The following is a 72,089-nucleotide window of genomic DNA, read 5'->3' as shown; positions in this document are numbered from 1 at the left end:
GCAGCGTGCGATGCCGTTTTCCTGCGCGCGATGAACCCATTATATCGCGCCTGCGATTATTGCATGGCTGCTGGAACGCCCATCTCTTTTTTTTCCAGATGCTCAAGCGTCCGTTTTGCCGCTGCGCGCAAAAAGTAAAACAGTTTTTTCCAGCGGGCGGCTAAGATAGCGCAAATGTTGAAGATGTTCTAAGCAGAAACACTTTAATGGAGACGTGACTATTACACGGAGAGTATAAACGAGGTGGCTGGGCGGAGGATAACAACCGGTTGTTAGTAGGGTCACTATCACTTTACAATGGAGCTCTTTTCAAGTTTTATAACATATCATCACCTCGATCAAACACTCATGCTTCCTCTGTTTCAGTTAACAAGTCCCGTGCGTATATCTTGGTTGACAATTTTATCACCTTAATATAATCTATATAAAACAAAAATTATATCATTTGACAATAGAATATCGAAAGTTTATATTAGTATATTTTTTGTAATATATAACTTATATTAGGTTGGTCAAATTGACAACCTAAAGATACATGCACGCCGCCCTGTAAACTGAAAGAGAAGAAGTACTAGCTTTGAATCATCATTAGCATAAAAAGATACTACTCCCTTCGTCCTATAATGTAAGACGTTTTATTACCACTACATTTTATGGGACGAAGGGAGAATCATCATTAGCATAAGAAGATACTAGTCCCTTCGTCCCGTAATGTAAGACGTTTTATTGACGCTACATTTTATGGGAAGAAGAAATAGTGCTAGTCCGACTAACTCCTTTGGTTAGCACGTCGGATAAGCAGTACAGCACCGTGCAGCGGCCCTGAAAGCCGGCTCGCAACGGTCAGAGAAACCGGGCGTGACGTATGTAGTTCGGCTTCGCATTTGTGCTTATCTGCTTCGTAATTCTTTTTTATTTCAAGTAGTACTACGCATTATCCGGCGGCTTCCCTCCTCCTTTTCATTCTTATAAATCCATCTTTCTTCTTCCGGTTCCTTTTCATCGCATCGTGTCAGTTCAGACACAATGGGATAAACCCCGAACTACAGCTCCCTAATCTTGATGCATTGTCCAATGGCCATGGGTGACCAACTGGTCGGTCACTGGCTCTAGCACGAGGGGATCGAGAACCTGACATGACGTGGTGACGTGCCAGCAGTGGACCTTGTCATCAGGTCCACCTCTGAGGCTCAGATGCTTACATGTGGGCCACCACAGCATGGGCACTCCACACCAGGCCCCGGGCCTGCGTGCCAGGCGTGTGGACGCGGTGAATCCGGCCGGAAGATCCTCTCACCCCTCCACCTACGTGTACGAGCAGTACCACGGCCTTGCCACATCCTACATGTCACAAGACCCTTCCTTTTGCAGTGTTATGCGGACGTATGGCGTTTTGAGACAATTTTACCAACTGCAAGCTTGTTAGTATAATGTCAAGGCAATTATTAGCCATTTTTAGCAACATAATAGCATGTCTCTTCTGAGTTGGCCTTTCTTGTTTATTTTCCGACAAAAATACGAACGTCCAAATTATACTTACATAGGAGTACTATACATACATACATACCGGTGGTGGTGGGTACATGTGTAGAGCAACAAGGACAAGCTGTCAGTGCCACTGGGCATACAAAAAGAGGATATGGTTTGTATTGCTTTCGCTCCTAGTCGTAGGCAGGCAGCCACATCATGAGTACCCCCACTTGTGAATAGTCTACTCAGGTGTAGTAGTTTCATTCATGCCTGCGTTCTTTTGCTGAAGCGTATACGGAACGCCCTCCTCCACCCGTTTATAGTACTCCATTCATTTTTTTTAATCTGCATATAAGATTTGATCAAAGTCAAAATTTGTAAAGTTTGATCAATTTTGTAGAAAAAAATATCAACATCTAAAACACTAAATCTATAAGATATGAAAATTAATTTCAAGATGCATCTAACAATATCGATTTCATATTGTAAATTTGATATATTTTCTATAAATTTAGTCAAAATTAATAAAGTTTGACTTTGATAAAATCTTATATGCAGACTAAAAAGAAACAAAGAAAGTACAAACCTGCCTCTCCTGCTCCTGTTCATCTCTACACGTCTTGCTCAATCAAGGCGGTGGATGTAGTACTACACACAGTAACAAACAAGTCAAGACAAATGAAATGATCTCCAGAAGCTCTACGTGTACGGTCCATGCAGCATCATTCATGGGCAATGAGATTCGTTTTTCATAAGATTTTCATGGTTAAATAAGCAAAGACAAACGATCCACGAAAAATATGCAAGATTCGAATCCCCACTTTCTTTCTTTTTTCTGATACAAAAGCTACTAGTACCTGCATTTCCCTAATGAAGCTAGGCTTTGCTTTACTGTGCTCTGATTTTAATTGCAAAACTTGGGGGCTTTTTTAGGTCTATAATTAGCACTCAATGCCTCATGCGCTGCATGGTCCATTATGCATGCCACTACTAACATGGAGCATCAAAAAGTAATGAAAAGCCCTGAAGCATGTATGTATGCAGTACACATGACCCGATTAAAGGTGCATTTGTTGCTTAGTGCACCACTTGATGATTCATCCAGGGGTGCCTTGCATCGGTATGATTAAACTATGATGAGGAATCTGCAAATACTATTAAGACCAGCGCAAAGCCCTGATTAACCATAATCAAATCTGGCAAAGAGGGATTCATATAGTACATGCAGCAAGTACTCTACCTCCTAGTGCTTCTCTTGCTTTTCCAACCTGTGCACAGTATTATTATTATAGGCCACCACAAGGATCATGCCATGGTCCAAAAATTTTAGGGTTCCAAGCAAAGGTTTGGTTGGGAGGAGGTCAACAACTTTGTTTGTTTTTGTTTTAGCCTTTTCCCCCTAACACCTGCCCATTTGGCATTGTTTTAGTAGGCACTAGTCCTAAAGCGTACTGGCACTGCGCCATTTGGAGTATAGCAAATGAGAATGACTTGCCACCGATACTATTTGATACTACGTATGGGTGTATGTATACATGCCTAGAAAATTAGTTAGTGACAACAACTAGACTGCTTTGTCTTGCTGGAGATTAGCGAGTTGCATTGACGTGAAACAGTCCATTTATAATACTATCGCGCATTAGTTGCTAATCTGCAAACCAGGAGGTTGACACGTACGTGCAGTACAAGGACTTGCTACCAAACGGCGTACTCATGATGTAGATGGACAAGGATTTTGATCATTTGCGCTTTTAAGTACTTGTGTGTCCATTAAACACACATTTGATGAATTTTTCCAGTTGCTTAAATTGTTTAAAGTCTAAAATTATACATTTATTTATTTAGGAAGCAGTGCACATTGGTGTGAACAGTTAAATCAGTTAAAGTCGTAAGAAAATATATCAGAAAATTGATTATTTTTTCATCCAAGGTGCTTGAATGCGTGACGTGCATGCAAAAAATTGTGATGTTTCAACATTCGAGAAGGTTGTAGTAAAAAAAATTGGCTGTGAAAGAAACTTTAAAAAGTGCATTGTTTGGGCTTGAATTTGTCATTTTTTCCTAGAGCTCCTCGGATGTCCAAATATCACCAAAATTTGCATGCTTCTTGTACTTGATCATCTTCGATGCCCAAAAAATAAGAATCAGATTTTTCGAATTATTTTACCATCTACTCAGAAGTGAATTACCGATCTATTCTCTGCTACTTAGAAAGGGCTAATCTGATTTACAAAACAACTTACTTTTGCTGTGAAAAAGAATCGGGCGGAATAAGTTGCTTCATTTTGGATTGAAGCTAGTGACTTTTAGTTTCATTTGTTTTATCCAACGTGGATTATGCTTGAAACTCTAAGAAAATAAGCGTGGAAAGAAAAAATATATCCAAAAGGAACAAAATGTAGATGAAAATGACTCGTGCCACATGATTTTGGCATTTTGCAAGTGTGTACGCTACACGCGCTGGGTCAAGATTAGCAAGCGGTGTGAGTGCAGGCAGAATAATGGAGCTAGAGTACCGTCGTTAAGTGTACGCTACACGCGCTGGGTCAAGTGTGTACCATTCGACGCACGGCATTAGATTGGATAAAAATAGCATCAGCCGTGCGTCGAATCGATAAGGTTTGGCAAGTGCACCCGGACCGAGCAGCTTGTTTTAACGCGCGCTAGCTTTCATAATATGCATGGCACTGCCTTTTCTTTCTTTTTTTTCTTTTTTGAATTGTTTTTAGATTGTCTTTTGTTTTGTTATAATGTACGTGTATGGTGCACCCGCAAAAAAATGTATATGCTGTACTGTCACCGTAAGTAAACTTGGATCACACAAAACCACTGCGCGCACATATTCGATGCCCCCTCGGTGTGGTGCGCGGCGTTGTACGCAACAATAGAAGAATGCTGCCAACGAGGGAAGGGAGGCCGCCATACTGCGGGCAGCGGAGTGCATGCCCGTGCTCTGTGTGTGTGTGGACGCGCTGCCTTTCCGCCCAGATCCTGCAGTCTTTTACTCACACTGAGACGGTGGCGTGTCGTCCGCACGACTCTTGAGATGTTCCGTCGCGGGGTGGACCCGTGCGTGGCAAAGGTCAGCGCCCCCGCTTTATACTGTACTAGTACAAAATCTAATCTATACGCGTGCGTGCGTACAGCCTGCGGGCGGTAAAAATGATGATGGCTACGTACTCCACCACCTTTCCGCTTTGTACAGCAGCACATGCATGCAAATAATTTCATAATTTCAGAAGGAGCCCGTGGACGTGGAGGCCCTTTCCTGATTCCAAAGACAAAACTTGCACCAGTTCTTTCTGAACACGCGGAGAATTCATGAGAACAGCACATGATTCAGTTCAATTTTCGTAGATGAGGGAGGAGAGGAAACCTACCTGCTGTTTGCATTAAACCAAGACTGCTGCAATAAAGCACCAACAGTACCCGAATAAGACTGCGCGAATTAAGCATGAACAGCCACTCGTGCTACTGCTCCAGCCACAGAGCAACCTAGGAATCAAATGCATCTCTCTACCTCCCCGCGGCCAGCGAGCTCGCCATGGACCCATATTCTTACTTATTCCCACAAGTTTATATACATACATATATTCCCGCGCTCCTGAAATGTACAATAATTTTCAACATGGTTGCTGGTGACAAAACGGACACCTAACCCTGCCAGTTGTCCCTTGCACATACCACACATGACCACATCACAATAGCTTAGCTAGCATTGATAGTTGTTTGGGTGACACCAGCAGGGGCTAGCTAGCTTCTCGTGTCGAGCTCATCTTTTGGCCCCAACCCAAGTGGCCGGCGCCATCACCTTTCTTTTTCTTTTTCTGCCGTCCCCTGTTGCTATCCCAACTTTCACAATTGAAACATTGAACAATGGGTGCCCCGTATTGATGTACTACTCCTGTACACATTGGCCTTAGTTTCTGGGCCTAGTTAATTCAAAGTTTATATACTTATCAAAGAGTCCAACAAATCTTGTTTTACAAAAAAGTGCATAACATGATTGATGACATGAAGCGACATCTAAGATAACATTCCCGCTCTATGGTTAACTCGATCGTCACATTGAGATGATATATCCACAAAGACTTCACGCCCGCCATCTCCATAATAAGACTCACACATACTCCCTCCGTAAAGATATATAATGGCGCTTAGATCACTAGGGAGTAACTAACAAGCACGCATGGTCACGAAAAAAAAGAGCTGACATCGCGTAGTAAAAGTGTGTGGCTAGGTCTCAGTCGACTGAGATTTAACCAAGTCTCAGTCGAATAACATAACACAGACATAACATGCAAGAGAGAAAAAGAAAAAACTAAAAAGAAATTTTACACGGATCTTAATGTAAGATCTCCCCAATATAGCATCGACGGAAATTTAATGAAGTCTCAGTCAACTGAGACCTAAAAAACTGTTAGCAAAAAGAAGTTCGCGTGCTGCACGACCGATCTGAACACTAAACCATGGTCCATCCATGCAAGGTAAAAAAAGAACACCTCGGCAGCTCGCTCCATGCAAATAGCTAGCTAATCAAGACAAGCAAGTAGATTAATTAACCACTGATCCCATAAACATCTCTATCTAGCTAGCTAGCCTCCTAAAGCAGACGTGCTACACACTAGAAGGCAAAACCACTTTTCAAATACACACGAAGAAGTCTCCATTTTCAACACGTATTGCTGGCCAAGACCCACGGGGTGAGCTTCATGTGACCTCTTCCAACTAGGCCAAGTTAAGATGGGGTTAGTTAATTGGATTGTTAACAAGCTAGCTAGGAGTAGATGTTATTACACTTGGTCTTCTTGTACACCATAGAGAGAGAGACACACACACACAAACATCTAATCAGCCTAACCACTAGACTCTCTCTCTCTCTGTCTGCCTAGCTTTTGTTCCCATGCACTTGTTTGTGAGTCGTGACAACAAAACATAGCTTGCATGCAGCTCGCAGGGGGCGCAGGAAAGCAGCTAGGCTGCCCGGCCGATGGGCACGCCAAGCTCGCGGTTTGTGGTTGGCCTCCTGCCTAATTGTCTCATTAGACGACATAGATCCTCCCGCCTAAGTGCAATTGTCCCATGGATCCCCAATCATGGGGGGCAACGCAAGGGCGCCGAGCAGAGGAGTGTTTGGAAAGCAAGCAACAATGGCGCGTCATCATTGACATGGATAGCCACAGAGAATATGCATAAAGGCCAATACTGAGCTGAAAAGGCATGCGTAGTTGTTGCTCCAGCTCACACACATGCCTTGCGTCGAATGAAAGTGGAAATTTCCGGAGCAAATCCGAACCCAAAGTTGCCTCAAGGTGCCATGTTAAGACCATAATTGGTTTGATGCCAAAAATTGGCATGTCAAATTTTGGCAATTGCCAAATGTCGGCTAGTGATTGGTTGCTTACCAATTTTCCTTGTCAATCTCACAAAAGATGGCCGTTGGCAACTTTTAATTTTGCCAAATGTTGGCTTGCCAAATATTGGCAATACCAAATGTTGGTAGCAAACCAATTAGGCTCTTAATCTCTCCTTTGGACGGATGGACAGTGTCACCATGGGCCGACGTCGACGGTAACTTTCTAGAGTAGTTTCTAGGCCTACGTGCAACACGTCGCAATTCGCAGCAGCTTTGCAACTTTTCTCCAAGCTGTGTCTCTATCCAGCTATCCACGGGTAGTAGAATGGAATGATGGGCACGGAGGAATCGTCTCAGGGGGGCATGACAAATGGTGGATCCTGTCATCCCACACTAGTGACTGTTTCTCTGCCTTTTTGGTCCTGCAGGGTGTTCTTTAGCGGTGACAGGTGGGCCCGGGCAGGTTATCACGTCTGGTCTTGGGGTGGTCATTAGGGTTTGACCGGCCTGTCACTTTTCGAAAGTAACTAGCGTACATGTTAAGTGTCCGTGTCTATCCGGAGCTTTCTATCTACTAGTACGAGCATAGCAAAATTCAGTCCAGTGATCAGGTAAGAAAATTGCTTCCTTTTGAGTTTCCCTTCCTTTTGGGCTGCCGAGACTAGTTGCATGGGCATTAAATACATACTTACATTACCACCATGGCAGATGAGGGAAGTAGGTGACCAAGTGTGAGCGTGTGACCTCATCGTAAATTTGCAGTGTCACTCCTATTGTAGTACCTGTCATGTGTCATCCTTCTTTCATGGAAGAAACGGCTCATTGCATCACGGTGGTTGAGCGTTTCCGCATAGAGGACATGTATAGACAAGGACGCCATCAGCCCTTTAGGTTGGGCCTCGACCCCATGGAGGTTTTTGGGGGTCCGATTCCGTCTTCTCACGTATAGACATGGACATGTATGCTACGTAGTCTCTGGACGTTGGGACGTCAAGAAAGCTAACTGCAAGAATCAAGATGGTTCGTTGCGTCGAGCCGTTCGTGTTAACAGCATTCAAATCGATCACAAGATCTCCGTGTCTGCCCGCCTCATATCTCATAGCTAGGGGCGCCTAGTGTTGGTGATGTCTATGTCTTGAGTGTCTCCCGTGGACAGAGGCAAACGTACTGACGCTACTGGTCCGTAGGGGCTTGGCCATCGGTGCTCTGCATTCATGCATGGCACGGTTAACTGCATATTCTCGTTTCAAAAAAAAAAAAAACAGTTAACTGCATATTGGAAACAAAAACTAGTTACCTGAGTCCAAAAGGAAAGTTGAAGCTGGAGATATCACTTCAGATTAAGGAAGATCATGCGACTTCTCGTCCGACGATGAACAACATACGCTAGCGCCTGTTGTCTGGATTTCCTTTTATCAGTAGGACATGTTTCAAAGGCACTGTCAACTGTCAAGCGTGACATTTTCTTCTTCTTCTTCTTCTTCCTCTTTGAGTTGCGGGGAACAGCCATCTTCAGCCATGGACGCTGATATAGCTTTTTAGAATCACTTCAGTTATCATTTTCCTTTACTAGAATTCGCTTGATTTTTTTATGGAATAACTATAACTGTGCAAAGGAAAAGAGTAGTAATGCAGAATTCTAGAACCCGAGTCCTATTTAGCGCTTCAAGCGCCAGTTACTTCGCTACCGATAACTCGCGCACATCCTCGTCTCCTTCTGGCTAGCGAAATGAGCTGGCCCAAATCACGTACTCCTAACACCGGTTTTGGGAACCTTGTGGAAGGTTCCCTCCAGTTTTTTTGGGCTGGCTTTTTGGTTTTTGTGCATCACAGGTTTTTGTTTAGTTTATGTTTTTTTTCCTTTTTATTCTTTTTCATTCTATCTCTTCTTGATTCACAATTTAAAAAAAATTGTTGTACTTTTTCCTGGGTGTATGGCGCGGAGTGTTGGCCGACTAAAAGGCGACATGTTCAACAGTTAGGTGTGGCGGAGATGCGTATGTTGAGATGGATGTGTGGCCACACGAGGAAGGATCGAGTCCGGAATGATGATATACGAGATAGAGTTGGGGTAACACCAATTGAGGAGAAGCTTGTCCAACATCGTTTGAGATGATTTGGGCATATTCAGCGCAGGCCTCCAGAAGCTCCAGTGCATAGCGAACGGCTACAGCGTGCGGAGAATGTCAAGAGAGGGCGGGGTCGACCGATTTTGACATGGGAGGAGTCCGTTAAGAGAGACCTGAAGGATTGGAGTATCGACAAAGAGCTAGCTATGGACAGGGATGCGTGGAAGCTTGCTATCCATGTGCCAGAGCCATGAGTTGGTTGCGAGATCTTATGGGTTTCACCTCTAGCCTACCCCAACTTGTTTGGGACTAAAGGCTTTGTTGTTGTTGTTGTTGTACTTTTCTTGGGTAGCAAATTTTGTTTAAATTCAAGAACATATTTCAAATTCAGTTTTCTTAACTTGTGATTCAAATCCGTGAACTTTTTCTCAATTTTGAGATTTTTTTAAAGTTTATTAAGCTTTTCCAATTTTGCAAACTTTTCAGAAATTTGTGTGATCTTTTTATTTCAAATTCGTGATTTTTTTACAAAATTTCAAAGTTTTTTTTTCAATTTTATGAACTTTCTAAAATTTTGTAAACTTTTATGAAATTGGCTCAAACAATTTATTCCATATTCATGAACTTTTTAAAATTTCTGAACATGTTTTCAAAATTTGGATTTTTTTAAAGAAAACTCAACGGCAGACTGGCTATTCTTTTGAAATTTATGAAATTTATGTAAATTTTTCCCAAATTTGCGAGAACATTTCATTTTGAATTCGTGAACTTTTTAAAATTTCTGATTTTTAAAGAAATTCTTGAACATGTTTTAAAAATTGACATTTTTTTCTAGAAAACTCAATGGCGGACTCACAAACCTTGAACCAGTCAACACTACGAACCGAGCAACCAGGGGAATCGAGGTGTTGTGAGCGACGTGCTCGCCTCATTGTTGGGCCAGCCCATGATGTCGGGCGCGTGAGGGCTGGATCCCTATACGACGCAACTGGCGCTGGTTAGGACGGCATTTCCTATTTGGCGCTGCAGGCGCCGGTTTTAGCTGTTTCCGCAAACCGGCGCCTGCAGCGGTGCTAGCTGGGCCGGCCCATTAAAACAGTTAGCGTTGCTTCTGCTTTTTAGAAAGTGCAAAAAAGGGACACTGCGCGAATCGAACCTGAGACCTACACCTTCACAGCGCATGGCGCTTAACCACTACGGCCAGCCCTAGCTCACGCACAACATCTTGCGTTCTTCTTATTCTTTCTCCAGTTCGAGTTTTTTTTTCTGTTTCTTTTTTTCTTTTTATTTTTCTTATATGCGTGATTGTAAATTAATGAACATTTCCTTCCAAATCAACGAACGTTTCTCAAAAACCCATGAACTGTTTTCAAATTTTTAAAACTTTGATGAACTTTTTTCAAAAATCCATGAACTGTTTTCAAATTTTGTGAACTTTTTAAAACTTTGGTGAACATTTTTAAAAAATCCATGAACCTATTTTTAAAATTGGATGAACTTTTTCAAATTCAATGAACTTTTTCATAATTGATAATTTCTTTTCTGAAAATCCATGAACTTTTTTCAATTTTGATGAACTTTTTTCAATATTGATGAACTTTTTGTTTGAAAATTGATGAACTTTTTTTCAAGTTTGTGAACTTCTCTTGAAAATTTATGAACTCTTTTCGGAATCTATGAACCTTTTCAAAACTTATGAACTTTTTATAAAATTGAATATATGTTTTTAAAAAGATGAACTTTTCTCAAAAGTCGATGAACTTTTTTCAAAAGTCGATGAACTTGGTTTCAAAATTGATGAACCTTTTTCCAAGTTTGTGAACTGTTTTGAAATCGTCGATTTTTTTTCTAATTCATGCAAATTCTTTGAATTCGCAGTTTGTTTCGAAATCTTGAACTTTCAAATTTTCTTCAAATTTATTTTCACAAACATGTTTTTCCTAATTTCTATATGCAGTAAATAGCGTTGCTATAGTTCTTCTTAAACTGTTTGCGCCCTAAGAATTCATTAAAGCATGTTTGGTCCAGTGGTTGGGCAACACGTGTAGGCGCCAGGTTACCTAATCGGCGCTGAAGGCGCCGACTAGGGGCTCCCGGTTAGGACGTCTCGTTCTAGAATCCAACTCTTAGACTGCATCAACAAACAACTAAAAGATTGCAAGGCCGAGATCTAATGGGGCTTTTATGTTGTCATAAAGGCGTACAACCCGCTAATGTAACTTACATGATACATCTATGGGAAGCAACTTATGGAAATAACTTCATGTTAATCTTCCCCAACCTATTCAAGGTGGGCCCTTCCTTCCCATCGTTTTCTAACCATACCTTCCCAACTCATCCCGTAACTTAAATCCCGTCAAAGTTGCCCGTAGATGTTGCTCCCCTCATTGCGAACTAAGCCTTTGACGAGTAATGCTACAACTATGGAGGTTTTACACTCTGAGTTGAGGGGAATTGTTTTGATTGGTAGTTATGATTAAGGGGGGCTCACCTTTAAATTTAGGAGGGGGAGGGGGATTAGTGAGGAGGGCTTTAATTCTGTAAAACCTCTCACGCAATTCTAGCATTTTGGCCTTACTATGGGTTTGTGTGCCGATTAGCAAGTTGTTGCACTGCCTCGCTCACATAGTGGCAGGTTTAGGGAAATCTTATTTTACACAAACATATAAATATATCTATAAATGTATAATTTTGATAAACACAACTATTTTTTATAATGCATGAACATTATAATTTCAAACGCATAAATATTCTTGCATATACATATATTTTACCCATGAACAAAATTAAATGCATTATGCTTATAATACATAATGAATATTTTTAAATCTTTGATAATTTTATTAGAAAGTTGAACATTTTCAAATATATTAATATATTGACAGCAATTATGCATTAATTGATTTTAATAATACATTTATCACAAAAAATAAATACATATTACCCATTTTTTAAAATATTGATATTGGATCGTCCCTGGTATAGGCACACTTCAGCTGACTTGCCTCATGTCCTACACTTAAACCCCAGAATAGGGGCACTTCCTATTTCTCGCATAGGTCGTTGGATAGAGACCTACCCCATAGCCCCCACACGCCCCGTCCATATAGTATTTTTTATATTTTTTTAAATCCTTGAACTTTTTTTGAACTTGTGAACTTTTTAGAAATCTCACACAAAATTTTAAATTCATGTTATTTAAGTCCAAGAACATTTTTTCAATATTGGAGCATTTATTAAAATCCGGATTTTTTTCTTTGGCACTTATTTTCTTAAAATCTGAGAACATATTTAAAATTCTTGAAACAAGCAATTTTTAGTTTTCAAAAACATTATTTGAATTTGTGACCATTTTATGAATCTGTGAACATTTTCTGAGTTGACAAAGATTTTTGAATTTTGGGAATAATTTTGGAATTCAAGAACACTATTTTGGAATTGGCCAATATATTTTATATTTTGTGAACACTGTTTTAAATTTGCGTTGGTATTATTGTGAACAATTTTTTGTTTTATACTTTGGAATTCACGAACGCTTTTTTGTGGACATTTTTGAACAATATTTGTATGACTCTTATTGGTTCTAATGATTAAAGATGTACTTTGAGCTGTAAAAAAATCCGTATTGGAAAAATATTCATGCATATAATAAGTGTTGTTGTATTGATAAGTATATGTTCATTATTAAAATATTCTTGCACATGGAAATAATATATTTCCTATCTTGCAAAAAATAAAGTGTTCTCATATACCAAGGTAAAATTATTTTTGGTCAGAAAATTGTGCATATATTTTTCCAAATTATTTTTATGTGAACCAGAAATGTGTGTATGTTAAATCGTGTTCACTTCCACGGAAGAGTGCTCCTCCCTCTCGCTACCCCCGCGTCGCCTCCCCCGGCGGCGGCGGGGGTACCCTAGCCACGTCGCCTCGGCCCCCTCCCCACCTCGTCCCACCTCCTCGCCGCCCCCTGAGGCAGCCGCCGGGCAAGCCCGGGGCGCCAATGATGGTGGCGGCGGTGTTGGGGAACATAGCATGCAATTCCAAAAAAAAAATCCCTACGCTCACGCAAGATCTATCTAGGAGATGCATAGCAATAAGAGGGGGGAGTGTGTCTACATACCCTCGTAGACCGTAAGCGGAAGCGTTTGACAACGCGGTTGATGTAGTCAAACTTCATCTAGTTTCGACCGATCAAGTACCGAACGTACGACACCTCCGAGTTCTGCACACATTCAGCTCGATGACGTCCCTCGTCCTCTTTATCCAGCAATATGTCGAGGAAGTAGTTGAGTTATGTGAGCACGACGGCGTGGTGACGGTGATGGTGAAGTGATCCGCGCAGGGCTTCGCCTAAGCACCGCGAGACTATGACCAGGGCTGTAAACTGTGGAGGGGAGCACCGCACACGGCTAACAACTGATGTTGTGTATGCTAGGTGCCCCCTCCTCATATATATAGGTGGGAGGGAGAGGGGAGAGACCAAGGGGCGCCCCAAGTGGGCCCGAATCCCACTTGGGCTCCTGCCCTCGTCCCCCCTTCCTTGTATAGGTGCCAGGGGAAGGAAGGGGGAGGTGGCGCCAACTTTCCCTCCCCCGTTTCCTTTCCCGAGGGCTGGTCGGCCTGGAGGAGGGGCACACCAACCCCTTGTGGGCTCGTTTGTCCCTCTATTGGCCCATTAAGCCCATATCTTTGTCGGGGGTGCCCAGAACCCCTTCCGATGACCCTATATGTACCCGGTACCCTCCGGAACACTTGCGGTGTCCGAATTGTTGGGTAACGTAGTAATTTCAAAAAATTTCCTACGCACACACAAGATCATGGTGATGCATAGCAACGAGAGGGGAGAGTGTTGTCTACGTACCCTACCGTAAGCGGAAGCGTTAGTACACGCGGTTGATGTAGTCGTACATCTTCACGATCCAACCGATCAAGTACCGAACGTACAACACCTCCGAGTTCAGCACATGTTCAGCCCGATGACGTCCCCCGAACTCCGATCCAGCCGAGTGTTGATGGAGAGTTTCGTCAGCATGACGGCGTGGTGACGATGATGATGTTCTATCGACACAGGGCTTCGCCTAAGCACCGCTACAGTATTATTGAGGAGGACTATGGTGGAGGGGGGCACCGCACACGGCTAAGAGATCAATGATCAATTGTTGTGTCCTTGGGGTGCCCCTTATTGGGCTCTACGGTAGGGTGCGTCGACTGCAAATTAAAATTCCTACGCGCAGAATAACCAAGAACATGCTACCGGAGATGGATCACAAATCGTTACCACTAGACGCGCAGTGCCGTGCAGCGGAAGTAGAGTTGGGGCAGCGCGTCCGCGTGGATCGTCTCCTCCTCGTCCAATCTCCCTCGAACAGCCGGTCGTCCGATCCCATGTACAAGTTCGCCGGAGCGGCGCAAGTGCACCGTCTCTAACGGTATCCGCACGTGCAGGAGGAATACCGTGCGGCGGACTGTTAGGTCCGATCACACAGTCAGCGGCGAGTGGAGGTGGCTATTCGCAACACATGCAAACCCTAGTCGCAATGCCGAAGCAATCCATCGAATAAGTGCGCTGCACCTCCACATTATATAGGTGTCCATCGCGGGCTCAACACTTGGGCCTCGCACGAACCCTAAAGCCCAAAGTCTACTCGGTCACGTTCCTAGTCCAGTTCGGATCACATCCGACCAGTGTCCTACGAACTGACCTCGTAGGTTCCTTCCCTTAAGCGCGTGACCCCTTAGGTTCAAGTCGGCTTGGTCACAGTTCGGATCACCTCAGACTTGCACGGTTGGTAGCGGCCTCTAGCAAGGCGTGCCGACCATCAAGCAGACTATGAAGCTGGTTAGGCGAACTTGTACAACGTGTCACACTTCTGTTCCCTTTGCCGCACGATATATGTTGTCGGGCTCAAGGCGAGACTGTCATCCTTGTGCTAGCCCGACCTCTTTCTCGTTCCAATGATACCGACCAAAAACCGGATTATCTCATAATCCTTGTCGCATGGCCATGCTTATCCTTGTCGGATCACACGAGGGGCCCGGAGTATATCTCTCCTTATCGGAGGGGCAAATCCCATCTTGCTCGACCATGTCTCTGTAACGCCCCAAGACCGATGTGCCAGGTGTCGTTCAGTTATTCGTTGTTGTTGCTTTGTCATTGCTTGCGTGTCATGCATTGCATATCATGTCATCATGTGCATTTCATTTGCATACGTGTTCGTCTCATGCATCCGAGCATTTTCCCCGTTGTCCATTTTGCATTCCGGCGCTTTCGTTCTCCTCCGGTGATCATTTCTACCTTTCTTTCTTGTGTGGGGATTAAACATTTCCGGATTGGACCGAGACTTGTCATGCGGCCTTGGTTTACTACCGGTAGACCGCCTGTCAAGTTTCGTACCATTTGGACTTCGTTTGATACTCCAACGGTTAACCGAAGGACCGAGAAGGCCTCGTGTGTGTTGCAGCCCAACACCCCTCCAATTTGGCCCAAAAACCCACCTAACTCTGCTCCATCGTCTCGGTCGTTCGATCACGATCGCGTGGCTGAAAACCGCACCTCATTTGGAGCTTCCTAGCTCCCTCTACCTATAAAAGAGCACCCCTCCCCGAAATTTCGGATCATTTCGCAGTCTAAACCCTAGATCCACTCCTCCCCGCGCCACCGAACGCGTCCGCGCTGCACCAGACATGTCCGCCCCCGCGCGCCACCTCACTCCAGCCAATCGGAGCGCGCCACCTCAGCCCCTCCGCCGCTCTCCTCCAACCCGCGGCCGCCACCTGTCCCAACTGGCTTCCGCGTCGCCCCACTTCGCCGCCGGCCCGCGGAGCCCATCCGGGGCCCGCGCGAGCCCGGATCTCCGCCGCCGCCCGCAGGCACCCCGCGTCTCCTCGCTCCCGTAGCCGGTCGAGGAGAGGAGCCCCTCGATCCGCGCCTCCGCCGCCTAGCGTCTCTCCGCCGGCGACCTCGCCTGCAACCTTCGCCGGAGCGCGTCGCCCTGCGACTTGGAGCCCCGTCCAGCGCCGCTGTCGCCAGATCCGGTCATCACGCGCCGGGATCCGCCCCTTCCTGCTCACGGCCGGCCTCCCCTCGCCGGAGCACACCTCCGCCGGAACCGCGCCGCCGACCACGGCTTCACCGGAGTCATCGCTCCCTGTGCCAGATCGGGAGGAGCCCGATCCATCTGCGTTGACCGCGCCGCGCCTCCACGTGGGCCACGCCCGAGTCTGGCCCAGCTCGCCGGCCTCCTTCCTCTTCATTTCGGGCCGCGCTCCCGGGCCCATCTCCAGCGCCGGCCTCGCTCGGCCTCCTCCCCAGCTCCCTTCGCCAGCCGCGTGGGCCACAGCGCCAGGCCCAGCCGGGCCACCTTCTCCGCACTGCGCCAGCCCAGCAGGCCTGCCTCTCCCTCCGACCGGGCCAGGCCCAAGGGTGAGCCGACCCCAGCGCCCCTCCTCTTTTCTCTTCCTCGCTGTTGGGCTTCATCAGATTCGGCCCGATGCATGTTTTTTTCAGCGTCTGGACGATTTGTCTATTATTCCTGAGACTGCCAGTTTTACAGTTTAGTCCCCCTAGTTCATGCATTTAATAACTCACTAACCGTGCATCGGATTAAAATGTTTTATATATGAAACTTGCTCAGAATTTTGTGTAGTTTAATAATATCCAACTTTCATCTATGTTTGAAATGTTAAAAATGTTGTTTGCATTAATTTACTCCTATGCCATGCTAAAATGATTTAATTCATAACTAAATAACCGTAGCTCCGATTTTAATAAATTATATATGTAAATAGGGTAGAAAAATGTCTAGTTTAACGTGGTGCACTCATCTGTCATGTTTAACAACTCTAAAATATTGTTTAGGGCAGAACAGTACCAAATCTAAAATATGCTATGGGGATTTACCGGAATTGTTGTTCGTTACTTCCGGCCTCATTTAAACTTGCCTAGATAGGTAGTTTCGTTGTGCTTCACCCTCTTGCCATGTTAACCAACATTTAATATTGTTGAGTACATAAAAGAGATCAAACTAAATAACGTGTCGTGGTGTTTCATCAATATGCAACTCGTTGCGTATGGAGCTCCACTTAATTTGTAGTGTTGTTTGTTGCACTTTGCCATGCCTTGTTTCATTAAACCGGACATGCATCATACTCGATTGTGCATCGTGCCATGTCGATGTGTTGGTTGTTTACTATGTTGTGTGCTTCTTTCCGGTGTTTGCTTCTTCGGGTTGGTTCCGATAACGTCGAGGTTGTGAGTATCCATTCGTCTACGTCCGTTTGTCTTCTTCATGGACTCGTTCTTCTTCCTTGCGGGATTTCAGGCAAGATGACCATACCCTCGAAATCACTACTATCTTTGCTATGCTAGTTTGCTCGCTCTTTTGCTATGCCAATGCTACGATGCCTACCATTTGCTTGTCAGCCTCCCAAATTGCCATGCTAAACCTCTAATCCACCATGTCCTAGCAAACCGTTGTTTGGCTATGTTACCGCTTTGCTCAGCCCCTCTTATAGCGTTGCTAGTTGCAGGTGAAGATTGGATGCCGTTCCTTGTTGGGATATTTTTTTTACTTGTTGGGATATCACTATATATCTGATTTAATTAATGCATCTATATACTTGGTAAAGGGTGGAAGGCTCGGCCCTATGCCTGGTGTTTTGTTCCACTCTTGCCGCCCTAGTTTCCGTCATATCGGTGTTATGTTCCCGGATTTTGCGTCCCTTACGCGGTTGGGCTATAATGGGAACCCCTTGACAGTTCGCCTTAAGTAAAGCTTTTCCAGCAATGCCCAACATTGGTTTTACCATTTGCCACCTAGCCTTTTCTTTTCCCTTGGGGGTCGCGCGCCCAAGGGTCATCATTATTTTTAACCCCCCCGGGCCAGTGCTCCTCTGAGTGTTGGTCCGAACTGAGCTGCCTGCGGGGCCACCTCGGGGAAACTTGAGGGTTGGTTTTACTCGTAGCTAGTCTCATCTGAGTGTGCCCTGAGAAAGAGATATGTGCAGCTCCTATCGGGATTTGTCGGCACATTCGGGCGGTGTTGCTGGTTTAGTTTTACCCTGTCGAAATGTCTTGTTGTACCGGGATACCGAGTCTGATCGGAATGTCTCGGGTGGAGGTCTATTCCTTCGTTGACCGTGAGAGCTTGTGATGGGCTAAGTTGGGACACCCCTGCAGGGATTTGAACTTTCGAAAGTCGTGCCCGCGGTTATGGGCAGATGGGAATTTGTTAACGTCCGGTTGTAGAAAACCCGAAGTTGACCTTATTTAAAATACATCAACCGCGTGCGTAACCGTGATGGTCTCTTCTCGGTGGAGTCCGGGAAGTGAACACGGTGTTGGAGTTATGTTTGACGTAAGTAGTTTCAAGATCACTTCTTGATCGCTACTAGCTTCACGACCGTGCCTTGCTTCTCTTCTCGCTCTCTTTTGCGAATGTAGCCACCATATATGCTAGTCGCTTGCTGCAGCTCCACCTCATTACCCCCAGCCTTCCTATAAGCTTAAATAGTCTTGATCTCGCGGGTGCGAGATTGCTGAGTCCCTGTGGCTCACAGATACTTCCAAAACCAGCTTGCAGGTGCCGTTGAGTCCGTGCAGATGACTCAACCAAACTAAAGGAGGAGCTCGATGAAGATCTTGTCCTTTGTGGTGTTTCGTTCTAGTTGATCAGTAGTGGAGCCCAGTTGGGGTCGATCGGGGACCTTTGTCGCATTTGGGGTTCTTCTTTTATTTTGGTTCCGTAGTCGGACCTTGATTGTATCAGGATGATGTAATGCTTTGTTCATGTAATTGTGTGAAGTGGCGATTGTAAGCCAACTATGTATCTCTTTCCCTTATGTATTACATGGGTTGTGTGAAGATTACCTCACTTGCGACATTGCTTTCAATGCGGTTATGCCTCTAAGTCGTGCTTCGACACGTGGGAGATATAGCCGCATCGAGGGCGTTACAAGTTGGTAATCAGAGCCTTCCCCGACCTTAGGAGCCCCCACTGATTGGTCGTTTTTAGCGGCCGAGTTGTGTCTAGAAAAATGTTTTGAGTCCTTTAGGAATTATATATCGGAGAGTTTAGGAATTCTTTTTACTCCCCAGTCCCTTTGTCGCTCTGGTGAGGCATCCTGACGTAGAGTTTTGACTCTTCTCTTCTCAAATTTCACTAAAATTTTTTTTAGGATCACGCGGGTATCTTGGAATCGTTCCGATGGTTTTATGATGAGAACATTGTCTTGGTGCCTCCTGTCAGGGGTTTAGTGGAAGTGTCCCGGGGAGTTGAGCTCTGAGGTGTTGTCATCATAATTTTATCGTTGCAGTTCTGGAATACCTGAGTTTAGTACGCCGACATCGAAAATCTCTTTTATGCCGTTCGTTGGTGAGATAACCTCGACGCCACCCAGTACTGGGGCGGGAGTTCGGGAGTATCGCCATAACTTGTATAACGGATGATTTTCGAAGGTTGAGGTAGATGATTTCCGAAGGTTTCTTGGTTATGTGTTGAAGGATGGATACAACTGGATGTAGGATTTGCTAGTTTGGGTGAGATATTATGCTTCCCCTGTATCCCCAACACCTGATTGCATAACCGGAAAATTTCGGGAGTTTCATAGGTGGGAATTCAAGTAGCTCTTAGGATATCTTTCCGACAGATGTATGATATGAAATTGGGGTTCGACGTCTAGTGGTCCGCCTATTCACGGTCGATTTTACAGTGGTCTCATTGTGTCTTAAAGAGTCCTTGGCTATGCCGACTCGGGGACGCTTTGTATGTCGTGTGCACTGCCTTGTACATGATGGTGCTGTACGATCGAGCCCGTGTAGGCCCCACCACGAAAACTTTGGACGAAATCTCTATCATATGTTTGTTCTGGCTTATTCCGCAAGCCAATCCTTTTGTTTTTGTTTTGAGTTGTGGTATTCGAGTTGGTTCAATGTCAAGTGTTGATTCCATGCCCTTTCCTAAGTGGTGTTCTCATACTTCGGTGTGAATACTAATCCTTCTTGATCATCGAGATTGTGCTGTCAATCCTTTTTAACCGGTGTGCTCCTCCTCAAGTGGATCCAATCATTTCAACATCAGTAAGATCAATTATCTCTTCTTCTCAACGGTGTTATTTCTTCCGTCTCCAAGTTGCCTTTGTTTTTTTCCCACCCTTCCTCCCTTTGTTTTTCTCCAAGGATTCAGATTTCTTATCCAAGTATCCTTTATTGATGGAAAGCATCTCCATTCCTTTTCGTCAATTTTCTTATCCGGTGATGCTCATGAAGATGCTAACGAAGTTTCTAGTTCATCATTCTTCATTCTTTTTTCTTCTCCGGTGGAACCAATTCAAGCTTTCGGTGTTGATCATATTCCTTTCCGTATTTCAATGTATTTCTCATACCGTTGCACCTCATAATCATCCACCTCTTGCTATTCAATTGTTCCGGAGTGCTCAAGAAATCCCGAAGATTCGTGCTTACACTCTGCTTTCGTTCAAGCTCTTTCAAGGACGTTATCTCATTCAAGCCATTTAAATTCAACCGGTGCAATCTCTCTTTGAAATCGTTCTACGGTGTATCTTTTCAGTGGGCCCTAACCCACAGGTCTTTTCCCAGGATCTTACCTGACTCTTCTAATTCTCCCGGAGATGTCCTTAAAATTCTTTTCGAAGTTTGACGTAAGAATGAGTTATCATCAGTCAAATGCCATCTCCTAGATCTTTCACAATTATTTTCATCGTTGGCTCAACCTCTTCGTTTTGATTCTTCCGGAGTGTCTAAATAATTCATGGTGGTGTTCTCGTCGTCATTCTCGGATTTTGAAGACCGAAAAAGAGTTTCTCTTTAATCTTGCTCTTTTCTCTTCAAGATTCGTGATTCTAGCTTGTTGCCATCCTCTCATAACTGTGTTTGATTGTGAGATATTATTTTCACCCATCTGGAGTAATTCAAGAGTCTTCTCAGTTTGATTATCCAGAGCCCATCATCGAAGATTTATTCATTCTCAGTTTGCAGTTATCATTCTCCGATCTTACCGGTGCCTTGTTCAAGTGATCTTTAATCGGCTCGTGCTCTCTTCGTTCTCATGTATCTAGATTGTCTCAGGTATCTTCGTTCATTTCACTATTCTTCTCGGTGTTTCTTTGTCTTCCCTTAATTCATTTTCAATTTGTACGATGGTTCGTTCAAGATTTTTTCTTCTTTCTTATCATATCAATTCATTTGTTGTTCCAATCCTACCGGTGGTTCGTTGAAGACCTTCTCAAGTTTATGTTATATCTCTCTTAATCTTTTCTATGAGAATAAGTAATATGTCAAATCCGTTGATTGTCATCAATTTAATTGGTGAAGGATAGACATAACATAATTCTTATTCTTGTTTAATCAAGTTTATTCAATTCCGGAGTGGCTCATCGTATCACATTCTCAGTTCGAGTTGCTCATCTTTTCTTTCCCGGAGTTCCAAGCTCTAATTATCATTCCAAAGATCTATCTAACCATTGCAAGGGTTCAACTTGTGTTTTCAACTTCTCTTTCTTCTCGTTATCCTTTCATTACCGGAGTTCTTCTTGGAGATTCTACATGTTGGTTCATCAAGGATTTATATTCCTTCTCGAAATGTTCATCGAGATTCTTTTCTAAGGAGTTCAAGCATTCTTCATCTTGCTATCCGGAGTGCATTTCTGTCTGCCTTATCATTCGAGGTGGTATTATGTCATTCTTGATAATTAAGTTCGGGTTTTCATGATTCACATGTTGTCATGCATGAGATATTTTAAATCCATCAATCTCTTCATTGGAATTATCTTGAGTTATATTTCACCTATAGCCTTCCCTAAGGATTGTTGCTAATTTTGGTGCTTGTAAATGATCCAAGTACTTCATTTATCCTCCCGGTGATATAAGTTTCTCGTCTCCTCGTTCATATCAATCCAATTCTTCTTCCCGTGAGTGGCAGGTTGTCATCTCATAATTTGAGATGTATTTCATAAGACCATATCAAGATTATTCTTTTCGTTGTTGGTTTTCAACAACTCCATTCTAGCATTTGTTGTATCCGTGATCTCTCAAGATCTTGTTTCCCTTCGTTCCGGAGTCATTGTGATGTTGCTCTTTTCAACCCATCATCTCGTTTGTCAAAGATCATGTTCTTTTCGTGCTTATCCATTTAACCAAAGTGTCGTGTCCTCTGCTCAAGTTCTTTTCATCTTATCTAGTCTTGTATCACTTTTCAACCGGAGTGCTGTTCGAATTTGGTCTTCCTTGATCCCCTTCCTTAACCGGCGTGTTTTCAATATATATCTTCCCTTCAACCTCAAGGTTTTTCGCAAATGCTCTTTGTCCCTCGTTTCTAATGTAGTGTTTTCGACCTAGTTCACCTTCGTGGTATTCTTTTCTCGAATTTGTTCAACCTCGCAAGGTTCTTTGGTTTCACTCATTTGTAAAAGAAGCAACTTAGTTTTACCTCTTCTCTTTCTTTTCCGTTGCCCCTCCGGTGCCATTCTAGATCTCGGGACGAGATCCTCTCGTAGTGGTGGAGAGTTGTAACGCCCCGAGACCGATGTGCCAGGTGTCATTCAGTTATTCGTTGTTGTTGCTTTGTCATTGCTTGCGTGTCATGCATTGCATATCATGTCATCATGTGCATTTCATTTGCATACGTGTTCGTCTCATGCATCCGAGCATTTTCCCCGTTGTCCATTTTGCATTCCGGCGCTTTCGTTCTCCTCCGGTGATCATTTCTACCTTTCTTTCTTGTGTGGGGATTAAACATTTCCGGATTGGACCGAGACTTGTCATGCGGCCTTGGTTTACTACCGGTAGACCGCCTGTCAAGTTTCGTACCATTTGGACTTCGTTTGATACTCCAACGGTTAACCGAGGGACCGAGAAGGCCTCGTGTGTGTTGCAGCCCAACACCCCTCCAATTTGGCCCAAAAACCCACCTAACTCTGCTCCATCGTCTCGGTCGTTCGATCACGATCGCATGGCCGAAAACCGCACCTCATTTGGAGCTTCCTAGCTCCCTCTACCTATAAAAGAGCACCCCTCCCCGAAATTTCGGATCATTTCGCAGTCTAAACCCTAGATCCACTCCTCCCCGCGCCACCGGACGCGTCCGCGCTGCACCAGACATGTCCGCCCCCGCGCGCCACCTCACTCCAGCCAATCGGAGCGCGCCACCTCAGCCCCGCCGCCGCTCTCCTCCAACCCGTGGCCGCCACCTGTCCCAACCGGCTTCCGCGTCGCCCCACTTCGCCGCCGGCCCGCGGAGCCCATCCGGGGCCCGCGCGAGCCCGGATCTCCGCCGCCGCCCGCAGGCACCCCGCGTCTCCTCGCTCCCGTAGCCGGTCGAGGAGAGGAGCCCCTCAATCCGCGCCTCCGCCGCCTAGCGTCTCTCCGCCGGCGACCTCGCCTGCAGCCTTCGCCGGAGCGCGCCGTCTTGCGACTTGGAGCCCCTTCCAGCGCCGCTGTCGCCAGATCCGGTCATCACGCGCCGGGATCCGCCCCTTCCTGCTCACGGCCGGCCTCCCCTCGCCGGAGCACACCTCCGCCGGAACCGCGCCGCCGACCACGGCTTCACCGGAGTCATCGCTCCCTGTGCCAGATCGGGAGGAGCCCGATCCATCTGCGTTGACCGCGCCGCGCCTCCACGTGGGCCACGCCCGAGTCTGGCCCAGCTCGCCGGCCTCCTTCCTCTTCATTTCGGGCCGCGCTCCCGGGCCCATCTCCAGCGCCGGCCTCGCTCGGCCTCCTCCCCAGCTCCCTTCGCCAGCCGCGTGGGCCACAGCGCCAGGCCCAGCCGGGCCACCTTCTCCGCACCGCGCCAGCCCAGCTGGCCTGCCTCTCCCTCCGACCGGGCCAGGCCCAAGGGTGAGCCGACCCCAGCGCCCCTCCTCTTTTCTCTTCCTCGCTGTTGGGCTTCCTCAGATTCGGCCCGATGCATGTTTTTTTCAGCGTCTGGACGATTTGTCTATTATTCCTGAGACTGCCAGTTTTACAGTTTAGTCCCCCTAGTTCATGCATTTAATAACTCACTAACCGTGCATCGGATTAAAATGTTTTATATATGAAACTTGCTCAGAATTTTGTGTAGTTTAATAATATCCAACTTTCATCTATGTTTGAAATGTTAAAAATGTTGTTTGCATTAATTTACTCCTATGCCATGCTAAAATGATTTAATTCATAACTAAATAACCGTAGCTCCGATTTTAATAAATTATATATGTAAATGGGGTAGAAAAATGTCTAGTTTAATGTGGTGCACTCATCTTGCATGTTTAACAACTCTAAAATATTGTTTAGGGCAGAACAGTACCAAATCTAAAATATGCTATGGGGATTTACCGGAATTGTTGTTCGTTACTTCCGGCCTCATTTAAACTTGCCTAGATAGGTAGTTTCGTTGTGCTTCACCCTCTTGCCATGTTAACCAACATTTAATATTGTTGAGTACATAAAAGAGATCAAACTAAATAACGTGTCGTGGTGTTTCATCAATATGCAACTCGTTGCGTATGGAGCTCCACTTAATTTGTAGTGTTGTTTGTTGCACTTTGCCATGCCTTGTTTCATTAAACCGGACATGCATCATACTCGATTGTGCATCGTGCCATGTCGATGTGTTGGTTGTTTACTATGTTGTGTGCTTCTTTTCCGGTGTTTGCTTCTTCGGGTTGGTTCCGATAACGTCGAGGTTGTGAGGATCCATTCGTCTACGTCCGTTTGTCTTCTTCATGGACTCGTTCTTCTTCCTTGCGGGATTTCAGGCAAGATGACCATACCCTCGAACTCACTACTATCTTTGCTATGCTAGTTTGCTCGCTCTTTTTCTATGCCAATGCTACGATGCCTACCATTTGCTTGTCAGCCTCCCAAATTGCCATGCTAAACCTCTAATCCACCATGTCCTAGCAAACCGTTGTTTGGCTATGTTACCGCTTTGCTCAGCCCCTCTTATAGCGTTGCTAGTTGCAGATGAAGATTGGATGCCGTTCCTTGTTGGGATATTTTTTTACTTGTTGGGATATCACTATATATCTGATTTAATTAATGCATCTATATACTTGGTAAAGGGTGGAAGGCTCGGCCCTATGCCTGGTGTTTTGTTCCACTCTTGCCGCCCTAGTTTCCGTCATATCGGTGTTATGTTCCCAGATTTTGCGTCCCTTACACGGTTGGGCTATAATGGGAACCCCTTGACAGTTCGCCTTAAGTAAAGCTTTTCCAGCAATGCCCAACATTGGTTTTACAATTTGCCACCTAGCCTTTTCTTTTCCCTTGGGGGTCGCGCGCCCAAGGGTCATCATTATTTTTAACCCCCCGGGCCAGTGCTCCTCTGAGTGTTGGTCCGAACTGAGCTGCCTGCGGGGCCACCTCAGGGAAACTTGAGGGTTGGTTTTACTCGTAGCTAGTCTCATCTGAGTGTGCCCTGAGAAAGAGATATGTGCAACTCCTATCGGGATTTGTCGGCACATTCAGGCGGTGTTGCTGGTTTAGTTTTACCCTGTCGAAATGTCTTGTTGTACCGGGATACCGAGTCTGATCGGAATGTCTCGGGTGGAGGTCTATTCCTTCGTTGACCGTGAGAGCTTGTGATGGGCTAAGTTGGGACACCCCTGCAGGGATTTGAACTTTCGAAAGCCGTGCCCGCGGTTATGGGCAGATGGGAATTTGTTAACGTCCGGTTGTAGAAAACCCGAAGTTGACCTTATTTAAAATACATCAACCGTGTGCGTAACCGTGATGGTCTCTTCTCGGTGGAGTCCGGGAAGTGAACACGGTGTTGGAGTATGTTTGACGTAAGTAGTTTCAGGATCACTTCTTGATCGCTACTAGCTTCACGACCGTGCCTTGCTTATCTTCTCGCTCTCTTTTGCGAATGTAGCCACCATATATGCTAGTCGCTTGCTGCAGCTCCACCTCATTACCCCCAGCCTTCCTATAAGCTTAAATAGTCTTGATCTCGCGGGTGCGAGATTGCTGAGTCCCTGTGGCTCACAGATACTTCCAAAACCAGCTTGCAGGTGCCGTTGAGTCCGTGCAGATGACTCAACCAAACTCAAGGAGGAGCTCGATGAAGATCTTGTCCTTTGTGGTGTTTCGTTCTAGTTGATCAGTAGTGGAGCCCAGTTGGGGTCGATCGGGGACCTTTGTCGCATTTGGGGTTCTTCTTTTATTTTGGTTCCGTAGTCGGACCTTGATTGTATCAGGATGATGTAATGCTTTGTTCATGTAATTGTGTGAAGTGGCGATTGTAAGCCAACTATGTATCTCTTTCCCTTATGTATTACATGGGTTGTGTGAAGATTACCTCACTTGCGACATTGCTTTCAATGCGGTTATGCCTCTAAGTCGTGCTTCGACACGTGGGAGATATAGCCGCATCGAGGGCGTTACAGTCTCGCAGCATGGGACTAGACAAACCCGAAACCTACCTTTGTAACTACCCAGTCACGGAGTAGCGTTTGGTCGGCCCAAAGCAAGTCTGTCACAATCCCGAGAACATGCGTCAACTCAGGTCTTAGGACATAGAACGTATGTTGTACTAGAGACTCACAAATGACATATCGCTGAGTCTCATAGTTGGGTCTGTCCGACTTGGACCTTATCTCGACTCGGATCCGACTACGTTGAATCCGACCAGACCCTTCCAAGTCCATATTATCCGGTTAGCATCCAATGCTCCATGGCTTGTGAGACCAAGCCATCGACCGTGTCATATGCTAGTCTAGTCGGCTGCGTGTCCACACAGCCCTTTCGACTAGGGACCTTCTAGGACAGTCATCATGCAATGCATAGTCCCACAAACAAGTCACGTACTTGCTGATACACATCATTGATAATGTCCAAGGACTAGCTTTATTCATAAACACATAGGAAATATCATCATACATGATGCCTCTAGGGCATATCTCCAACAGTCTCCCACTTGCACTAGAGTCAATCAAATAGGCATCGAATGCCCATAGCTCTAACGTGCCCCTCATGCTTGGGTTGTGGAAGCGGCTTAGTCAACGGATCTGCAACATTTGCATCCGTGTGAATCTTGCATAACTCTACATCACCATTCTTTACGATCTTTCGTATCAGGTGATATTTCTGATCTATATGTCTGACCTTGTGGTGATTCCTCGGCTCCTTGGATTGTGTGATGGCACCAGAATTATCACAATAAAGGTCCAACGGTTTCACCGAGGCTGGGAAAATACCAAGATCATCCAGAAAATGCCGGATCCAAACACCTTCCTTTGCAGCTTCACAAGCCGCAATGTATTCGGCTTCTGTGGTAGAATCAGCCACCGTATCCTGCTTGGAACTCATCCAGTGCACTGCTCCTCCGTTCAGGACGTACACGAATCCGGACTGTGATCGACAATCATCTCTATCGGTTTGGAAACTAGCATCGGCATAACCCCTTACAACGAGCTCTTCCTCACCTCCATAAACTAGGAACATCTCTTTAGTCCTTTTCAGGTACTTCAAAATAGTCTTTACCGCTGCCCAGTGACTCTCACCTGGGTTTTCCTGGTATCTACTTGTTAGGCTTATTGAAAAAGCAACATCAGGCCTTGTACATATCATGGCATACATGATGGATCCAATTGCCGAGGCATACGGAATCCTACTCATCCTACTTCGCTCATCAGATGTCAAAGGACTCTGAGTCTCGCTTAGCCTTATACCATGTGAGAGTGGCAAGAACCCTTTCTTCGCCTCACTCATGTTGAACCACTTCAACACTTTATCTATGCACGTGCTCTGACTTAAGCCGAGCAACCTCCTCGATCTATCTCTATATATCTTAATGCCTAAAATGTAGACTGCCTCACCAAGGTCCTTCATCGAAAACTTGCCATTCAATGATTCCTTGACCGAGTTTAGCATCGAAACATTGTTCCCGATCAACAATATGTCATCCACATACAAGATCAAAAACACTATCGAGCTCCCACTTAACTTCTTGTATAAACAAGAGTCCTCTTCGCTTTTGATGAAACCGAGACTAGTGACGACCTCATCAAAACGAATGTTCCGACTCCGAGATGCTTGCTTCAACCCATAAATGGATCTCTTGAGCTTGCATACCTTACTAGTGCTAGTCGGATCGACAAAACCCTCGGGCTGTATCATATACACGCCCTTGGTTAAATTTCCGTGAAGGAAAGACGTTTTGACATCCATCTGCCATATCTCGTAATCGAAATATGCAGCTATAGCTAGTATGATCCTTACTGATTTCAGCATCGCTATCGGCGAGTAAGTCTCGTCATAGTCAATTCCTTGAACTTGTCCATAACCTTTAGCGACAAGCCGAGCTTTGTGGATCTGAACATTTCCATCCACATCGGTTTTCTTCTTAAAGACCCATTTGCAACCAATGGCTGTTACGCCAGGCGGCGGATCAACCAAGTCGCAGACTTGATTCTCATCCATGGACTTTAACTCGGATCTCATGGCCTCCAGCCATGCCTTGGAATCTGGGCTCACCATCGCTTCTGCATATGTGGCCGGCTCGTCGCTTTCTAGCAACAATAGATCACGCACCCTGCGCAATCTTTCCGACCTCCGTGGTTCCGGTGCCGCTTCCACTACAGGTTCCCTGACCGACTCCGGTATGATCTCATCACCAGCCGAGCTGTCCCCGAGTGGTCCTCGAATTTCTTCGAGTCGAACCGTCCTCCCACTGGCCTCCCGACTGAGAAACTCTTTCTCAAGGAAAACCCCGTTCCGAGCAACAAAAACTTTGTTCTCTTCCCGGTTGTAGAAGCTATATCCTAAGGTTTCCCTCGGATATCCCACGAATATGCATTTACCCGGTTTAGGTGTAAGCTTGTCTGACATAAGTCGCTTGACAAATGCTTCACAACCCCAAATCTTTAGAAAAGACAAACTGGGACTCTTCCCGGTCCACCTCTCATGTGGTGTCTTGTCTACGGATTTTGATGGTACCCTGTTAAGTGTGAAAGCTGCTGTTTCTAGAGCGTATTCCCAGAATGACATGGGTAAATCCGATTTGCTCATCATAGACTGGACCATGTCCAACAAGGTCCTATTCCTTCGTTCTGACACGCCGTTTCTCTGTGGTGTACCCGGAGGTGTGAGCTGAGGTACTATACCTTGACTTTTCAGATGATCATCAAACTCCTGGATCATGTACTCACCTCCACGATCAGATCGCAGAAGCTTTATAGTCTTGCCGAGCTGATTCTCAACCTCGTTCTGAAACTCTTTGAACTTTCCAAAAGTTTCCGACTTGTGCCTCATCAAATAGATATATCCATATCTACTCAAGTCGTCGGTAAAAGTCACGAAGTACTGATAGCCACCTCTGGCAGTTGTGCTCATTGGACCACACACATCACTGTGTATAAGCTCCAACAGCTCGGACGCCCTCTCGCAGCTCTTTGCGAAAGGAGACTTAGTCATCTTGCCGAGCAAGCATGATTCACATGTCTCGAACGACCCGAAGTCGGACGAAGTTAGGAGCCCATCATCATGGAGCTTCTTCATGCGTTTCTGACTAATGTGTCCAAGCCGGCAATGCCAGAAGTATGTCGGATTTATCTCATTAGGCTTATGCCTCTTGACATTCACATTATAGACCGGTTCCTGTTCTAGATTCAATATAAATAGCCCATCAATAATGGGTGCATAGCCATGGAACATACCATTCAAAAATATCGAACAACCATTGTCCTTTAAATTGAATTCATAACCTTGACTCATCAAACATGAGGCAGAAATAATGTTCCGACTAAGTGCAGGAATGTAATAACAATTATTCAATTCCATAATGAATCCGGAAGGAAGTTGGAGCTGCATCGTGCCGACCTCCAACGCAACAACTCTTGCTTTGTTGTCGACCCTGATGTCAATATCCCCTTGTGCCACACGCCTAGTTCTTACCAGCCCCTGCATCGAGTTGCAAATATGAACAACCGATCTGATATCAAATACCCAAGAGCTACTAGGTATGTCAGCAAGGTAAATGTCTATAACATATGCAACAAGTGTACCTTTGCCTGAAGCAGCATTCCCGGCCTTCTTGCCATGCTCTGCAAGCCACTTGCTACAGTTCCTCTTCCAGTGACCGGTCTCCTTGCAATGAAAGCAAACGGTCTTCGAGTCCGGTCCAGACTTTGGCGCAACGGCGGAGGTTACCGTCTCCGTGCCCTTTTCCTTAGCCTTTTTCTTGGACCAACTCTTCTTGAACTTAGCCGATTTCTGCACCATCAACACTTGATGCGTGCCTTTCTTAATATCCTGCTCTGCCACTTTGAGCATCCCATGCAATTCAGTGAGCTTTTTATCCATGCCATGCATATGATAGTTCGAGATGAACGTCCCATAGCTGGGCGGAAGAGAACCCAGAACAACATCAGTAGCCAGCTCAACCAAGAGCAGGAAGCCCAAACGATCCAAAGCTTGCACATATCCGATCATCTTGATCACATGTGGGCTCAGTGGATCACTTTCCTTCAGCTTGCAATCAGTCAAGGATCGCCAGACGTTGAACCTTCTGGTCCTAGCCTGTGTCTGAAACATGCTCTTGAGACTCTCGATCATATCGTAAGCCTCAACATTTTCGAAATGCTGTTGCAAATCGGGCTCCATACAAGCCAGCATCAGACAACTGATCTCCGTTGATTCATCAATGAGTTTCTGGTAGGCATTCTTAGTTGTGGCATTAGCATTATCAGCAGGTTCCTCTGGAAGTGGATACTCTAGAACATGTTCCTTTTTATCATGCTTGAGAACAATTCTCAGATTTCTATACCAGGTGGTAAAGTTTGTTCCATTCAGTTTATCCTTTTCCAGAATTGATTTCAATGCAAAGTTGGGTTGAGCAGGTGGTGCCATTGATCTACAACAGAAAATATGCAATCACTAAGCAATGTGTTTATGTAGAGTAATTCGCCTAAACAGAAATACTCCCACTGAAGTCAGCATCCCTCCGCAAACTCTCAGTGATTCAGGATCCCACTAGCGCATGCGACTAGTGAGCTTTAGCATCACTGCTAGCCAACATACCTATCCGGTAATCAACTCCTTGCTAATCATATCTCTATACAACTCCTGTCATTGGGAAGGTATCTCATACCCCGGCTCCCAACCTTCTTTGCCACAAGGCCCAAAACCGTTTTGATAGCCTTGTTAAGTTAACCTGATGCAGTGCATGTCCATGTCCGACACGAACCCTTCAGTTCAAGGACACCTAGCAGCACCTCAATTTTATGAGCCCACTACTAGACGTACTTGACATGCGAAGGTGCAACATCGGGGATGGCAATTCGCTTGATATTCATGAGGGATCATTCTACCATTGTAACATGCATAGAAACAAAGAAGCATAACAATCACAAATATAACACATATTGTGAAATAGTATGGCTCCTTCATGGACGTTCTTCCAGGTCGGCTCCGACTCTGATGATCATCTATGAACTCCATCTTGTTTGTCACGCCGGAGCGCCAAGCCACCAACCTGATCTCTATTATCCAACTATTACAACTAGTAATGAATTTTACATAGAGTCACAAGTCGACACGCAGATCATTATACAATATAATGACAACACTTTGGCTCCTGCCGGCTGACAAACATGACACGCAGGCCACGTATAAATTACACACATGCATCACATACACATGAGCCATACTATTCACATCAAACCTGCAAAACAAAGTTATGCATAGAATCGCATTCTACCGGTTTGTGTGTCGAGTACGAAATACACGGCCCTACGCACACGGCGGTCCCGAATCCGACTCGGGTTTATGTTTCACTGTTAACCCCGATGGCGGATGACCCACCGGTAGGGGTAGGTTGTGTCACGACCTCATCGACTCCGATCATCTGAAAACATAGCCTATTCAATCCCCATGTGCAGTTGATCACATCAACCGTGCACATAGCCGATCTTATCAACGACAACATATCTCATCTGCCGCCTCCACATATCTAATATGCATACGATCTGAATCCAAATCCTATAGCAGAGGCTATGATACCACGGTTGGGCTCTATGGTAGGGTGCGTCGACTGCAAATTAAAATTCCTACGCGCAGAACAACCAAGAACATGCAATGGGAGATGGATCACAAATCATTACCAATAGACGCGCAGTGCCGTGCAGCGGAAGTAGAGTTGGGGCAGCGCATCCGCGTGGATCGTCTCCTCCTCGTCCGATCTCCCTCGAACATCCGGTCGTCCGATCCCACGTACAAGTTCACCGGAGCGGCGCAAGTGCACCGCCTCTAACGGTATCCGCGCGTGCAGGAGGAACACCATGCGGCGGACTGCTAGGTCCGATCACACAGTCGACGGTGAGTGGAGGTGGCTATTTGCAACACATGCAAACCCTAGTCGCAATGCCGAAGCAATCCACCGAATAAGTGCGCTGCACCTCCACCTTATATAGGCATCCGTCGCGGGCTCAACACTTGGGCCTCGCACGGACCCTAAAGCCCAAAGTCTACTCGGTCACGTTCCTAGTCCAGTTCGGAGCACATCCGACCAGTGTCCTACGAACTAACCTCGTAGGTTCCTTCCCTTAAGCGCGTGACCCATTAGGTTCAAGTCGGCTTGGTCACAGTTCGGATCACCTCCGACTTGCATGGTTGGTAGCGGCCTCTAGCAAGGCGTGCCGACCATCAAGCAGACTATCAAGCTGGTTAGGCGAACCTGTACAACGTGTCACACTTCTGTTCCCTTTGCCGCACGATATATGTTGTCGGGCTCAAGGCGAGACTGTCATCTTTGTGCTAGCCCGACCTCTTTCTCGTTCCAGTGATACCGACCACAAACCGGATTATCTCATAATCCTTGTCGCATGGCCATGCTTATCCTTGTCGGATCACACGAGGGGCGCAGAGTATATCTCTCCTTATCGGAGGGGCAAATCCCATCTTGCTCGACCATGTCTCGCAGCATGGGACTAGACAAACCCGAAACCTACCTTTGTAACTACCCAGTCACGGAGTAGCGTTTGGTCGGCCCAAAGCAAGTCTGTCACCATCCTGAGAACATGCATCAGCTCAGGTCTTAGGACATAGAACGTATGTTGTACTAGAGACTCACAGATGACATATCGCTGCGTCTCATAGTTGGGTCTGTCCGACTCGGACCTTATCTCGACTCGGATCCGACTACGTCGAATCCGACCAGACCCTTCCAAGTCCATATTATCCGGTTAGCATCCAATGCTCCATGGCTAGTGAGACCAAGCCATCGACCATGTCATATGCTAGTCTAGTCGGCTGCGCGTCCACATAGCCCTTTCAACTAGGGACCTTCTAGGACAGTCATCATACAATGCATAGTCCCACAAACAAGTCACGTACTTGTTGATACACATCATTGATAATGTCCAAGGACTATCTTTATTCATAAACACATAGGAAATATCATCATACATGATTGCCTCTAGGGCATATCTCCAACACCCCCTGCCCCCGTATATAAAGGAGCAAGGGGGGTGCGGCCGGCCAAGGGGAGAGGCGCGCCGGGAGGAGTCTTACTCCCACCGGGAGTAGGACTTCCCCCATTTCCTAGTTGGATTAGGACTTGGGAGGGGGAAAGAGGAGGGAGAGAGGAAGGAAGGGGGGGGGCGCCGCCCCCCTCTCCTTGTCCTATTCGGACTAGGGGGGAGGGGCGCGCGGCCCAGCCCTGGCCGCCTCTCCTCTTCTCCGCAAAGGCCCACTAAGGCCCATTAACCTCCCGGGGGGTTCCGGTAACCTCCCGGTACTCCGGTAAAAATCCCGATTTCACCCGGAACACTTCCGATATCCAAACATAGGCTTCCAATATATCAATCTTCATGTCTCGACCATTTCGATACTCCTCGTCATGTCCGTGATCACATCCGGGACTCCGAACAACCTTCGGTACATCAAACCATATAAACTCATAATATAACTATCATCGTAACATTAAGCGTGCGGACCCTACGGGTTCGAGAACTATGTAGACATGACCGAGACACGTCTCCGGTCAATAACCAATAGCGGAACCTGGATGCTCATATTGGCTCCCACATATTCTACGAAGATCTTTATCGGTTAGACCGCATAATGACATACATTGTTCCCTTTGTCATCGGTATGTTACTTGCCCGAGATTCGATCGTTGGTATCTCAATACCTAGTTCAATCTCGTTACCGGAAAGTCTCTTTACTCGTCCCGTAATACATCATCTCGCAACTAACTCATTAGTTGTAATGCTTGCAAGGCTTTAAGTGATGTGCATTACCGAGAGGGCCCAGAGATACCTCTCCGACAATCGGAGTGACAAATCCTAATCTCGAAATACGCCAACCCAACAAGTACCTTTGGAGACACCTGTAGAGTACCTTTATAATCACCCAGTTACGTTGTGACGTTTGGTAGCACACAAAGTGTTCCTCCGATAAACGGGGGTTGCATAATCTCATAGTCATAGGAACATGTATAAGTCATGAAGAAAGCAATAGCAATATACTAAACGATCGGGTGCTATGCTAACGGAATGGGTCAAGTCAATCACATCATTCTCCTAATGATGTGATCCCGTTTAATCAAATGACAACTCATGTCTATGGTTAGGAAACATAACCATGTTCGATTAATGAGCTAGTCAAGTAGAGGCATACTAGTGACACTCTGTTTGCCTATGTATTCACACATGTATTATGTTTCCGGTTAATACAATTCTAGCATGAATAATAAACATTTATCATGATATAAGGAAATAAATAATATCTTTATTATTGCCTCTAGGGCATATTTCCTTCAGTCTCCCACTTGCACTAGAGTCAATAATCTAGATTACACAGTAATGATTCTAACACCCATGGAGCCTTGGTGCTGATCATGTTTTTCTCGTGGAAGAGGCTTAGTCAACGGGTCTGCAACATTCAGATTCATATGTATCTTGCAAATTTCTATGTCTCCCACCTGGACTAGATCCTGAATGGAATTGAAGCATCTCTTGATGTGCTTGGTTCTCTTGTGAAATCTGGATTCCTTCGCTAAGGCAATTGCTCTAGTATTGTCATAAAAGATTTTCATTGGACCTGATGCGTTAGGTATGACACCTAGATCGGATATGAACTCCTTCATCCAGACTCCTTCATTTGCTGCTTCCGAAGCAGCTATGTACTCTGCTTCACATGTAGATCCCGCCACGACGCTTTGTTTAGAACTGCACCAACTGATAGCTCCACCGTTCAATGTAAACACATATCCGGTTTGCGATTTAGAATCGTCTGGATCAGTGTCAAAGCTTGCATCAACGTAACCATTTACGATGAGTTCTTTGTCACCTCCATAAACGAGAAACATATCCTTAGTCCTTTTCAGGTACTTCAGGATGTTCTTGACCGTTGTCTAGTGATCCACTCCTGGATTACTTTGGTACCTCCCCGCTAGACTTATGGCAAGGCACACATCAGGTCTGGTACACAACATTGCATACATGATAGAGCCTATGGCTGAAGCATAGGGAACATCTTTCATTTTCTCTCTCTCTTCTGCAGTGGTCGGGCAATGAGTCTTACTCAACTTCACACCTTGCAACACAGACAAGAACCCTTTCTTTGCTTGATCCATTTTGAACTTCTTCAAAGCTTTGTCAAGGTATGTGCTTTGTGAAAGTCCAATTAAGCATCTCGATCTATCTCTATAGATCTTAATGCCCAATATGTAAGCAGCTTCACCGAGGTCTTTCATTGAAAAACTCTTATTCAAGTATCTCTTTATGCTATCCAGAAATTCTATATCATTCCCAATCAGTAATATGTCATCCACATATAATATCAGAAATGCTACAGAGCTCCCACTCACTTTCTTGTAAATACAGGCTTCTCCAAAAGTCTGTATAAAACCAAATGCTTTGATCACACTATTAAAGCGTTTATTCCAACTCCGAGAGGCTTGCACCAGTCCATAAATGGATCGCTGGAGCTTGCACACTTTGTTAGCACCTTTTGGATCGACAAACCTTCCGGTTGCATCATATACAACTCTTCCTCCAGAAATCCATTCAGGAATGCAGTTTTGACATCCATTTGCCAAATTTCATAATCATAAAATGCGGAAATTGCTAACATGATTCGGACAGACTTAAGCATCGCTACGGGTGAGAAGGTCTCATCGTAGTCAATCCCTTGAACTTGTCGAAAACCTTTCACAACAAGTCGAGCTTTGTAGACAGTAACATTACCGTCAGCGTCAGTCTTCTTCTTGAAGATCCATTTATTCTCAATTGCTCGCCGATCATCGGGCAAGTCAACCAAAGTCCATACTTTGTTCTCATACATGGATCCCATCTCAAATTTCATGGCCTCAAGCCATTTTGCGGAATCTGGGCTCACCATCGCTTCTTCATAGTTCATAGGTTCATCATGATCCAGTAGCATGACCTCCAGAACAGGATTACCGTACCACTCTGGTGTGGATCTTATTCTGTTTGACCTACGAGGTTCAGTAACAACTTGATCTGAAGTTCCATGATCATCATCATTAACTTCCTCACTAATTGGTGTAGATGTCACAGGAACCGGTTGCTGTGTCGAACTACTTTCCAATAAGGGAGCAGGTACAATTACCTCATCAAGTTCTACTTTCCTCCCACTCACTTCTTTCAAGAGAAACTCCTTCTCTAGAAAGGATCCATTTTTAGCAACGAATGTCTTGCCTTCTGATCTGTGATAGAAGGTGTACCCAACAGTCTCCTTTGGGTATCCTATGAAGACACATTTCTTCGATTTGGGTTCGAGCTTATCAGGTTGAAGCCTTTTCACATAAGCATCGCAGCCCCAAACTTTAAGAAACGACAACTTTGGTTTCTTGCCAAACCATAGTTCATAAGGCGTTGTCTCAACAGATTTCGATGGTGCCCTATTTAATGTGAATGCGGCCGTCTCTAAAGCATAACCCCAAAACAATAGCGGTAAATCAGTAAGAGACATCATAGATCGCACCATATCTAGTAAAGTACGATTACGACGTACGGACACACCATTACGCTGTGGTGTTCTGGGTGGCGTGAGTTGAGAAACTATTCCGCATTGTTTCAAATGTAGACCAAACTCGTAACTCAAATATTCTCCTCCATGATCAGATCGTAGAAACTTTATTTTCTTGTTACAATGATTTTCAACTTCACTCTGAAATTCTTTGAACTTTTCAAATGTTTCAGACTTATGTTTCATTAAGTAGATATACCCATATCTGCTTAAATCATCTGTGAAGGTGAGAAAATAATGATATCCGCCACGAGCCTCAACATTCATCAGACCACATACATCTGTATGTGTCGTGGAATTGTCACGTCAGATGTCCTCGTGAAAGGACTTAGTTGTGGAGCCATCGCAACTAGGAAGCTTGAAGGGGTTAATCGGGACAAAGGACACGAGAGGTTTATACTAGTTCAGCCCCTTACGATGAAGGTAAGGCCTACGTCTAGTTGGGTTGGTATTGATGTTTCGATGACCAGGGAGCGAGATACGCTATGCTCGGCTCTCGATGAGTTGTTTCTTGCCCTAAGCCGCCAGCAGGTCGTCCCCTTATATACACGGGTTGACGCCCTGTGTCTTACAGAGTCCCGGCCGGCTTATAAATAGTGTCCTGCTCAGTGACTAGTTAAATCTACCTTATGATACAAGTCATGCCATCATGGCAGTTTGCTACAACGGGCCTTAAATCGCCTGTGGGCCTTAAGCCCTTTATTGAACCGCCATCTTCATCCTTGACCTTGGGCTTCTTTCTGGTGAGTCTTCTTTGCGTAACCCGGCCCCTCCTGGGCGGCTTACACAAATAGTTATATCCCCAACATTAGGCCTCAGATTGATTTGGACCTGTTCATGTCAATCTTAAAATACCTTAAGAAGTAAATCTTTAGTCTTCTGACTGCGCAAAGGTTTTCTTTAACCCGCCATGACGTCATCTTTTGGATCCGTGTTACCCCGCCGTGACGTCATCCTTACTTAAATTCATTCTTTATTTCATCATATCATCCAACGGATCTTGGCCTTTACTGACTGTTTCGAAAACCGAGGCGTCGGGGCCGCTGGATAATAACTTTTATCTCCTCGTTTCTCGCGCCGTCTCAGTTATCCTTTCCTTATAAATAGGCGCGACCTAGGTCTTCCCATTCTCCTCCTTCCAGTCATCCTCTTCCTCTCGCTGCTTCTCTGTCGCTCGAGCTCCACCGCCGACACCGTTGCAGATCTCTTCGTCTTCACCAACTCCGGCCGCTGCATCAACCTGGTTGGACCAGAAAAAATGCGACGACCCTTCGCCGCAATCCTGCATCTGTAAGTCTCCTCTTTTCTGCTTCTTAGATCTACATTAGGACCTTTGAGTTCTTCGTGTTCTTCGCTGTTCATTAAGATCCTTTCATAGATTTCATGACCCTCACTCTTCTTGATCTCGAAGATGGTAAAAACTGATGCGGTAGATATTCCGCACCTATTTTGAATGCAAATAAATCCCTTTCTGTCACACAGAGGCCCCATTCGAGCCCTTGAGCTTCATCTGCACCGGTTCTAGGTCTAGAAAATTTTCTTTTTAGAACAACTGTTTGATCCAAAATAATAACAACAACTTGTGAAACTTGTTTGTTTCACCCGGAAGTGAAAAACTGCCTCTGTCGAATATGTTTAACTGCTCATTGACACCTGTAGCGGCTTAATATTTATCGCATAGTTATCCATATATCATTAGGCCCCTTCTTAAGCCGCCACCTTCACTAGTTTTAAATATTTTCCTCCGGGTTAAATTTGAACCAGAACCTCTTATTTTGTCATAGGCCTCAATTTTCGTCATGGCACCTAAGGCGGCCAAGGCTCCTGTGACCTGTAATTGGGTTCCATCCACAGTCACAAGAAGTAAACTGTCTGAATTTGTGAAGTCTGGCCATCTGCCTAAGAAAGAGGTCATGTCTTATCGTGCCCCTGACCCGTCTGAAGAGAAGACTCACCCCGAAGAAGGGGAGGTGATTGTTTTTATGGATCACATGAACCGGGGATTTGCCCCTCCCAGTTCAAAATTCTTCAGGGAGGTTTTGAATTTCTTTGATCTTAGACCTCAAGACATCGGACCCAACTCCGTGTCAAATATTTGCAATTTCCAAGTCTTCTGCGAGGTGTACCTGGGAGAGGAGCCAAGTCTGCATTTGTTCAGAGAGCTTTTCTACTTGAACCGGCAAAATGAACGTGCCAACGGACCCAGTCTTGAACTTGGCGGCATCTCAATCCAACGGCGGAGAGATTCCCTCTTCCCTTATGCAGAACTGCCGAGTCATCCGAAAGATTGGAATCAGACGTGGTTCTATTGCCAGGACACCTCTCCGGCTGACGAGAGCCCTCTGCCCGGCTTTCGCGCTCCGCGCCTTGAGTCCAACCATCCGCTGGCGGATAAGCTAACTGCTATTGAGCGTCTGCCTCTCAATCCTACCATCAAAAAGATCAAAGCCCTTTTGGGAAATGGCCTAAACGGCATTGATCTGGTCCGAGTCTAGGTCGCTTGGCGAGTGCTCCCGTTAAGCCGCCGTCCCGGCTTAATGTATACTTACTCAGGTGAAAAGGATGATCCACTGCGTCATAGCCCTGACGATTTACCAGATGATGTGGTGGAAGCTACGACCCAGTCGCTGCTAAAGGAGGGCACAGTAACTAGTAATACCTTCGGCTTACTTCCCTTCTGCAAGAAGAACCCGACCCCTGCAGTGAGTCATCAACCTCAATAAATATTCCTAGCCTTGTCACACCTTACTTGTACTCATAATTTCTTATCTTTATTCACAGGCCGACGACAACTTTTGGAAGGTCCAGTATGACCACGAAGCTGCTAAACAAGCCAGGACCACCAAGAAAACCGAAAGGAAAGCCGCCAAAACGGGAACTTTAAAGAAGAAGAAACCCAACGCTTCTGATTTACTCAAATTGGATGACACTTCTTCGGATGACGAAGAGGTAACCTTTTAATTCTCTTAACTCCTTTGTCATTACTTGATTGACATTCTATCTTTTCAGGAGGATATGGGGAACAGCCAAGCTGCTGACGAAGAGGTAACTATAATCTCCTCCGACTCAGAGCCTTTGCCGAAGCAAAAAATCCGAAGGGTGACCCAGAAAGTAAGATTTTCACATCCTCTAGCTTATCAAGATCCTCAATTTCTTTTGAAGCAACAACAACTTGAAAACCGGAGGCAGACCCGGACCAGCAAGGATGCAGAACTCTCCTCCGGCTTACCTGATGTAACTAGGAAGTGTCGGAATGAGGTTATCTCTGATTTACATTCTGTTTTACCTTTGGTGGGTTTAATTCGCCAACCTCTCAATTCATCTGACTCCAATTACCAGGATTCTTCTCCTTCTTCTGGCGAGTCTATGCAATCAAACATGCCGACTTTCAAACCCGCCCCCGGGTAATGCAACTTTTGCTTACCTTAAGCTTTACCTTACTCATGTTTTTGTACTCATCTTTCTACCCTTATTAACAGCATGCAAGTGAAACCCAGTAAGAGGGCAAAGAAGAATAAGCCGTCCCAAACCCCGGTCGTGATTGAAACGGTGCTTGACATGTCTGCTCTTGACAGTTACTCTCATCAGCCGCCACCTGAACCGACCTCTGATATTCCAGTGCCAACCTCTGATCCGTCTGCCGAAGAGACTCTCAATTGCTTTGATAACCTGGAGGCTCCTAGCCCGGTCAAGACAAATGATCCAAAAGTTGAGATTCTGAAAAGTCAGTTTGTTGAGCCAGGGCGGCCGACTGTCCTTGCCAAATGCACTGCCAAGGAAGAACTCATTGGACGCCGAAAGGCCAAGCTGGACATCACTGATTATACTCACTTAAGTATTGGTGATATAGTCTCAGGCTATCTGAATCAAGTGCATAACAGTCGTGAGCTAGAAATTTACATGGTGAAACAAATACAACACAAGTCTGAGGTATAATTTATGCTATTTTCCTGGATCTTACTTACTGTACCAGCCCCCAAGTCTATTGCTTATGAATAAATATGCTGTAGACTTAAGAATCTGCTTACTGTTGGTTTGCCCGGTTTAAAGAGAAAATATTTACCCCGGTTATAGCATGATAGTTTGAACTTGCGATACACATTAGCCCCCAAGTGCCAAGTATCTTTACTTGTAAAATGCTTGGGACTTACTATGCATGATCCGGATTTGTAGATTAAAATTTGTTTTAACATACATTAGCCCCCAAGTGTTAAGAACCTTTGCTTGCAAAGTACTTGGGACTTTAACGTTATCTTACCATGATCCTTACCATAACCCGGTATCGATGCAGGCCACCATAAGTCAATTTGAGTCGGAGCTTGCTGTCTTGAAGAGCCGGCTGGAAACTCAAGAACTTGAAACTCAAAAGGCCAACTCCAAATTTGAACTCAGTGTCTCTGAACAAGAGAAGTTGAAGAAGAATTTTGAGTCAGAGAAGAAAATCTGGGCCGATGAGAAGGCTTCACTGGTGACCCGGGCTGAGACGGCAGAAGCATCTCTCGCAGAAGCAACAACCGAGCTGTCTGACTTAAAACGGCAGATATCTCAAATGGTCTCAGCCATCTTTGGTAAGTTATTTTACATAACCTCAAACATTGTCATCTTTTCTTTGATGATTATTGTAATTGCTATTTCCGGCTCACTTTATGTTTGTGAACACAGGCCCCAGGAGCACCAACCTCAAGCAGAACATGCTGATTAAACTTAAGGCGGTTTACACTCTAGTGGAGCAGCTGTACACCGGGTCACAACGTGCCTCGGCCGTTGTAGCTTTATCAAATACCACTCCCCACCTTCTGCAAGATGTGTTGAAGTGCCTCGTGGTGCTACCTCAGCGGATCCAAGATTTAAGGTGGGCATACTCAAGAGCCGGGGCCGTAGCCGCATTGAGCCGGGCGAAAGCATGGCTTCCAGAACTAGACCCGGACGACCTTGCCCTTGGATACCCAAGTCTGAAGGAGGACGGTACTGTATTTGATGATCATGATTTCACCGCCTGTGTCAAAGTCATACGTCCCGTGGAGACCCTCATTGGGAACGACACTGACCTTACCAAGTATTCGCCGGGTTATGACAGTGAGAACCGGAGAATTCCGAACACTCCATATGATCAAGTCAGCCGGATCCCTCCAATTCGTAAGCATACTTTTGCCCCTGAAGTGGACCTAGCCGGTTTAATAGATGATGAAGCTGAGTTTGAAGCTTTGAGCGGCATTGACTGGGCCTCGTCAACTTTACAGGACAAAACAGCCAACGGAGAAGGATAGCCCGGAGTCTTCAAGCCCACCAAAGGAGTGAACCACCAGGCATTTACAACCTTGCAAAACAATGCTGCATTGTTTAGACTCGGGGAGTCTTGTAATAGGGTAGAAAAAACCTCTTAATTCTATCATGCCTTTGCGCATGTTCCTAGCGCTTAACCCTTTCGTAAGCCGCTATTGCTATATATTTCTGGCTTATGATGATCGTTTATTTTCTTAACGTTTAAATTTGCTTGCCTTATCCTGCACATAAAACAAGCAAAATTCCCTTGGCGGTTTATCGCGTCGGTGGTCACATAAAGTATTGATAACCTGGAACACGAACCAAAGACATCATATACATGCCGGTTTATGACTATATTTGTTAAACATAATCATAATAGCACACCTGCGATCCCTTTGATAATCTTTCGTGCTTATATGATGTTCACCTGGTACTTAACAACCTGGGGGGACTAATATTAAACCGGAAGAGACAAAAACCATCTCATAATGCTTTCCAGAAGGTCTCAAGATAGTTAAATGACTTTGCTTATAAAATATGATGGGTAATAAATAAAGGCTTCTGATTCGAATACGATCAGTAAACTGCTCCAAAGGGGTTAAGCTAAGATTCGGATACGATCATATAGCCCCCAGTGGGTTTGGCGATGCCGATCAAGCGGGTATCGACAGCTATGTTCTCTTTGGTTCGAATACGACCTATGTTTGAACAGGAAGCCCCAAAGTGACCATAAGAGTTGTTTATTAACGCTGATTCGAATACGATCCACATCAGACCCAAAGGGGTTAAGCTATGATTCAAATATGATCAAGAAACCCCCAAGTGGGTTTGGCAGTATGCTGATCAAGTGGGTATCGACAGCTATGTTCTCTTTGGTTCGAATACGACCTATGTTTGAACAGGAAGCCCCCAAGTGATCATGGCTAAATTCAGATATGATCATAAGCCGGACCAAAGGGAAAGCCGGATTCAGATATGATCCACTCCCTGTTGGTAGTTTCCACCACCTGATAAGGAAGACATATAAACATTTTTTGAGGAAACAAGGACAGAGGTCCTGCTTTATTACTTTATATAATATGTACATCGTCAAAATATATACATCTTGAGAGCCGGTGGCTCAAGTTTAGTAAGGCGGAAGATGGGCGATATTCCATGGCCGGCGGGTCTCCTCCTCCGACTTACGTGAGTCTTTGCACTCTCGAACATCAATGCGGTAGTATGACCTGTTGTTTAGATTCTTGCTGACCACAAAGGGTCCTTCCCAAGGCGGAGATAGCTTGTGCATATCAGATTGATCTTGGATGAGCTGGAGTACCAAGTCGCCTTCCTGAAAGGTTCTGCTCCTAACCCGGCGGCTGTGATAGCGGCGCAGATCTTGCTGGTAAACCGCCGAGTAGGCTATTGCCAAGTCTCGCTCCTCATCCAACAAGTCAAGTGCATCCTGACGAGCTTTTTCGTTATCCACCTCAACGTAAGCCGCCACGCGGGGTGAATCGTGTCGGATGTCACTTGGTAGAACTGCCTCTGCACCGTACACCATAAAGAAAGGTGTGTAGCCTGTAGATCTGTTAGGCGTAGTGTTGATGCTCCACAACATAGAAGGTAACTCCTCCACCCAACAACCCGGAGTCCGCTGTAAGGGGACAAAGAGCCGGGGCTTGATACCCTTCAGGATCTCTTGATTAGCTCTTTCTGCTTGACCATTGGATTGAGGATGAGCAACAGCCGACATATCAAGCCAGATATGTTCTCGTTGACAGAACTCTTCCATGGCACCCTTTGAAAGATTAGTGCCATTATCAGTTATAATGCTGTGTGGGAAACCAAAACGAAAGATCACCTTTTTCATGAACTGAACCGTCATGGCTGCATCACACTTACTGACTGGCTCTGCCTCAACCCACTTTGTAAACTTATCCACTGCCACCAGTAGATGCGTCTTTTTATCTTTAGACCTCTTGAAAGGCCCAACCATGTCAAGCCCCCAGACCGCGAACGGCCAAGTGATTGGGATCATCCTCAATTCTTGAGCCGGCACATGAGCTCGTCGTGAAAACTTTTGACAACCGTCACATTTACTGACCAGATCCTCCGCATCAGCATGAGCCGTCAGCCAGTAGAAACCATGACGGAAGGCCTTGGCCACAAGATATTTTGAGCCGGCATGATGACCACAATCTCCTTCATGAATCTCACGAAGTATCTCTTGTCCCTCTGCAGGCGACACACAACGTTGAAACGCCCCTGTTACACTGCAATGATGCAACTCACCATTAACAATCGTCATGGATTTGGACCGCCTCACAATTTGTCTCGCCAAAGTCTCATCCTCCGGCAACGCCCCCCGGGTCATATAGGCCAAATATGGCACTGTCCAATCCGGGATTATGTGAAGAGCAGCCACCAGTTGAGCCTCCGGGTCGGGCACCGCTAGTTCTTCCTCGGTAGGCACCTTGACAGAAGGGTTATGCAAAATATCGAGAAAGATGTTAGGTGGCACCGGCTTACGTTGAGATCCCAGCCGGCTTAAAGTATCAGCCGCCTCATTCTTCCTTCGATCAATGTGCTCCACTTGATAACCCTTGAAATGCCCAGCCACAGCATCTACTTCATGACGATAAGCCGCCATGAGAGGATCCTTGGAGTCCCACTTGCCTGATACCTGTTGGCCCATGAGATCTGAGTCGCCTAAGCACCTTACTCGGCTTAAATTCATCTCTTTGGCAATCCGGAGACCATGGAGTAAGGCCTCGCACTCAGCTGCATTGTTAGTACAAGGAAACATAAGCCGGAGCACGTAAAAAAATTTGTCACCTCGAGGGGAGGTTAAAACAACTCCAGCCCCGAGCCTTCTAACTGCCTGGACCCATCAAAGTGAATAGTCCAATATGTGTTATCCGGCTTCTCCTCAGGTGCCTGCAACTCTGTCCAATCATTGATAAAGTCCACTAAGGCTTGAGATTTAATAGCAGTACGCGACATATATTTCAAACCATGAGGTCCAAGCTCGATAGCCCACTTGGTGACTCGTCCTGTGGCCTCCCTATTCTGGATGATGTCTCCCAAGGGGGCAGAACTTACCACAGTTATGGGATGACTTTGAAAGTACTGCTTCAACTTCCGGTTGGCCATAAACACTCCATAAACAAGTTTCTGCCAATGTGGATACCTTTGCTTAGACTCAATGAGCACCTCACTGATGTAGTAAACCGGCCGTTGAACCGGATGCTCCCTGCCAGCTTCCTTATGCTCCACCATGATGGCAACACTGACGGCTCGTAAATTAGCAGCCACGTATAACAGCAACGACTCCTTATCAATGGGGGCTACAAGAACCGGAGGCTCAGATAACTGTCTCTTCAAATCTTCAAAGGCAGCATCAACAGCATCACTCCAGACAAAAGTGTCTGTTTTCTTCATCATCTGATATAACGGTAAGGCCTTCTCACCTAACCGGCTTATGAACCGGCTTAAAGCGGCAACACGACCCGCTAGTCGCTGAACATCATTGATGCACGCCAGTTTAGCCAGAGAGGTAATTGCCTTAATCTTCTCCGGATTAGCTTCAATGCCTCTGTTTGATACCAGAAAACCCAAAAGCTTGCCTGCAGGTACACCGAACACACACTTGGCCGGGTTAAGCATCATCTTATAAACCCGGAGATTATCAAAGGTTTCCTTCAAGTCAAATATCAAGGTTTCCTTCTCTCCGGACTTCACCATGATGTCATCTACATAAGCACGAACGTTACGCCCGATTTGATCGTGTAGACAGTTCTGCACACATCGCTGATAAGTCGCTTGGGCACTCTTGAGTCCAAACGGCATAGATACATAACAGAAGGCTCCAAACAGAGTGATGAAAGCTGTCTTCTCCTGGTCCTTAACTGCCATTTTGATCTGATGATAACCAGAGTAAGCATCCAAGAAGCTCAAACGTTCACAACCCGCCGCAGCATCAATGATTTGATCAATACGGGGGAGAGCAAAGGGATCAGCCGAACAAGCCTTGTTTAAGTCCGTGTAATCCACACACATCCGCCAAGTGCCATTCTTCTTGAGTACAAGCGCCGGGTTAGCCAACCACTCCAGGTGAAAAACTTCAACAATAAACCCGGCCGCTAAGAGCCGGGCGACCTCTTCCCCAATGGCTTTCCGTCTCTCTTTGTTGAACCATCGGAGAAACTGCCTGACCGGTTTATACTTCGGATCAATATTGAGAGTGTGCTCAGCGAGTTCCCTCGGTACACCCGGCATGTCAGAAGGTTTCCATGCAAAGATGTCCCGGTTCTCACGGATGAACTCGATGAGCGCGCTTTCCTATTTAGGATCCAAATTGGTACTGATACTGAACTGCTTAGAAGAATCGCCTGGGGTAAAGTCAACAAGCTTCGTCTCAGCGGACGATTTAAACTTGTCAGGACCCCGACTCAATGCCACATCGATCTAGCATGTAACACCTCATATCACTTTGCGGCCTCACGCACGGTATCCCCACGGGTGTCGCCTTACCTTTGCCCGGGACCGTTCGCGCATTTTGGCACACGTATATGATGGTGTCGCTAGCATCCATATGATAAAGAGCCCGGGCTGACATGGCTAGTCGTAAACCCAAAGTGGCACTAACTTACAGGGACAGGCATCCATGACCTAGCATCGAACGTGTCGGTCATCAACGAGTGAATCCAGGCTGTAGCACTGGGCTAACAGGACTCCGGTGAACCGGGCTGTAGCGGGCTAGCAGGACTCCGGTATTCATCGCGTGACATTTCCCCGAAGGGACAGACACAGGATCGAAGAAGGACACATGCCGTCCTGCCTAAGTGTTCCGGAGCAGTAGTAAGCTACCAGGGCTCAGTGGAAGCATTAGGAGACATTTCCCGGTAAAAGAGGCTACTAAGAATAAACAACTAGATAGTCAGATCCCACACATAGCAATACACATTACACGTACGCATAACATGCAAGTATGTGCTGTACAACATGGCATCACAGCATAACTCAACAATCATATAGATAAAGGCTCAGAAGAGCCATCATAGCATTTATTGCAAACAGGGGTCACAAGACCCATCATACAGAGCATACAAGCAACAAGCGGAAGCATTACATGTCTGGGTACAGACATCTACAAATGAAAAAGGCTGAAGAGCCTGACTATCTACAACATCCGATCAAGATCGTAGCTGAGGTACTAGCTACTAGTCGAGTCCACGAGAACACTAGTAAGACCGAAGTCTCCGCTGCAAAAACATAAATGAAGCAACATGAGTACAAAGGTACTCAGCAAGACTTACATCAGATCCTAGCATACATGCATTTGTGTCAAGGGGGTAATGTGGAGTTTAGTTGCAGCAAGCCAGCTTTGACTCTGTGGCTATTCTGTTCTACGACTACCAGAAACTCTGGAGGTGAGACAACGTACACGAGTCCACTAATCACCATTCAATACACTACTATGGATTCATCCCTGTCTCCCTACGAGAAGGCCATCCATAGCACTCACACTTGTCTTGAGCTTTTTAGGGTAACCACTTCAAGTTGTCTATGTACCATGTAAGCATCCAAGAAGTCCATAACCGCGGACCCGGCTATTCGAATAGATCATGTTAACCCTGCAGGGGTGTACTTCTTCACACACGCTCTCGCCACTTACCGCCATGTACACGTCATGTATCTCGGCAACCTTCAAGCGGAAGCCTGGCGAGGGTGTCGGCCACGACCTGACTAACCACACAAGACTCTAATCCAGGTTTATCGCCTATTCGGGTTCCATCCGCAAGGAGATCCGGCCGGGGTGTCGCTCACGGCCCCAAACAATGTGAGCAGGGTTCCCAAGCCCACCATCTGGGTGCCACTTGGTACACCGTGCCACGTGTGCCTAGTCTGTCCCAAGCCCACCCTACCGGGTGCCACTTGGTAGAAAAATAGCACTACCTACAAACACCAGAAACTAGTTGCGACTCCTGGACAGAGACCAAGCCGGTTAATAAGTCGAGAGGGGAACTTAAGCATTCCAATGTGTGGTAGTATCGAGTCATTGGACAACATACATAGAACTCAGTGCTTAAGGACGGTTCCAGTGAGACAACCCACCATGTACTCCTACATGGCCTCTCACCGCTACCTTTACCAAATCGTGTTCACACACTTCACTCTCAGCATCAGAACATATCGTGACACTCCAATTCATTCCCAATGAATCAGACCTGACACAACTCTAAGCAATAGCAGGCATAGCATGGTAGGAACACATCAGTGGCTTCAATCAACTCCTACACATGCTAGTGGGTTTCAACTATTTACTGTGGCAATGACAGGTCATGCAGAGGAATGGGTTCAACTACCGCAGCACAAAGTAGCAGATGAATCGTTGTTGTCCTAATGCAATAACTGAGAGCAGGAGCGAGAGAGTAGGGTTTTATCGAAATGGACAAGGGGGTTTGCTTGCCTGGTAAATCAACAAGGGAGGCACTGCTTCATAGACAGGCACTCTAGAACAGACTCCGGAGCAGGACCTATCGAGAAGGAACAGTGTCGGCAATCAAAACACAATCATATGCAACAATATGATGCATGAACATGGCCTGTAGATGTGATGCTGTTTGAGCTAATGCAACTAGTAAGCATTTGGTTTGAAGTCCATTTGAACCAAAGGTTCAAATGCATCTCCAAATTAAGCTCCTATATATATGCCATAATGTGTTTTCTCATATTCAGCATGTATAAGTTGGTTTGTCATGCATGAAACTAGTACAGATGGAAAGATTGCATTTTTCTGATAATTTTTCATATATAAATTATTTTAATCTGAGCTACGGTTGAATTGTTATGAATTTTTGAAGTTTAAAACAATTTCTGGAATTTTCTGATTAAATTTAAATCCAGAAATCATATATTGCGCCAGCATGACGTCAACACGACGTCAGCGGTCAACTGCGGCTGGCTGGGGTCAAACCTGACATGTGGGGTCCACACGTCGGTGACAGGGGGGTTTAACCGAGGTTAGTTTAGTTCTAATTAAAAGTTAGTGGCGCTGGGGCCCACTGTCAGTGTCAGGGGGGGTTAGTTAACGGTGATTAGCACTAAGCTAATCACCTGCCGACGGGGCCCACTCGTCAGACCGGCGAGGTCGTCGGCGGCGACCTCTGGACGCGGCAGCGTCCGCGAAAAAGGCCACGGGGGCGGCGTCGGAGAGCACCGGGGCGTAGCCCGGGCTCTCGCGCATCTGGTGGGGCAGGTGGAAGGAGCGGGGGAGGCCGGAGCTCGCCGGAGCAAAGCTCGCGGCGGCGGCCGGAGCTCGGCTTCGAGCGGGAACGGGCTGCGGGGCACGGGGAGGCCACCTGAGGGGCTCGGCGGCACCCTCGTGGCACCGGGAGCGCGATGGGATGCTCGGTTTGGGCGGAGGCGGGCCGAGACGACGACGACGACATGGACGGCAGCGAGAAGCTTCGGCCGTGGTGGGGAATGGAGTTACGGCGCGGGAACGAGGGGGAGAAGAGAGGGGAACGGCGGCGGAGCTCACCGCGGTTGCAGCGGCAGTCGAAGTGGGCTCGGGGACGCACTGGTGCGGCCAGAGCGTCGATGGGGATCCACGGCGGCCGGCGATGAAAAAGACGACGGCGACGGCTCCACGGGGCGTCCGGAGGGGCATGGCTTGACGGAGAGGTGGTGGACGACGTGGCGGGGCTACCGGACTCGAAGCGAGGGAGAGGGGGAGGTGGTGGCCGCGGCAACGGCGAGCGGTGGCGTCGGTGGCGTTCGGCCGTGAGAGAGAGAGAAGGGGAAAAGCACGGAAGAGAGGGGGGTGAGGCCAGGGGATCGGGGCGGCACCGAGAAGAAACGTCGCGGCATCGCGCTGGCGGGGTAGGCAGGCAGGCGAGCTGGTGGCGTGGCGCTCCGCCCGTGCGCGCGCGTCAGCCACACGCCTGGCCGACTGGCGCCAGGAGGACGACGGCGGTGGTGGGCTGGGCTGGCTTGCTGGGCCAGAGGCGCCAGGTAAGAAGCCCAGGTAAGGTTTCCCTCTTTTATTTCTGTTTTCTAATTTTTCTGACATTTGTTTTGATTTAATAAAATACTAAATCAACTTATTACCTTATGCCAATTTTTGCAGGAGCTAACTATATTATCCCAGAGCTCCTTTATAAATGGCATAATTTTTGGACATATATTAATATATATAACTAATATATTTCCAATGCAAATACTTATGCATTAATTCCAAATGCCCAAAATAAATACCTATGAGCTCTTAAAAATATTGGTTTGATTTTTATCTCTGTCCAATATTTTCAGAGAGCAACATGAGCATTTTCTTGGACCCTTTTGGAGAAATTTTTATTTGGGTCATTTTCAAAAATGATTTTGAGGGTTCCACCAATCCTCATTTCAAATTTAAATGAAATTTAAATATGATGCACAAATGGCTAGCTAGTCTAAGTCATACCAGACTAGGGATGTGACAACTCGCCCCCACTTGAAAAAATCTCGTCCCGAGATTCAGGGGTCGACGGAAAGAAAGCGGGGTACTCCAGTCGAAGACGATCTTCTCGCTCCCAAGTAGCCTCTCTCTCGGAATGATGAGACCACTGAACTTTGAGAAACTTGATGTTCTGACATCGAGTGACACGCTCTGCTTGATCAAGAATGCGAACCGGGTACTCTCGATATGTGAGGTTATCTTGGAGATCAAGCGTTTCGTGGTCCACTCCGCGGATGGGATCCGAGAAGCAACGCCTGAGTTGAGAGACGTGGAAGACATCAAGAACTCGAGAAAGATATGGGGTAGTTCCAACTGGTAGGCAACCTCTCCTCGTTTAGCGAGAATGCGAAAAGGACCAATGTAACGAGGAGCCAACTTGCCCTTGATACCGAAACGATGGGTACCCTTCAAAGGAGTAACCCGAAGGTAAACTTGGTCGCCAATTTCATAAGTCATATCCTTATGATGACGATCGTACTGGCTCTTCTAACAAGACTGGGCTGTTTTCAAATTCTCACGAATGATGCGAACTTGCTCTTCTGCCTCCTGGATCATGTCCGGTCCAAAGAATTGTCTTTCACCGGTTTCTGACCAGTTCAAAGGTGTTCGACATCTTCGTCCATAGAGAACCTCAAAAGGAGCTTTCTTGAGGCTGGATTGGTAGCTATTGTTATAAGCAAACTCGGCGAAAGGAAGACATTTCTCCCAATCCAAACCGAATGAGATAACGCAAGCTCTGAGCATGTCTTCGAGAATTTGGTTGACCCGTTCCACCTGACCACTTGATTGAGGGTGGAAAGCGGTACTGAAAGAAAGATGTGTTCCCATGGCAGTTTGGAAGCTCTCCCAAAAATGAGAAGTGAAAAGACTGCCACGGTCTGAATTGATCTCTAGTGGAACACCATGAAGTGACACTATTCGAGAAATATATAAGTCAGCGAGCTGACTAGCGGTGATACTCTCTCGAACAGGTAGGAAGTGCGCCACTTTGGAGAGACGATCAACGACTACGAAGATAGCATTATTCCCTCTCTTGGTCCTGGGAAAGCCGGTGATGAAATCTATACCAACTTTATCCCATTTCCATTCAGGAATAGCTAAAGGCTGAAGGGTGCCAGCAGGCCTTTGATGCTCTGCCTTAACGCGATGACAAACGTCACATTTAGCAATGAACTCAGCGATCTCTCTCTTCATCCTAGTCCACCAGAACCTCTGGCGTAGATCCTGATACATCTTAGTACTACCGGGATGAATCGTGAGAGGAGATTCATGCGCCTCCTTAAGAATCAATTGTCGAAGATGTTGATTCTTGGGAACCACCAAGCGATTCTCAAAGAAAACAACACCACGATCATCCATAGAGAAACATCCACCAACTCCCTTCTTAATGTTTCTCTTAATGCGGGTAACACCCCTATCAAACTTCTGGTCAGAGATGATCTGATCCTCAAGGGTAGGTTTCGTCACCAAGGTAGAAAGGAATCCATGAGGAGCAATGTGAAGATTAAGCTTACAGAATTCCTCATGGAGAAGTGGTTGGCCTTGCTGCAACATGAGATTGTTGCAATAGGATTTACGGCTTAGAGCATCAGCCATGACATTGGCTTTGCCTGGGGTGTAGGTAATCCCTAGATCATAATCTGTGATAAACTCCAACCAACGTCTTTGCCTAAGGTTCAGATCTGGTTGGGTGAAGATATACTTGAGACTCTGGTGATCGGTGTAGATCTCGCAACGTTTACCAAGGAGGTAATGTCGCCAGGTCTTGAGTGCATAGACTACGGCTGCAAGCTCTAGATCATGTGTAGGATAATTCTCCTCATGTGGATGCAACTGTCGAGATGCATAGGCAATCACATGACGATCCTGCATAAGAATGCAACCTAGTCCCTGTCGTGAGGCGTCGCAGTAGATAATAAAGTCTTTAGTGAAATCCGGTGGCACAAGTATGGGAGCAGAAGTCAGGCGTCTTTTCAGTTCCTGAAAACTGTACTCACACTGTGGGGACCACTTGAACTTTTTATCTTTCTTGAGAAGTTCCGTGAGGGGTTTGGCTACTTTGGAGAAATTTTCAACAAAGCGGCGACAATAGCTGGCTAGGCCAAGGAAACTCCTAACTTGTTTGACGGTCTCAGGTGGAGTCCAATCGAGAACAGCCTGAACTCTCTCGGGATTGACAGCAATGCCCTTACCAGAGATTACGTGGCCTAGGTAGGTCACTTCTGGCAACCAAAATTCACACTTGGAGAACTTGGCATAAAGGCGGTGCTCTCTGAGTTTTTCTAACACAAGTCTAAGGTGTTCGGCATGCTCTTCCTTGCTCTTCGAGTAAATAAGAATGTCATCGAGGTAAACCACGACGAACTTATCTAAGTACTCCATGAAGATCGAGTTCATCAAGCGGGAGAATGTGGCTGGGGCATTGGTTAGACCAAAGGACATGACGGTGTACTCGTACTGGCCATAACGAGTGATAAAAGCTGTCTTGGGAATGTCCCCATTTCTGATCTTAATTTGGTGGTATCCTAACCTCAAATCCATCTTGGAGAAGACTGAGGATCCAGCGAGCTGATCATACAGGTCGTTGATCCTGGGGAGCGGATACTTGTTCTTTATCGTGACCAAATTAACGGGACGATAATCTACGACCATCCGGTCCGTACCGTCTTTCTTCTTAACAAAGAGGACGGGGCAAGCCCAAGGAGAAGAACTAGGACGGATGAAACCCTTTTGCAAGGACTCATCAAGTTGTTTCTTAAGCTCGGCTAGTTCTAAGGGTGCCATCTTGTAAGGTCTCCGGGAGATTGGAGCTGTTCCTGGGATAAGATCTATGACGAACTCTACATCTCTGTCAGGTGGAACACCTGGCAGTTCCTCTGGAAAGACATCCGGAAAGTCACGGACTACCGGGATATCTCCAAGGTCTGGAAGAGGGCTGGCATTGAGAGAATAGAGCTGACGCTTTGCAACTCTAGTGGAGACAGTGACTATCTTGCCAGATGGGTGTGTAAGCTGAACAGATCTGGTGTAACAATCAATCTTGGCATGATGAGCTGTCATCCAGTCCATACCCAAGATGATGTTAATATCTGAGGACTTGAGGGTTACAAGTGATGCAAGGAATACAAGTCTGTCAACAAGGATTTCGTTACCATGGCTTACACTAGAGGTTTGCCATTTGGATCCAGGAGTTTGGATGACTAGCGGAGTTGGCATATCACAAAATGACAGATTGTGCAAGTTAGCATAGCTTTCAGAAATGAAGGAGTGAGATGCTCCAGTATCGAACAGAACTGATGCTGGGTGACAATTGACAAGGAGTGTACCAAGAACGACATCCGGATCATCATGAGCGTCTTTGGCTGAGATGTGATGCACACGTCCACAATCAGTGGGGGCTAACTTGACACTGATCATCTTGCGTGATGGCTTAATACAGCCAACAGTCTTCTCGGGCTGGGGTGGAGCATAACTAGTCTGAGAGCAGTCACGTGCATAGTGTCCTGGCTTCCCGCATGTGAAGCAAGTCCCTAAGGTTGGAGTGGACCCGCACTGACAAGCGGTCTACCAGTAGGCCTGGGTGGAACATACGACTGAGCTGGGGAAGGCACCACATAGGATGGCCTTGGTGTACATCCGGAAGGAAGAGCGGAGTTTGGAACCCAAATCCGGCGCTTCTGGGAACTGGAGCCAGAGGAAGATCCCAAATTACGGGTGTGCTTACGAGACTCCTCGTAAGTGAGCTGAGCTGTCTCTGCATTAATGGCCTTGTTCACAAGGGCTTGGAATGTATCGCAATGATGCAGGTGGAGATCACGACGCAACTTGGGGTTGAGACCCTTCCGGAACCTAGCTTGCTTCTTGGCGTCCGTGGACACTTCTTCTGTGGCATAACGGCAGTAAAATGCTCAGAATGAGACATCCTACTAAAAATGGGGTGGTAACATACTTATCATCATCACTCAAGGTTCTGAGATAGTACTAAACAGACTACACCATAAGTACTCGAAAACTGGGGTATGACTCTGATCAACCAATCCTAAGGGACTACGGAGTAGTAACACGTGATCCTGATAGACGGAAGAGAAGCCTAGTTCCTTAATCCCGTCGGAAAGATAGGACGACTCAGATCAGAAGGTCATGAGGTATAAGGAGTAAAAAGAAGCCTTACGTTCCAACCCACAATCAATTCCCTTACATAACTAAAGATTTTCTAGACTCAACTTCGACCAGTTTGGCTTGGTAATCCTACAGGCAGTCAGGCTCTGATACCAGCGCTGTCAGGACCCCGACTCAATGCCACATCGATCTAGCATGTAACACCTCATATCACTTTGCGGCCTCACGCACGGTATCCCCATGGGTGTCGCCTTACCTTTGCCCGCGACCGTTCGCGCATTTTGGCACACGTATATGATGGTGTCGCTAGCATCCATATGATAAAGAGCCCGGGCTGACATGGCTAGTCGTAAACCCAAAGTGGCACTAACTTACAGGGACAGGCATCCATGACCCAGCATCCAACGTGTCGGTCATCAACGAGTGAATCTAGGCTGTAGCACTGGGCTAACAGGACTCCGGTGAACCGGGCTGTAGCGGGCTAGCAGGACTCCGGTATTCATCACGTGACATTTCCCCGAAGGGACAGACACAGGATCGAAGAAGGACACATGCCGGCCTGCCTAAGTCTTCCGGAGCAGTAGTAAGCTACCAGGGCTCAGTGGAAGCATTAGGAGACATTTCCCGGTAAAAGAGGCTACTAAGAATAAACAACTAGATAGTCAGATCCCACACATAGCAATACACATTACACGTACGCATAACATGCAAGTATGTGCTGTACAACATGGCATCACAACATAACTCAACAATCATATAGATAAAGGCTCAGAAGAGCCATCATAGCATTTATTGCAAACAGGGGTCACAAGACCCATCATACAGAGCATACAAGCAACAAGCGGAAGCATTACATGTCTGGGTACAGACATCTACAAATGAAAAAGGCTGAAGAGCCTGACTATCTACAACATCCGATCAAGATCGTAGCTGAGGTACTAGCTACTAGTCGAGTCCACGAGAACACTAGTAAGACCGAAGTCTCCACTGCAAAAACATAAATGAAGGAACATGAGTACAAAGGTACTCAGCAAGACTTACATCAGATCCTAGCATACATGCATTTGTGTCAAGGGGGTAATGTGGAGTTTAGTTGCAGCAAGCCAGCTTTGACTCTGTGGCTATTCTGTTCTACGACTACCAGAAACTCTGGAGGTGAGACAACGTACACGAGTCCACTAATCACCATTCAATACACTACTATGGATTCATCCCCGTCTCCCTACGAGAAGGCCATCCATAGCACTCACACTTGTCTTGAGCTTTTTAGGGTAACCACTTCAAGTTGTCTATGTACCATGTAAGCATCCAAGAAGTCCATAACCGCGGACCCGGCTATTCGAATAGATCATGTTAACCCTGCAGGGGTGTACTTCTTCACACACGCTCTCGCCACTTACCGCCATGTACACGTCATGTATCTCGGCAACCTTCAAGCGGAAGCCTGGCGAGGGTGTCAGCCACGACCTGACTAACCACACAAGACTCTAATCCAGGTTTATCGCCTATTCGGGTTCCATCCGCAAGGAGATCCGGCCGGGGTGTCGCTCACGGCCCCAAACGATGTGAGCAGGGTTCCCAAGCCCACCATCCGGGTGCCACTTGGTACACCGTGCCACATGTGCCTAGTCTGTCCCAAGCCCACCCTGCCGGGTGCCACTTGGTAGAAAAATAGCACTACCTACAAACACCAGAAACTAGTTGCGACTCCTGGACAGAGACCAAGTCGGTTAATAAGTCGAGAGGGGCACTTAAGCATTCCAATGTGTGGTAGTATCGAGTCATTGGACAACATACATAGAACTCAGTGCTTAAGGACGGTTCCAGTGAGACAACCCACCATGTACTCCTACATGGCCTCTCACCGCTACCTTTACCAAATCGTGTTCACACACTTCACTCTCAGCATCAGAACATATCGTGACACTCCAATTCATTCCCAATGAATCAGACCTGACACAACTCTAAGCAATAGCAGGCATAGCATGGTAGGAACACATCAGTGGCTTCAATCAACTCCTACACATGCTAGTGGGTTTCAACTATTTACTGTGGCAATGACAGGTCATGCAGAGGAATGGGTTCAACTACCGCAGCACAAAGTAGCAGATGAATCGTTGTTGTCCTAATGCAATAACTGAGAGCAGGAGCGAGAGAGTAGGGTTTTATCGAAATGGACAAGGGGGTTTGCTTTCCTGGTAAATCAACAAGGGAGGCACTGCTTCATAGACAGGCACTCTGGAACAGACTCCGGAGCAGGACCTATCGAGAAGGAACAGTGTCGGCAATCAAAACACAATCATATGCAACAATATGATGCATGAACATGGCCTGTAGATGTGATGCTGTTTGAGCTAATGCAACTAGTAAGCATTTGGTTTGAAGTCCATTTGAACCAAAGGTTCAAATGCATCTCCAAATTAAGCTCCTATATATGCCATAATGTGTTTTCTCATATTCAGCATGTATAAGTTGGTTTGTCATGCATGAAACTAGTACAGATGGAAAGATTGCATTTTTCTGATAATTTTTCATCTATAAATTATTTTAATCTGAGCTACGGTTGAATTGTTATGAATTTTTGAAGTTTAAAACAATTTCTGGAATTTTCTGATTAAATTTAAATCCAGAAATCATATATTGCGCCAGCATGACGTCAACACGACGTCAGCGGTCAACTGCGGCTGGCTGGGGTCAAACCTGACGTGTGGGGTCCACACGTCAGTGACAGGGGGGTTTAACCGAGGTTAGTTTAGTTCTAATTAAAAGTTAGTGGCGCTGGGGCCCACTGTCAGTGTCAGGGGGGGTTAGTTAACGGTGATTAGCACTAAGCTAATCACCTGCTGACGGGGCCCACTCGTCAGACCGGCGAGGTCATCGGCGGCGACCTCTGGACGCGGCGGCGTCCGCGAAAAAGGCCACGGGGGCGGCGTCGGAGAGCACCGGGGCGTAGCCCGGGCTCTCGCGCATCTGGTGGGGCAGGTGGAAGGAGCGGGGGAGGCCGGAGCTCGCCGGAGCAAAGCTCGCGGCGGCGGCCGGAGCTCGGCTTCGAGCGGGAACGGGCTGCGGGGCACGGGGAGGCCACCTGAGGGGCTCGGCGGCACCCTCGTGGCACCGGGAGCGCGATGGGATGCTCGGTTTGGGCGGAGGCGGGCCGAGACGACGACGACGACATGGACGGCAGCGAGAAGCTTCGGCCGTGGTGGGGAATGGAGTTACGGCGCGGGAACGAGGGGGAGAAGAGAGGGGAACGGCGGCGGAGCTCACCGCGGTTGCAGCGGCAGTCGAAGTGGGCTCGGGGACGCACTGGTGCGGCCAGAGCGTCGATGGGGATCCACGGCGGCCGGCGATGAAAAAGACGACGGCGACGGCTCCACGGGGCGTCCGGAGGGGCATGGCTTGACGGAGAGGTGGTGGACGACGTGGCGGGGCTACCGGACTCGAAGCGAGGGAGAGGGGGAGGTGGTGGCCGCGGCAACGACGAGCGGTGGCGTCGGTGGCGTTAGGCCGTGAGAGAGAGAGAAGGGGAAAAGCACGGAAGAGAGGGGGGTGAGGCCAGGGGATCGGGGCGGCACCGAGAAGAAACGTCGCGGCGTCGCGCTGGCGGGGTAGGCAGGCAGGCGAGCTGGTGGCGTGGCGCTCCGCCCGTGCGCGCGCGTCGGCCACACGCCTGGCCGACTGGCGCCAGGAGGACGACGGCGGTGGTGGGCTGGGCTGGCTTGCTGGGCCAGAGGCGCCAGGTAAGAAGCCCAGGTAAGGTTTCCCTCTTTTATTTCTGTTTTCTAATTTTTCTGACATTTGTTTTGATTTAATAAAATACTAAATCAACTTATTACCTTATGCCAATTTTTGCAGGAGCTAACTATATTATCCCAGAGCTCCTTTATAAATGGCATAATTTTTGGACATATATTAATATATATAACTAATATATTTCCAATGCAAATACTTATGCATTAATTCCAAATGCCCAAAATAAATACCTATGAGCTCTTAAAAATATTGGTTTGATTTTTATCTCTGTCCAATATTTTCAGAGAGCAACATGAGCATTTTCTTGGACCCTTTTGGAGAAATTTTTATTTGGGTCATTTTCAAAAATGATTCTGAGGGTTCCACCAATCCTCATTTCAAATTTAAATGAAATTTAAATATGATGCACAAATGGCTAGCTAGTCTAAGTCATACCAGACTAGGGATGTGACAAAACTTCAACGCTGGGTCATGCTCAGTAGTTGGCTTCTTTAGGGAGGTCATATCTGCCGGATCAACATTGTCTTGATAAAATTTGAGCTCTTCCGCGGCACAGGCAAACTCAGCATACGCCGCGTCACCTTCTTCACACTCCAAGGCCACCTTTCGACTCCCATGCACAGTGATAGTGCCCTTGTGACCCGGCATCTTGAGCTGTAAATAAACATAACATGGCCGTGCCATGAACTTAGCATAAGCCGATCACCCAAACAGAGCGTGATATGGACTCCTGATTTTAACCACTTCAAACGTCAATTTCTCAGCCCTGGAGTCATACTCATCTCCAAAGGCCACCTCCAATTCAATCTTGCCATCCGGGTAAGCCGACTTGCCAGGAACCACTCCATGGAAAACAGTGTTGGATGTTCTCAAATTCTTATCAGTCAACCCCATGCGTTGAAAGGTCTCGTAGTAGAGGATATTGATGCTGCTACCTCCGTCCATGAGTATCTTAGTGAACTTATATCCACCAACCTGAGGTGCTACCACCAAGGCTAACTGACCCGGATTATCGACCCATGGAGGGTGATCTTCTCTGCTCCATATAATGGGCTGTTCTGACCACCTCAAATAACAAGGAATTGCCGGCTCAACAGAACTCACGGCCCTCTTATGAACCTTCTGGTAACGTTTGCATAAGCTAGTGGTAAACACGTGATACTGCCCACCACTCAACTGCTTCGGATGGCTTTGATAACCCGACTGCTGCTACTGTTGCCCTCCTTGACCAGACTGCTGCTGATTATTACTGCCTAGATGTCCCTGAAAGCCGGAGTTTGAACCACCGCCCGGGCCATGAAAACCGCCAGCTCCTGAGCCTCCGCCAGACCCGGAGTTGTCACCAAACACATTGGAATTCTTAAAAGCCTTCATGATCGCGCAATCTTTCCATAAATGGGTGGCGGGTCGTTCCCGGGTACCGTGTCTCGGGCAAGGCTCATTAAGTAACTGCTCAAGAGATGGGCCTGACCCGCCAGATGGAGGGGGCGGCCCGCCCTTACGTCTCTGATTGTTGCCCTGTGCATTAGCGTTGGCTACAAACTCCGGGTTGCCGTCCGCCTTACGCTTATTGCCACCTTGATTCATCGGGTTATGCTGCTGACCCTTTCAATTGCCGTTCCTCTTTCCCTTCCCTGTCTTCTCATCATCAGACGTGGGATCCTTGGTACTATCAGAATTGGCATATTTGACTAAAGCCGCCATCAGCGTACCCATATCGTTGCAGTCACGTTTAAGGTGCCCCAGTTTCTGCCTCAGCGGCTCAAAGCGGCAATTCTTCTCATGATGATAAGATTGAAAAACATCGTCGCTTTGAGAAGTATGTGATAAGCAAGAGCTCCCCCTAAATTTGTGCATAGTTTAAGATTTGCTTTGGACTGCAAATGCACAAGGAATTAGGCTCATGGGTTACTCTTCCATGTCACATACATCTTGGTGGAGCGCTCAAAATAATAAAGATTGAATACATGCACTCATCACCAAGCAAAGTGAATGATCATATAAGGATAGGTAAGATAATATCATCAAATAGGCATAAGTGTAGCTTATGATCAAACACATGATCATCAATGTCTCACAGATAATAGCATAGTATCTCAAGCAATCAAAAGCAAACAAAGTTTAACCACCAAAGCAAGAGAGAACAAAAGCAGCACTCTCTCTCTCTCGAAGCCTATGATCTATACATTTTCTCCCCCTTTGGCAACAAGTTACCAAAAAGTTCATAGAAAATGCATAGTGCTAGATCGACTCTCAGGCTTGATCTTCAGGTGGTGGTGTCCGTAGAACTCCAAGAACTAAGGCTTTAGTCGATGTAGATGGAGCTGGAGGAGTTGGTGCTGGAGCTGGTTGCCCTGGAGCTATAGGAGCTGTTGCTGGTGCAGATGATGTGGCTCTAGTGTCTGTCACAGGCACTGCAGCTGACCTCTGAGCTCTAGGCACTCTGGCAAATGCATCAGTGGTTGTCTTGCCCTTCCTTTCCTGCATGTCTTCCTGAAGCTGCTCCACAGCTGACTGAATCTCAGTTACTTTGACATCTAGATCATAGAATTTTTCTTCCATGATTCTTTCCAGGCTCTCCTGGTTTTGAGTTAGGGTGGCCAACCCCTTCTCAATCCTCAGAGTTGATGCTATCAAGTAACCAAGCTGCTCCTGCTTGTTCTTCAAAAAGTACTCAGATGCCTCCTCTTGAGTTGGCATCTTGGCAGCCTTCTCTTTCCTCGCCTTCTCCTTCTTCTCTTGAGCTTGCACTAATGATGGTTCATTCTCATTCATTACAACCTGATTGTCCTCAAAGTCTGGATAGAGAGCAAAATGTTCCTTATCCAACAGATATTTTCCTGTGCCCATCTTTGAGTTAATCAACTCCTGAATTTGTGGGGCATATCCACAACTTCTCTTCTGGTCTGCTGCTGTCCTCTTAATGGTCTCAACCATAGGGCTCATGACCTTGAATTTCTGTGGCACATCAAATATATGCAACAAGTTTATTGCATGCCCTCTGATCATTCTCTGGTCACCTGACTTGGGCAAAAGAGTGTGCCTTAGGATCGAGTTGATCGTAGGCAGCCCTGACAGAAGAACGTGGACTGACCCAAACGAGAAAGTCTCAAGAGCTTTGTCTAGGATATCCTTATACATATGTGACATAGTATTGTGTCCCATTTTCTTCTTGGCATAGACATCCAAGTCATCTTCACTCTCCTTGGGGGCATTGATCAGACTAGCCCATTCCTCTATGGTTGACTGGTACCTCGTACCTTCTGACATCCAAACTATCCTCCCATCTGGATAGAAGTGTGCTGTGGAGTAGAATTGCATAATGAGTTCATCATTCCAGTTGGTGAGCTTCTACCCAACAAAATCTGCAACTCCACAAGCAACAAAACTGTCATACACTCCAGGATAGTGTTCTTCATTCTCCTTCATATAGGTCGAGTCGACCCACCTCATATCACACACTATGGGCTTCTTATCCAACAAGATTGTCTCATAGAAGTCCCGCTGTTCCTTTGTATGAAACTTGTAATCAACAGTAGTCCTTCTCCTGGTGGCTTATGGATATGTCATTCTCCATAGCCTCAACCCTGAGTCTCTCCTGATATTCATGCCCTCAGCCACAGGATGAGCATCATTGTGGTCTGGAATCTTGGGCTTTGCTTCCTCAAGACTTGTCCTTCATCCTCTTCCTCATCAGCAACTTCAGACACCGGGGCCTTGTTCTTGTCAGCAGCTGGAATACTCCTGGTATTCCTCTTTGGTGCAATCTTGGGCTTGGGGGCAGCTTTGGGTGCTTCTTTGGGATTTGATGTTGCAGCCCCTGATTTTATAGCATCACCCATCAGCTTTTGTGCCTTGGGTGCTGGTGCAGCAACCTCTTCTTCCTCTTCCATCATGGAAGGTTGCCCAACAACTCTGGCCATGGTCTTTTTGACCCTTTCTTTCCTTTTCTTTCCTTCTGCAGCAGGCTCTTTGGGATCAGGCTTTTCAGGTATTTGTGTTGATCCTCTGACCTTCAACATAGGTGTCCTCTTGGGAGGGACCTTCCTATCAAGTCCAGGCTTTGTGGTCTTTGCTGAGCCATACTCCTTTTTGAGCACTACCTTCTTGGAAGCAGCCTCATCTTCTTCTGCTATATAATTCTCATCCTCAGATTCTGAGGTTCTCTTCTTCCTTGTCCTAGTGGAAGCTTTAGGCATATTGCTTGGGGTGCTCCTGCTGCCATCATCTGAAGAACTTGAGGAACTAGTGCCCTCACTCATGTGAATCTGCTCTTCTGACTTGTTCTAACTATCACTTTGGTCTAACATGCTGCAAATCACCGACTGCCGACCCTGTGAATAGTTATAGATGAGATAGAATGGATGAGCATCACAAAATGCAGAGATTTTTGCAGAAGAATGATTCAAAAACTCAGTTTTAGTTTTCCACAGAAAGCATTTCGGATCAACCGATTTTCAAACTCGGTGATACCAAAGCAGTTTTGGAACCTAAACTGGTAAACTCGGTGGGACCGAGTCACAGTTCGGTGGCACCGAGACTGCTAGGGTTTCACAAAGTTCTAAAATCGGTCACACCGATTTGTAATTCTCGGTCAGACCGAGAGTTACTAGTGCAATGGCGTTAGCCAAATTGGTGGGACCGAGTTTTTCAACTCGGTGGGTCCGAGATGGTTTCGGCGGAAACCTAACCCTAAATTCTCAAATCGCACCTATTCTAAGGATTGTATTGACTGGATAGGAGTGTTTCAATCGTGGCAAGATACATAATGAACACAATGTGCTAGGAATCAGACAAGGATAGCGCTGTGATCGAGTCCAGACCCTAGCTTGGCGATGAACTCGCTACGGCGGCAACGGCAGGGGTGAATTCCGTTGATGGCGGTGGAGACCAGCGACTGGAGGCGGCTGGCGACGAGGAGACGATCCGGAGACCCTGGAGGCAGAGCGAGCAATGCGCGGGCGAAGGGGTTTGGAGAAATTTCCAAATTTTTGCCCGTGAGTATATATAGCCCGACCCTGTCGGTGTGACCGAGTGGAACAACTCGGTGGCACCGAGATGCATAACTGTATACAGTTACAACAACTCGGTGGGACCGAAAAGTTCAAATCGGTTGCACCGAGATTGAAAACCTAGATCGACTTAGTGATCTCAGTGGGACCGAAATGGAGGAATCGGTCAGACCGAGAATCACAAAGAAGTTTTGGAAGTTTAAGTCTCTGACGAATCGGGGACTCCGAGTGCTCCTCACACAGAGTGGTTCGAATTTGACTTGATCAAATTTTGTGATGTAACATGAATAGAGTTTGAGACGAGAAAAGCATAGATAGCTAGAGAGGGCTCTTAAGCATCTTGTTCTGCAAGAAGTCCACTTGGCAAAAAGAAAATAACCCAAACAATCAAAGCAACAAGTGGATGTCCTCGAATGAGTAAAGTATGCAACCAACATGCTCACACAATAGAATGGCAAATGAAATATGTGGCAAAGCATGCACAACCAATTCTAGCATCTATCAAACAATTGGCGATGACTAGGTCATCTATATATGAGTATATTGACTTAGGAGTCAAATGAGAACATTTGATCATAGGTCATACTCATCGTTTAAGCTCAAGTGGGGTTACCACTTTTACATAATGCATTGATGTGTTCACACCATTAGAGTTGCTTGGACTCAATTCTTAGAGTTAAGCTCCCCCTAGATGTGAGATTCCCTTTTAGAGGGATGAACTAACCTTGGGTTTTGTCGATGATGACTTCATGTAGGTGTTGAAGATGTGGATGCTCAATGTTGATGTAGATCATTTGGAGCAATCCTTTGGAGTGAGTTGCACTTTCAACATACCTACATGGGTTAGTCCCACAAGGAACAAACAAGAATATCCATAGACATAGAGTGATGCACACACAAGATGATGTCCATGAAATTATTAGGTTACCTTGTCCCTTGCCTTACCAACATGAGGGTTTGTGACTCCTTGAACTAGTGCAAGATGTGGAAGTTGATTGCACTTGTCCTTGCCATAATGATATGAGTGAAGAATGTTGGAGGAGTCACCCTCAAGAACTCTCTAGTTCTTCTTCTTCGGGATCCACATCATCTTGATGGGAATCCTTGGAGTTGTAGTTGTACTTGATGAAGTAGAACTTGACGTAGTCTTGGGAACCCACTTGACCAAGGCCTTAGGTGCTTTCTCAAATGCATCAATCTCCTCTTGAAGCTTGTATTTGCCTTTGTTCTTGTGGTCTTGTGGTGGAAGATCATCTTGTACTTGTGTTCCCTTGAAGGAAGTAGGATCATACTTCTCTTGTTGAGGAACAAACTTCATCTTGGGGTATTGATCTTCTTCCCACTCAACTCCATTGGCATTGAACTTTCGTTCAAAACCAACACCTTGATTCTTCCGGTGCCTTCCTTGCTTGCGCACAATTTCCTCGAATTGCTTACTCCCGGCAAGTCTCTTGTATACACCTTTCTCTTTAGTCCCTTCAATAAGCTATTTTCTTGCTCAAGAGTAACTTGGCTAAGAGAATCATTAGTGGAATCAAGAGAACTACTAGAAGCAACAATATTGGATTTGGCATTATCATTATTGTTACTACTAGAGGAAGGATCTTTCTTGTACTTGTTACTAGATTTGACTTGAGGCATGTAAGTAGATAAGAGTAAACGCTTGGAAATGTAAGAAGAACTTTTCTTACGGAGATCATCATTGATTGCTTTTAAGAACTCATGCTCTTGCTCAAGATTGAGCTTTTCAAAGCGTAACTTCTCATGAGCCCTTAAAAGTTCTCGATGATCTTCGAAGATAGTTTCATGAGCTAACTTAAGAGTGTTTAGTTCTTTAGTTAGAAGCTCAATATTATCCTTACCATTGTCATTCGTTTTATCTTGATTAGCATGATTAATTGACGTTTCATCATAGTATTCATCACTAGAGTTGTCAACAAGTAAATCATCAACACATAGCAAGTCATCTTCATCACTATTGAAATCAACATACTCGGGATGTGTTACCTTTGGACCTTTGGCCATGAAGCATCTTCCAATTCCTTCATTTGGTGAGTCAAATATGTCGTAGGAGTTGGTTGACACAAGTGCTAGACCGGCAACACCTTCATCTTGAGTATATTCGGAGTCGGAGTGATAGCTTCTCTCGGAGTGATTGTCGGAGTCGGAGCCGGATACCCATTCACCAACATGAGCTTGATGTCTTCATTTTGTGTAGCTCCTTGATGACTTGTCCTTCCTTTCCGAATCCTTGCTTCTCCGTGAGGGTCTTCGTTCATAACGATCATCTCTACTCCTCCTCTCTCTTGGTGGTGATTCTTCTCTTTTGCTTCTTCTTTTTGGAGAATCTTCTCTTCTTTTGTAGGGTGCCGTACACTCATTGGAATAGTGTCCAGGTCTCCCACAATTGTAGCAATTGCGCTCTCGACTAGAAGATCTTTTGTCATTGTAGGACCTTGACTTGGAGCTTCTTTCTTTGCTTCTACTCTTATAGAATTTGTTAAAGGTCTTCACCATTAAGCTCAATTCTTCATTGAAGGTTTGTTTCTCACTTGATGATGTGGGGGCTTCACATGAGGCTTTGTAAGCACCACTTGACTTGTTGTGAAGTTCCTCCTTATCCTTGAGTAAAATATCATGAGCAACAATTCTTCCAATGACTTCTGTTGGCTTGAGATCGTTGTAGTTTGGCATCATTTGGATCAATGTGCACACGGTATCGTACTTTCCATCCAATGCTCTTAGGATCTTCTTGATGATGAATCTGTCGGTCATCTCTTCACTCCCTAAGCCGGCAATCTCATTTGTGATAAGAGCAAGCCTAGAGTACATTTCAGCGACACCTTCACCATCCTTCATCTTGAACTTGTCAAGCTGACTTTGGAGCACATCCAGCTTGGATTCCTTGACGGAGTCAGTACCTTCATGTATATCAATCAAAGTATCCCAAATTTCCTTTGCATTCTCAAGATGGATGATTTTGTTGAATTCTTCAGGGCACAATCTGTTGAAGAGGATATCACAAGCTTGAGCGTTGTATTGCAGCATCTTCAATTCATCCGCATTAGCTTCACGGTTCGGCTCTCTCCAATAAAAGAATTCACCTTGCAAGCCAATACAAATAATAGCCCAAACGGCGGGGTTATGTCCGAGAATATGCATTTTCATCTTATGTTTCCAACTAGCAAAATTAGTACCATCAAAGTAAGGACCTCTACGGTGATAATTTCCCTCGCTAGACGCCATACTCTCCTAGGTTGTGAAACCAAGGCTATGACCACCAAAAGCTATGGAAATCAAAGCAAATGGAGACCAAAGCTCTGATACCACTTGTAGGACCTTGAAGTATGTCTAGAGGGGGGGGGTGATTAGACTACTTGACCAAATAAAAACTTAACCTTTTCCCAATTTTAGAGTTTGGCAGATTTTAGCAATCTTTGGACAAGTCAAGCAATCATCACACAAATCAAGCAAGCATGCAAAAAGTATATAGGCAGCGGAAATTAAAGCATGCAACTTGCAAGAAAGTAAAGGGAAGGGTTTGGAGGATTCAAACACAATTGGAGACACGGATGTTTTTGTCGTGGTTCCGATAGGTGGTGCTATCGTACATCCATGTTGATGGAGACTTCAACCCACGAAGGGTAACGGTTGCGCGAGTCCACGGAGGGCTCCACCCATGAAGGGTCCACGAAGAAGCAACCTTGTCTATCCCACCATGGCTGTCGCCCACGAAGGACTTGCCTCACTAGCGGTAGATCTTCACGAAGTAGGCGATCTCCTTGCCCTTACAAACTCCTTGGTTCAACTCCACAATCTTGTCGAAGGCTCCCAAGTGACACCTAGCCAATCTAGGAGACACCACTCTCCAAGAAGTAACAAATGGTGCGTTGATGATGAACTCCTTGCTCTTGTGCTTCAAATGATAGTCTCCTCAACACTCAACTCTCTCCCATAGGATTTGGATCTGGTGGAAAGAAGATTTGAGTGGAAAGCAACTTGGGGAAGGCTAGAGATCAAGATTCATATGGTAGGAATGGAATATCTTGGCCTCAACACATGAGTAGGTGGTTCTCTCTCAGAAATGGTAAGTTGGAAGTGTAGGTTTGTTCTGATGGCTCTCTCCATGAATGAAGAGGAGATGGAGGGGTATATATAGCCTCCACACAAAATCTAACCGTTACACACAATTTACCAAACTTGGTGGGACCGAATCAACAAACTCGGTCGGACCGATTCAGTAAACCTAGTGACCGTTAGGATTTTTGATGGGACCGACATGCAACTCGGTAGGACCGATATGGTTAGGGTTTGGGCATAACGTAATCTCGGTGAGACCGATTACACAAACTCGGTGAGACCGATTTTGGTAATTAGCTAACCAGAGAGTTGGTCAGGTAAACTCGGTGGGACCGATTCGCTCTTTTCGGTGAGACCGCAATGTTACGAAGGGGAACAGAGAGTTTACATTGCAATCTCGGTGGGACCGATCGCTCACTTCGGTTAGACCGAAACGTTACGAAGGGAAACATAGAGATTAAAATCCCCCTCGGTGAGACCGAGATCCCTATCGGTAAGACCAATTTGCCTAGGGTTTGTGGCAGTGGCTATGACATTTGAACTCGGTGGTGCCGGATAGAAAGAATCGATGTGACCGATTTTGACTTTTGGTTTAGGTCATATGAGGATGTGAGAAACTAGTTGAGGGTATTTGGAGCATATCACTAAGCACTTGAAGCAAGAGGCTCATTAAGCAACACCTCATCCCTCCTTGATAGTATTGGCTTTTCCTATAGACTCAATGTGATCTTGGATCACTAAAATGTAAAATGAAGAGTCTTGAGCTTTTGAGCTTGAGCCAATCCTATGTCCTTGATATTTTGAGGGATCCACTTTCATCATCCATGCCATGCCATTCATTGAGCTTTTCTAAAATAATAGTCTTGGAATAGCATTAGCTCAATGAGCTATATGTTGTTATGAATTACCAAACCACCTAGGGATAGTTGCACTTTCACTCTTGCTGTCGTCTGGAGAAGCTCTCTGACCCTCCGGGTCTCCACTGCTGTCGGGTCATCACCGTCCATGGGAAGAGCCGCCAAGCGTGCCGAAGCCGCGATTAAGTTCTCCATGGGGTTGGAAAAGTGACCTGGAGGTATCGGCACATAACGCGGTGGTGCCATGCTCACATGAGGAGGTGGCATCTCTCGAGGCTGAGCCGGTCCTCCTGCTCCGCCTGTCATAAACTGATTGGTCTCGGGCGGGTTACTTGGGCCGGCTCCGGGTGTAGCAAACAGAACCCGCGGGTCGTAGTTCGGAGGTAAACGGGACTGGGTTTTCTGATGTCTCCTCCTCATCACCTCATTGGACGCGTTTAAGCTCATCGTGAGCTGGTAAGCTTCTGACTGTAGCCACTGCGCCCGGGCATCTAGAGCTTCCCGCTCCGTGGCTAATCTAGTGTCCTCAGCTGCTAAGGTCTCCTTGGACTGAGCTATTTCCTCACGCACCCGTTCCACCTCCGCGTCATGCTCATCCTTGTTTGCAGGGATAACCGTGGCGGTTAACAGGGCCGTAAGCTTGTCCATGAGATCTATCAGCACCTGAGCCGGCGGGCACACAGGGCCTCCTGCCCCGGACGTTATTGCTGCAGTAGCCGTAGAATTTGAACCGGGCTGAGTCCCAGCCATGAAGACTCCTGCCCATCTTGGCGGCTCACAGGGGTCCGGAATACTGGTGCCATCGAAACAGCCCCCGAGCACGCCGTCTTGCACGTGGTACAACGAATCTGTTGAACCGGCGGATGAATCACCGTCTGAGAGGACGGCCGTCTCACCACCATCTTCAGATCCTTCAGAAAGTTCCTCTCCGTGGATGCAGCCCACGAAAGCATGCTTCATGATGGGTTGAACTCGGGTCTTCCTTGCACGCTGAGCCGTCTTGACGAGGTCGATGCAGTTGTCCGGCTCAGGGCCCGGCTCACCGATCCAGCCGATGAAGACGTGGATTCCGCCGAAGGGGACCCAGTACCCGTACTCAATTGAGCCAGCGTCGGGGCCCCAACCTTCGTCGTCAATGTAGATCTTGCCGCGACGACTTTTGGTCATCCGGCCCACTACGTATCCCTTGAGCCCTTCGAAGTTGCCCTTCAAGAACTCAAATCCACCGTGCGCTGTCCCCATGGTGGGCGCCAATTGTCGTGGAATTGTCACGTCAGATGTCCTCGTGAAAGGACTTAGTTGTGGAGCCATCGCAACTAGGAAGCTTGAAGGGGTTAATCGGGACAAAGGACACGAGAGGTTTATACTAGTTCAGCCCCTTACGATGAAGATAAGGCCTACGTCTAGTTGGGTTGGTATTGATGTTCCGATGACCAGGGAGCGAGATATGCTAGGCCCGGCTCTTGATGAGTTGTTTCTTGCCCTAAGCCGCCAACAAGTCGTCCCCTTATATACACGGGTTGACGCCCTGTGGCTTATAGAGTCCCAGCCGGCTTATAAACAGTGTCCGGCTCGGTGACTAGTTAAATCTACCTTATGATACAAGTCATGCCATCGTGGCGGTTTGCTACAATGGGCCTTAAATCGCCTGTGGCCCTTAAGCCCTTTATTGAACCGCCATCTTCATCCTTGACCTTGGGCTTCTTTCTGGTGAGTCTTCTTTGCATAACCCGGCCCCTCCTGGGCGGCTTACACAAATAGTTATATCCCCAACAGTATGTATGATTTCCAACAAATCTGTTGCTCTCTCGATAGTTCCGGAGAATGGTGTTTTAGTCATCTTGCCCAAGAGGCACGGTTCGCAAGTACCAAGTGATTCATAATCAAGTGGTTCCAAAAGTCCATCAGTATGGAGTTTCTTCATGCGCTTTATACCGATATGACCTAAACGGCAGTGCCACAAATAAGTTGCACTATCATTATCAATTCTGCATCTTCTGGCTTCTACATTATGAATATGTGTATCACTACTATCGAGATTCATCAAAAATAGACCACTCTTCAAGGGTGCATGACCATAAAAGATATTACTCATATAAATAGAACAACCATTATTCTCTGATTTAAATGAATAACCATCTCGCATTAAACAAGATCCAGATATAATGTTCATGCTCAACGCTGGCACCAAATAACAATTATTTAGGTCTAATACTAATCCCGAAGGTAGATGTAGAGGTAGTGTGCTGACCGCGATCACATCGACTTTGGAACCATTTCCCACGCGCATCATCACCTCGTCCTTTGCCAGTGTTCGCTTAATCCATAGTCCCTGTTTCGAGTTGCAAATATTAGCAACAGAACCAGTATCAAATACCCAGGTGCTACTACGAGCTCTAGTAAGGTACACATCAATAACATGTATATCACATATACCTTTGTTCACCTTGCCATCCTTCTTATCCGCCAAATACTTGGGGCAGTTCCGCTTCCAGTGACCAGTCTGCTTGCAATAGAAGCACTCAGTTTCAGGCTTAGGTCCAGACTTGGGTTTCTTCTCCTAAGCAGCAACTTCCTTGCTGTTCTTCTTGAATTTCCCCTTCTTCTTCCCTTTGCCCTTTTTCTTGAAACTAATGGTCTTGTTGACCATCAACACTTGATGCTCCTTCTTGATTTATACCTCCGCAGCCTTTAGCATTGCGAAGAGCTCGGGAATCGTCTTATCCATCCCTTGCATGTTATAGTTCATCACGAAGCTCTTGTAGCTTGGTGGTAGTGATTGAAGAATTCTGTCAATGATGCTATCATCTGGAAGATTAACTCCCAGTTGAATCAGGTGATTATTATACCCAGACATTTTGAGTATATGCTCACTGACAGAACTATTCTCCTCCATCTTGCAGCTGTAGAACTTATTGGAGACTTCATATCTCTCAATCCGGGCATTTGCTTGAAATATTAACTTCAACTCCTGGAACATCTCATATGCTCCATGACATTCAAAACATCGTTGAAGTCCCGGTTCTAAGCCGTAAAGCATGGCACACTGAACTATCGAGTAGTCATCAACTTTGCTCTACCAGATGTTCATAACATCTGGTGTTGCTCCTGCAGCAGGTTTGGCACCTAGCGGTGCTTCCAGGACGTAATTCTTATGTGCAGCAATGAGGATAATCCTCAAGTTACGGACCCAGTCCGTGTAATTGCTACCATCATCTTTCAACTTTGCTTTCTCAAGGAACGCATTAAAATTCAACGGAACAACAACACGGGCCATCTATCTACAATCAACATAGACAAGCAAGATACTATGAGGTACTAAGTTTATGATAAATTTAAGTTCAGTTAATCATATTACTTAAGAACTCCCACTTAGATAGACATCCCTCTAATCCTCTAAGTGATCACGCGATCCAAATCAACTAAACCATAACCGATCATCACGTGAAATGGAGTAGTTTTCAATGGTGAACATCATTATGTTGATCATATCTACTATATGATTCATGCTTGATCTTTCAGTCTTAGTGTTCCGAGGCCATATCTGCATATGCTAGGCTCATCAAGTTTAACCTAAGTATTCTGCGTGTGCAAAAACTGGCTTACACCCGTTGTAGATGGACGTA

This window comes from Triticum dicoccoides, chromosome 5B (assembly GCF_002162155.2).
Source record: "Triticum dicoccoides isolate Atlit2015 ecotype Zavitan chromosome 5B, WEW_v2.0, whole genome shotgun sequence".
Taxonomy (NCBI): Eukaryota; Viridiplantae; Streptophyta; class Magnoliopsida; order Poales; family Poaceae; genus Triticum; species Triticum dicoccoides.
Note: the sequence above shows the minus strand (reverse complement) of the source record.